This window comes from Quercus lobata, chromosome 4 (genome assembly GCF_001633185.2).
Source record: "Quercus lobata isolate SW786 chromosome 4, ValleyOak3.0 Primary Assembly, whole genome shotgun sequence".
Taxonomy (NCBI): domain Eukaryota; kingdom Viridiplantae; phylum Streptophyta; class Magnoliopsida; order Fagales; family Fagaceae; genus Quercus; species Quercus lobata.
The window spans coordinates 42,542,045-42,607,268 of record NC_044907.1 but is presented as its reverse complement, the minus strand read 5'-3'; the positions used below and the strand labels follow the sequence as shown (position 1 = coordinate 42,607,268).

The 65,224-nt window shown below is 34.9% G+C and overlaps 6 protein-coding genes across 7 annotated transcripts; 2 read left to right on the top strand and 4 right to left on the bottom strand.

Annotated features, from left to right (window-relative positions):
- Window positions 1-6,526: 6,526 nt before the first annotated feature.
- On the bottom strand, window positions 6,527-7,474 carry LOC115985228 (F-box/kelch-repeat protein At1g57790-like). The gene has a single exon (XM_031108195.1). The coding sequence runs from the start codon at window positions 7,472-7,474 to the stop codon at window positions 6,527-6,529; it is 948 nt and encodes a 315-aa protein (XP_030964055.1).
- Window positions 7,475-12,621: 5,147 nt separating this feature from the next.
- LOC115983764 lies at window positions 12,622-19,033 on the bottom strand. Its single transcript, XM_031106530.1, has 3 exons — window positions 16,052-19,033; window positions 13,482-13,792; window positions 12,622-13,199 (listed from the first exon to the last, which is right to left on the bottom strand). Exons 1-3 carry the CDS (start codon window positions 18,388-18,390, stop codon window positions 12,829-12,831), a joined length of 3,021 nt encoding a protein of 1,006 aa, XP_030962390.1. The 5' UTR covers window positions 18,391-19,033; the 3' UTR covers window positions 12,622-12,828.
- Window positions 19,034-26,679: 7,646 nt separating this feature from the next.
- LOC115984125 lies at window positions 26,680-42,474 on the top strand. 2 transcript variants are annotated; one of them, XR_004090385.1, is made up of 5 exons: window positions 26,798-27,064; window positions 27,281-27,391; window positions 27,590-27,670; window positions 27,861-28,058; window positions 42,359-42,474. XR_004090385.1 is itself a non-coding variant. In XM_031107040.1 (4 exons), the coding sequence occupies exons 1-4, from the start codon at window positions 26,861-26,863 to the stop codon at window positions 27,933-27,935; spliced, it is 471 nt and encodes a 156-aa protein (XP_030962900.1). In that variant the 5' UTR covers window positions 26,680-26,860; the 3' UTR covers window positions 27,936-28,231. The 2 variants fall into 2 exon arrangements, 1 of the variants encoding a protein (XP_030962900.1); XM_031107040.1 differs by lacking the exon at window positions 42,359-42,474 and having other exon boundaries at window positions 26,680-27,064; window positions 27,861-28,231.
- On the top strand, window positions 26,790-42,365 carry LOC115985225. Its single transcript, XM_031108193.1, has 5 exons — window positions 26,790-26,853; window positions 41,328-41,538; window positions 41,755-41,865; window positions 42,064-42,144; window positions 42,324-42,365. The coding sequence occupies exons 2-5, from the start codon at window positions 41,335-41,337 to the stop codon at window positions 42,363-42,365; spliced, it is 438 nt and encodes a 145-aa protein (XP_030964053.1). The 5' UTR covers window positions 26,790-26,853; window positions 41,328-41,334.
- On the bottom strand, window positions 28,935-38,478 carry LOC115985227 (protein GLUTELIN PRECURSOR ACCUMULATION 3-like; the record flags this gene model as incomplete). The annotated part of the gene is made up of 14 exons (XM_031108194.1): window positions 28,935-29,125; window positions 31,125-31,221; window positions 31,588-31,700; window positions 31,788-31,952; window positions 32,736-32,836; window positions 34,707-34,859; window positions 35,632-35,716; window positions 35,838-35,929; window positions 36,877-36,933; window positions 37,562-37,669; window positions 37,794-37,849; window positions 37,989-38,085; window positions 38,205-38,233; window positions 38,333-38,478. Coding segments are annotated over 14 exons (1,359 nt in total), but the record flags the coding sequence as incomplete, so codon positions are not given.
- Window positions 42,475-43,120: 646 nt separating the features above from the next.
- On the bottom strand, window positions 43,121-54,903 carry LOC115984124 (protein GLUTELIN PRECURSOR ACCUMULATION 3). The gene is made up of 16 exons (XM_031107039.1): window positions 54,718-54,903; window positions 54,514-54,611; window positions 52,900-53,038; window positions 52,772-52,800; window positions 52,556-52,652; window positions 52,361-52,416; window positions 52,129-52,236; window positions 51,669-51,725; window positions 50,630-50,721; window positions 50,424-50,508; window positions 49,499-49,651; window positions 47,382-47,482; window positions 46,440-46,604; window positions 46,242-46,354; window positions 45,452-45,548; window positions 43,121-43,422 (listed from the first exon to the last, which is right to left on the bottom strand). Exons 1-16 carry the CDS (start codon window positions 54,777-54,779, stop codon window positions 43,363-43,365), a joined length of 1,512 nt encoding a protein of 503 aa, XP_030962899.1. The 5' UTR covers window positions 54,780-54,903; the 3' UTR covers window positions 43,121-43,362.
- Between the last annotated feature and the right edge of the window lie 10,321 nt (window positions 54,904-65,224).

Below are 65,224 nucleotides of genomic sequence, written 5' to 3'. Positions count from 1 at the left end.
GACGTTACTCCCCAAGAAGGATGCACCAAGCTCTAGCAAACCAGAAATTGTTAGGTCTAGCCATCCTCCCTAAGAAGCTATACTCTTTAGCCAGCGTGGTACCGATGTTATTGCCTCACCTTTCAAGTGTCCAACCCCAGAAGAAAAGGTTGTCAGAAAGGTTATAGAGCAAAACAACTATACCAACCAGTGTTTAGGAGTTATAGGAAAGCAGCTTGATAGGATAGAAGATAGGATTGACAACAGAGTTCTCCTCCAACCAGGAAACCTTACTAAACCAATCCAAACTCTAGAAGATCCTTTAGTCAAGCTTCCCACAACCAGACAAGCTAGCCTCAAACCAAAGGAGCAATCAGCCCTAAAGGAAATGGCTCAAAAGCTTGATGATCTCGTGAAAAAGGAACCAGTTTCCCCTTCACCAGATCTCACCTCAACCAGTAGGGACCCTAGGCTTGAAAACCAGGCAAACACCCTACATGCCCATACAGCTTCTAGCAGTTCTAGTAGAACCTCCTCAGAAACTGAACAGGAGATAGAACAAATAGAAGACCAATTTCGAGGTTTACAGGTAAATAAGCTTTACCATCCCAAGGTAACACCGACCAGCCTTACCAAGAATTGGTATCCCAGACCAACACCCCCTGACCTCCAGTTTGAGGAAAGGACCATGCAATTCACAGTCTCCAGTGGTAAACTCTATGAATGGAACATAGATGGTTTATCCGAACAAGAAATCCAAAACAAAATCCAGCACATAACCATGGTAGCGAACAACTATCTAAATGATGGTATTCCAAATACTGAGGTTGTAGAGCTCATTGTTTTAGGATTTACTGGAAAGTTGTTGAATTGGTGGAATCACTGTATGACAGCCACCTCTAAGGAAGACATTAAGCATGCTGTTCAAAAAGATGAGGAAGAAAACCCTATCTTTGACGAACGCATAGGAAGAGGAATCCCTGATGGAGTCAATACCCTGATCTATACGATCATGAAACACTTCATAGGTAAACCCAGCAATGTCACATCTAGGATTTACGACCAGTTGAGTAACCTTAGATGTAAAAACCTTGGAGAATACCGGTGGTACGAAGATGTTTTCACCACCCGTGTCATGCATAGAAGCGATTGTAACTCTCCATTTTGGAAGGAGAAGTTTATCAATGGCTTACCCACATTGTTTGGACAGAAGGTCAAAGAAACTCTTGCTAGCTCTTTAGGTATCATAGATTATGATAACCTGACCTATGGAGACATCTCAAGCACAATCCGAAATGAAGGGATGAAGATGTGTAGAGATCTCAAAATCCAGAGCCAAGCCAACAAGAGCAAAGCCAAGTACGAAATAGGAAATTTCTGTACCCAATATGGCTAACCTTCCATCATTCCCAAAAGGAAATCCAAACACAGAGGCGAAGAACCCTCTGAGGAACCCCATAGGAGAAAACCTACCTCCAAACATCATAGACGTCAGAAGTTCAAGACTGATGATTTCTATAAGAAAGGTAGATCCAGCCCCACAAGGAAGTTCGCACCTAAGGCATCAGGAACATGCTATAAGTGTGGAAAGAGAGGTCATTTCCAGAAAGAGTGTAAAGCTAAGGCCAAAACCCTTATCAATACCCTCATTAGTGACCAAACCAGCAGGCAAGAGATCTTCAAACTCTTAGAACTCGATCACCTAAGCAGTGAGTCTAGTGACCAAGAGAAACACCAGTTGTTTAGGACATCCTCTGAAAACTCTAGAGTATCTTCTAGTTCCTCTAGTGACTCAGATGAAATCCTAGCTTGCCAGGATAGTTGTTGTAGAAACAAGACTGTCCATGTTCTAACTAAGCAAGAAGAGCTACTCCTCGATCTCATAGAACAGATCAAGGACCCTGAAGAGAAAGCTCATAGGCTTAGTGAGTTCCATAAAACCCTAGTCAAGGAAACAAGTACATCCAAACCTAGGTTTCAGGAACCCAAAGTTGATTTGGAAAAAATCTACAGCAGGTTTACCAAATCCAAGAAAGAAGTAACTATCCAAGATCTCCAGAAAGAGATTAAGGATAACAAGATTGAGATGAGAAACCTTAAACAGGAATTAACCATCCTTAGGGTTGATCATGGTCTCATGGACCTTAGGGTCAAAAATCTGGAGTTTACTTCACAGCAAGGCAATGAGGACAGAATCTCATTAGAAAACCCTTCTGACAATGAAGTAGATGAAACAGTTAACCCTACTGCAAAAATGGAACCAGAACCTGGAACGTTCTTGTCAACCATCAGTAGTATTAACTTCCAGAAATGGCATTCCAAAGTCAGGATTGTCATCAGAGATTTTGAAATTGAGGTTATTGCCCTAATAGATTCGGGTGCTGATCTCAATTGCATTCAAGAAGGTATTATCCCCTCTAGATACTTCCAGAAAACCAAGGAAAGGTTAACTTCTGCAAGTGGTGGAAATATGCAGATTGAATTCAAAATCCCAGAAGCACAGGTTTGCCAAGACAATACGTGTTTTAAAACCACTTTTGTTCTTGTCAAAAATATAACAGATAGGGTCATCCTAGGAAACCCATTCATGTGTCTGTTGTATCCTTTCATCACGGATAGTGAAGGAATCACTACCCATCCTTTTGGCCAACCAGTTCAGTTTAAGTTTCTTAGGAACCCTGAACCTAGAGAGATTGAGTGTCTCCAGAAAGTTTCTGTTTCTAAAAATCTTAACCTTACCATTGCCAAAACTTCTTCATTTGGTCCAAATCAAGCCCAGAACCTTGATCAATTTGTACCATCCATCATATTTGATAATTCTTTGAGTACTCTTCAATCTCATAAATTATCATCTCATCACATTGCATATAAAAGAATTTGTTCCACGACATCTCATGGTTTTAACAAAAATGTTTTTGAAAACAACCATTTTGTTAATACAGGTATGTCTTCTTCAAATTCAAAGAAAAAGGGAAAGTCACCTATTCAGGGGCTTCCTCAAAAGCTTGAAGGCGCTTCTTCTGGCCAAGAACCCAGAAAAGCAACATCCCTTCAACCTATGTACCCCTCAGCGGTTACATATTCCAGTGGTCATATGGCTATCACTCTTCAAGAAGTTAAAAACAAGGCCTTGCAGTTTAGTAATGGAGTATATAAAGATCTCCCTCCCTCCACTAAATTCATCCTTGATAACCTTCAGAGAGCTTTTACCCAGAACCACTACAACCTTTTCCAAAGAACCCTTAAGGCACTAGAATTACACCTAGTTGAACTTGAGGCAGGAAATGCAATTCTTACTAGTCAACTCTTTGGCAAAGAGGATATCCATTCCATGGATAAAACGACTATCATGGGCACAGACTACGCTAGGTTAAGTCTTAAGACTCAAAACCAGCTTAGAAGTGCTATTGCCAACTTGCCTTCTGATATACAAACACGTATACTTAGAAGCAAGGCTATGTCTGAATCATGTGACCAATGGTTCACGCATTTTCAAATTATGGTCACCACCCACTTCCCGGTTTTAGGTGAAGAAGCAGATGCTATTGAAACTGCCCTCATCCGTGAAACCTGGAACCAGTACTTTGAGAGCAGTCACAGGGTTTATGAAAAGCAACATCCTTTTCCTGGTCTAATAGTCAACTATGAAGACGGGGCAGACGATGAAGACAGAAACCCAAGCTGGCTTTCAAGAATGTTTGAATATGGTTTCCTTAGACTTATCAAGCTAACGAGCCATAGTCAAATCAGCCAATTCCCTTTGATAATACAACAGGTGGTCACAAAGATCAAAAGTCCATTTGTATCCATCAGATGCTGGAGCACTCTCCCACAATGGGACAGTAACAATTGGATGACTGTTCAACCTGCTCACCACCTTGTACTCATCAACGGGTACACTCACAATGGCCCCTGGTATGATGGTGATTCCTACCTGTCTTATGATGATCCCTTGGCCCTCTCAGAATGTTGGAAGAACTACTTCAACAATGAACTCCGAGATGTCACTGGAGAACTATGGGAAAATTACCATTTTGTTGGAAATACTGGTAGAGTCACAGTGTTTACCACCAGACCATACTCAGAAGCCTTCACCACCCAAAGGCTTGACTATACGGATTTCCCCCTATACACAACCCAGAAAGCAGACTATGAACCTCTCCTCTATTGTGGGTTTTGTAATCTGTTTGACAGGTACCACGAGCATGAGCATGATGATGAACCTCCTGCTTTTGATCCATACGAAGGGTATCCTTCTGGTTATGATACAGATTGAACCTACTCCTCAGACGCTCCAGAACAGCCTCTGAAGCTCAGACCAGCTCAAGTTCCACCTTTGCCAAACCGGCTACTATTCAGAACAGTACCCGCACCGCAGAGTTGACCGACAGAGCACTATTCACTGCACAGTCCAGAACACTATGCAGAGTCACTATTCCAGAAAAGCAAGGGGACAATACACTGTTCATAAACAGTGACCATCTACTGTTCACTCCAACAGTGCCCCAGCAGAATCATTGAAGTTACTATTGCTTTCGGCTGAAAAGATATTCACCTGAAGTAAAAGCAATTTACCTTCCGTGATTGACGCAGTCTCCTGAACGCATCCAAGGCTCTCTCCTTCTATATAAGGCATCCTTGGCCTCAGTCTTCAGCAGGCTTAATTCGAGGCTCAATACTACACCTCTTCAGAATTACCTCAGAGCTCTCTCACTTAAACAGAATGGCTCTTTTCTTTCCTCATCCCCTAGTTTACACTTGTACTCAGAACTACATTTGTAACCTATTTATGCTTCCGCCGGTCCTTGATCTGTTCTATGAGATCGAGGAGCAGCTCTTCTTGCTTAGTTAGGACATGGACAGTTTTGTTTCTACAACAACTATCCTGGCAAGCTAGGATTTCGTCTGAGTCACTAGAGGAACTAGAAGATACTCTAGAGGTTCCAGAGGATGTCCTGAACAACTGGTGTTTCTCTTGGTCACTGGACTCACTACTTGGGTGATCGAGTTCTAAGAGTTTGAAGATTTCTTGCCTACTGGTTTGGTCACTAATGAGAGTATTGATAAGGGTTTTGGCCTTAGCTCTACAATCTTTCTTGTAATGACCTTTCTTTCCACAGTTATAGCATGTTCCTGATGCTGTAGGTGTAAACCTTCCTGAGGGTTTGGATCTACCCTTTTTATAGAAATCATCAGTTTTAAACTTCTGATGTCTATGATGTTTGGAGGTAGGTTTCTTCCTATGGGGTTTCTCAGAGGGTTCTTCGCCTCTGTGTTTGGATTTCCTTTTGGAAATGATGGAAGGTAAGCCATATTGGGTACAGAAATTCCCTATTTCGTACTTGGCTTTGCTCTTGTAGGCTTGGCTCTGGATCTTGAGATCTCTACACATTTTCATCCCTTCAATATATATATATATATATATATATATATATTGATGACTAGTAAGTTGTTCGTGCAATGCATGGACAATGTCTATGGTTTTGCTAAATTCTGTTTGTAGGCAATGCTGGAAATTTTAGTTAATAAAAGTTTTCAGAAGGCAATGATTTAAACGTTCCATCACTTTTCTTGCACAAATGACACTAGCAAATGTAAAAGAAATTTATCTAAAACTATAAATTTTAAATGAAACTAATTAAAATTATGTGATTTAATGAAGCATATTCAAAACAATTAGCTTTAAATGAAACTTACTTGAAATTTATCCATAAAAAAAGTTTAGAAAATGGTTTGATAATTACTGTGTTATATTACAAACTCATATCATTTACGGGAAGTTTTTTCTTTCACATCAACATTTTTTCTAGAAAAAAGAAAAAGAAAAAGAAAAATAGAGAGGAAAACCCAATTATCCTAGTTAAGAACAAGATGGCGGATTCTTAATAAAAAGAAAAAAATAAAAGAAAAGAAGAACAAGATGGTGATATTTGTTATCACTATCCCAACCAAATCAAATCTAATAATATTTTTCTTTCAATTTGGATAAGTTTGAGGTAAATTTTATTTAAATCTTATCGTTTTGGATAAGATGTTCAACTTTTCAAAGTACATAAAAAGAAGGAAAAAAATGTTGGGAGATCATTGGCTTAGTATTTTACAAAGTTTTAAAATTTCAAATGGCATAACTAATGATCAAATGTTGTCATTTGTTGGTCCATATTTAAAGAAAATTTTCAAAAATTCAAGAGGTTTTTTTTTTTTTTTTTTTTGGGTGATGAATTATTTTCTGTAAAGTCTAATAATCTGTACAAAGTCAATGCAAAACACATTTTTATCTAGGTAAGAAATATCACTTTAAGAATATATCTAGGTAAGAAATATCACTTTAAGAATATATTGATAAAATCAAAAGTCAACACCTTAACATTAACCACTATAGATTTTGTCCAGAACTCCAAATAAGAGAAATAATTTCGATAACTAAAAGAACATGGGTTAAAACAACAGGGAAGTAAAAAAGAGAAGTAACACTAGTACATCTCAGTCTATTAATTCTCTATAATCAATTATAAATCTCTAGCGTGAGAGAGAGGAATTCTCTTAATCACCATTCAAAGTCTTTGTTTAAAGTCAATTTTGGCCCACCCTGAATCCAACAGCAATTTCTCGGTTCCTGTACATTATGAATGTTTTTGGTAGAATAATCATCAAATATGGAACAATACTTGCCAGTACTGAGAGAGTAGTATATGTTTTTCTTGTCTTGGATAATTGGCAAGTAAATCTTGTTACCCAATCCTCTTGGCACAACAGGTTCTAAGAAAGACCCTCCAAGACTGATATATAGGATTCTATTTCCCAAACTTCTCACAATACGACAGACAATCTTGCAAGGTTTCATCATGGTTTTATTTACTTGTAACTTAGGTAGTTCAAAAACATGAATTGGTGTCCTAGTGTCACCCTCCTCAACCATGAATATTGCTAAAAGCTTCCCTTCATCACTTTCCACCAAGTAACTTCGATGAACTGAATCAAGCTTTTCTTGAATAAGGGGAATTTTATCATTATGATAAATAATCCAATTACTTGGGTTGTCGTTTGGATCAAATACTCCTAATCCTCCATTCTCACCCAAACAATAGCACAATCCTTTGTGTAAGATTGGATTGCAATATGTTGATGGCGTAAATTCTGGCCTTTTAATAATTGTATGGGAAGTCCAACGTTTTTCTCCACGTTTAATGAACCCAAAATCATCCCACCCACAAATTCCAATAACAAAACAGTCAGAAGAAGTAGGCGGGGAAGAAAAACTCATGGTAATGAATGATTCTCTATTTGTGTATTTAGGGAGTTCTACTTTTTCCTTTGTGAAAGGATTGAAGAAAAAGACACTAAAATTTTCATCACCATATCCAGTCAAGAGCAACCAAACATTCTTTGAGAAGCAAATACGTGCATCCAATAATTCTGGAATGTCGATCTCACATGCATCGTGCTTTTGGTACGCAGGGTGAAAGAATGTGGATTTATGCGAGCCAACGGACATTAAACATGGAGATAGAGACCATGGAGAATCAGTTAAGGTTGAGACCGCTGGTCGAGGAGGAGGAATGCTTGATCGCCATGATTTGCATATAACACGGAAGGTTGCATATATGTAATCCCTTTTTATTTTCTTGATCTTCGGTAGAATATCTAACAATTTGTTTGGCCATGTGTAGTTCCACTCCCGCCGATTTCTTCCTTCTTTACGTAAAGGCTATATTGGAAAGAGAGACAATATCACCCTTGTACAGGTTTCTCAATTGAAAGTACAATTATAGAAAACGAATTCAAATACTGTCACAAAGTAAAGAGTTTCTCAAATAAAAATAACTAGTCGCTAACCTATGCAATGCACGGGAAAATTTTGCATTATAAGATTCAAAGCTGAAATTATTAAAGCATAATGAAAATATTTGATCACACAACAGAGAAATATAAGAAATATAAGAGAAAGAATCTGAATATTTTGAGCCTAAAAAAAACAAAACATATATATATATATATATATATATGTCTATGTGATTAGACAACAAAGAAATATAGAGCCTAAAAAAAACAAAACATATAAATATATATATATATATATATGTCTATGTGATTAGACAACAAAGAAATATAGAGAAAGATGAGTTACCTTCAAAAGAATAATTTGTGGATATAGTTGTTGAAATCTTTTGTGGATATAGTTGTTGAAATCTATTAGACAATTTTAGATCTCGCAAAAAAAAAAAGTGAGAATAAAGAATCAAATGTAAATTTCCAAAAGTCCAAAAAAAAAAAAAAAAGAAAGATGATTTAGAGCCTAGAAATTATTGAAACAAAACAAAAGAATATATGACTTCACAATAGAGAAATATAACAAAAAGATTGGTTACTCCTGGTGAAAATAGTTATAGCAATAGTGGAGCCAATGTATTGTGGCAGCGAGAGAACAATATTGAAGATGTGTTTGTTTTCTTGGTTGTTTAGAGACTTTTGCTTCATGTAGGATTTGAAGTCTAAAAAAACAGAACACTATTATAATAGAAATTTTTTTTCTCCCAAAGCCAAAACTAATCAACAAAATCAATGAAACTTGGCTATAATAATCCAATATCAGCTGAAAGACTTTTTTTTTTTTTTTTTTCAAATCTTTAATTCACAAATGCCAAGAAGAGGAATAGACATAAGTTAAATCATCAAACTAAAGCTAGCCCAAAGCATGCATCAACTGCAATGTAACCCTAGCCAAACAAAATTTCAAGTGAATTCAAACCAAACCCTATGCCAACCAATTCATTCACGCATACATACATACACACACACACACACACACATATATATATATATATATATCCTAAATTCAAATTTATTAAATCCAAAAAAGATGATCCTAAACCAATAACCCAAACAACACTAATATTTAGAAATTAGATGTACATAGACAAACAATTAACCCTATACTAAAAAAAAAAAATCAGAACAAAAATCGACAATCCAAAACCAAGAAATTGGAAAATTTTAATTGTAAATTAGCATACCTTTAACCTTGATTCAATTTATTTTTGGCAGGAGGCCCAATCTCTAGAACAAAAATCGAGAAGATTAAATCTAAACAAAACTGAATGGAAGAATAAAAATTAAGAATAGAACCTTTGATGTTGCAAGGAAGGATTAACACAAATATGGGAGGGAGATGGAATTGTAGGCATTACATCTTTAACTCAATATCAAAAGCTACAATGGATCGCCCTCCTCTCCCAGATCGAAACTTTAATCCAGGTGAATGTTTGAGATAAGTTTCAAGACAATGACCTTAACGTCAATATAATAGCCCTCCTCTCCCAGATCGAAAATTTTACATATTAACCACAACTGGTGTAGGCTTAATTCCTATCAGGGTTTGTTGGAATGTCATGTTGGCAATGGGTAACTTGGCAGATTTTACATAATCCTTCAAAACTCGTGCATTGTCTGAGCTAATCAAAATGCAGGGGAGAGGAAGAAAATGCATATCCTCAATTACATATGTTGAAGGATTATCGATGATAATTATAGCTGCTAACACATTTGAATCGAGCAATGACCAGGCTTGTGATTTAAGCTTAGCATATCATCACGGCATATAATAATGCCATTAGGGACATTCCGTATTTTAGCATAAGGAGAAGATTCTTGTGTTTCACTTTTTAATAGGATTAGTAGTGTTTTAGTAGGATAGGTAACAGAGTTGCAAAGAGGTTTAAACATGTGATTAGTAGTGTTTTAGTAGGTTATGTATTTTTTTTACTGATTTTTTGTTTTTTATTTTTTTTATTTAAATAATGCTGATGTGGAAAATTGTGGAGAGGTCAGAGGTTTCGGTTTTATATATATATATATATATATATATATATATATAGATTTGAAACAATTCCTCCTATTAAAAGTGTGGTCCTAGAGTACGTGAGGTACATCAATTAGAATTCTCAAAATACAAAACCTTTACTTCAATATTGCGAATTGAAATTTCAATAGAAACTGGATAATAAAAGTTGTACATGATACCTTGATTTCGTTAAAAGAAAAAAAAGAACCAGATAAAAAGTCAATGCTTTCAAGCTTCTTGGCTCTGAAACATCATCACCACCATAAATCAATTGCTTTTCCTTATTAAAGGAATTGTTTCTGTCGTCAACCTGAGACTTCTAATGCACTATTCGGCTTTTATAAGCTACTAGTTGCAGACTCATGTGTTGCGTGTGATAATTTTTTAGGTAAAATACTATTTTAGTTCCTAAATTTTATAAATAGTTAAAAAAAAATAGTTTATCATATTTTTCATAATCTTGTCTAATTTTAGCATAAAAATTTGGTTTTTTTTTTTTTTTTAACAAAAAAATTCATTTATATTTTAGCATAATTTTTTTTTCCCCTATTTTACATACTTGCTTTTCAAAATACACAACATTAGCCTTGTGTGTGCAATATAAGATAAATACATTGGGAAGACTCCTTGAGTAGTTAATATAAAATATTGAGACACATTTTAACTTAAAAGGCCTAAACCCAATGGGAATGAACTCAACTATGTTATATTATCCACTCATTCTCCTCATCATTATTCAATATGAGACTTTACTAACACTTGTACATAGGGGTGTTCACCAAACCGCACAAACCGCAAAAACCGCACCAAAACCGCCCGCAAAATAGCATAACCGCATCGCACCACAAGTAATAATGCACCGTACCGCACCACACCGCATGGTGCGGTGCGGTTTGCAGTTTTATAATAAGAAAACCACATAAACCTCACTACACCGCACCCTCTCTATATATTAATATATTTAATTATTTTTAATATTAAATACATTATTAATAGTTTAATAACCCTAGTTTTCAAAAAAAAAAAAGTTTGATAACCCTAGCAAGTGTTGATTAAGAAAACCAATCCAAAATAAAGAAAAATTAGCTCAATAGTTTAAAACTTGGACCAAAATAAAGGGAAAAATTAGCTTTGGTCGGGGTAGAAAAAGCCCAAAATTTGAAATATATACCAATTTCAAATCATTTAAACCGCATCTTATACACCGCACTACATATGTGACCGCAAAAATGAACTGCGGTGTAGTTATGGTTTTGACTAAACTTTAAACCGCACTGCATCACACTACACTGCACATGTGACCACAAAAATAAGGTGCGGTGCAGTTATGGTTTTAGCTAAACCACACCGCAAAGTGTGGTGCTAAAAATGACCCAAAACCGCACTGCGAACACCCCTACTTATACACCCAACATTAGCAAGGACAATCTACATTCATTAGCCTATCTATAGAAATGATTAAACCTACTTTATTCACATTCCTATTAGACACATACATTCATCTATAATAAGTCTCCAAAAAGTATTAATGATCTTGCGTGGTTTAATAGTATCAATAGTGGTTAGATAGTCAAGTTCAATTTTAGGTAAGTAGTACCCATCTTTGAGCACCCTCAACTTAAGCTTGAAGGCTAATGGAAGTATTGGTTAAATAATTAAATTTACCATATCTCAAAAGTTTAAACTTTTGGGACAATTGGTAATTTAACATAGCATCAGAGTATGAGATTCTGAGTTCAATCCATGTCTCCTCCTATTCTACCTCCCATTTAAATTTCCACGTATTGGGCCTCATCTATTAAAAGGTAATTTCGGCCCACATGTGAGGAGAAGTGTTAGAAGTATTGGTTAAATGATTAAATTTGTCATATCCCAAAAGTTTAAATTTTTGAAACAATCGGTAATTTGACAAAAGCTTTGTCACACTATTGCTGATGAAGACACTTTTAATCACGTATCTCTATCACCTCTTTAGGTAGCCCCTCCTCCCCCAACATCGTGTTTCGGCCAATTTGTTTTTGGGAGGAGTGGGGGTATGTTGAACCTAACCGAAATTTCTTAATTTCATTTATTTTATTTTTTTTATAATAATATAATTACAATGGGAGGGAGGTTTGAACAATAAGCATTTCTATTGAAAACACCAAAAATGTATTAGTTAAGTTATAAGATTTTTAGCTAAATTTCAATATATAAACAGTAAACATATCCAGATTTTAGCCGAAAAAAAGAAAAAGAAAAAAAAAAGTCAACGCCCGTGGTTCACAATTCTTATCCATTTCACTTATATATATATATATATATATATATGTTTTTTTTTTTTTTTCACTGTGATATTTATATGACAATAGAAGGGCAAACGTTGAATAACCTTTCCTCCCGACAATCGTGCATATTAGGGTCTGGACCATGCGTTAAGACGGACCCCGCATGGACTTAGTATTTCTTATGTTAACCTCCAGCCAGAATCCCAGATGACACAGCCTATATATTTCCTTTGTTGTTAGCAAATAAATTCCGATTGAAATGCTCCCTATTTCTTCAACCTTTGTGGAAAGATAGATATATATCAACCACAAATCAGGTCAATGAAACTATCTGCATAAAAGAAATCTGCAGGAACCTCTTTCGTTTTTGTGATTTTGAAATAATATATATAATGATGACACCAAATAGCTACCATGACAGGATCAAAAGAGAATCACCATTGGTAGCAACTAGCTACAGAGTTATATCTGTGTGAAAACGATTTGAATTTATGGTATCATATGAAGCTCTTCATGTCCAATGTAGCCTAATCATTAAACGCAAAACATATTTATAAAACGAAAACAAAGTTCCAAGGCAATATCTGTTTACATTCATAACAAAAGAAAAAGAGAGGCAACATCTGTTTACATAAGGAGTATTGAACCACTAAGATAAACTTTTTTTTGACAAAAAAAAAAAAAGCATGCTATGATTCGCGAAATTATAGCACCATCCATAATAAAGTTTTTCATGGACAGCTACCTCTCATCAGGCCTAAGAGGAGCATTTGCCAGATCCTGTATCTCCATCTTACTCTTGATCACACATGACTTTCTAGTGTTATAATCTACTTTGTCCAAGTCCTCTGCGATACCCATGTACCCATACAGAATATGTTCCTCCACCTTTTCTCCTTGGTTTCCTGCATCCCAGCTTTTGCTGCTTTTACCATTGTTGGATGTTATTCTCTCAAAATCTACTCTACCACGCTTATTTTCGTCAAAATACTTATGAAGCTTCTCTGCATCTCCTAGGCCAGTGAAAGTGCCCAAGAACTTTATGACCATAACACTTTTATCTGAGGGCCTCCCCAAGCACACTTTGATTCTTCCCCTTATAAAACCTTTCTCTGCCATAACAAGGCAAACCATTATAATGCAGTATATGGCATTGTACTTAATTGTTTAATTTTTTGCTCAATTTTCACTATTCACAGGCAAGCTGAATATTGTGACTGATTCAAATACTGCATATCATGAACATAAGCCATTAAAACAACAAAAAATTTTGTCCTTATTATGTTGTGGTGATCAAGATTAGAAGAACTCCTAACAAGTATAGCTTTATGCCTACTCAAATTTAATTTTCAACCAAATGTGTTATACAGAACAGGTCATACAAAGTCACTTACCTCTTAGAAAAGCCTCAACCTCTTCAACTTTAACAACCTTCCATTTTTGCGGATTACTGTCTGACATAGAAATGTTGTGGACGACAATGAGAGGAGGCCAGAGTATCAAATCCTCTTTCTGAGCCAAGGCTTCTGCATTGGGCAAGACCTCAGGAGACCATGTGATTGTGTCTTCTGGGACAACAGTATTCCATCCTAACAAAACACATATTGCTTTGTGAAGACCCAAGTGCTGTGATCTCAGCCCAACCTTGTGAGACATGAAGGCATGTGTTACCAGGCGTTGAGTATCCAAGAACTCCTTTGAATGGCTGAAACAATGTGCATTGTTAATTATAACAGTTTCAAGAGAAACATGATTGAACAAATTAACTTCTGTCAATTAGTGGTATCCAATCTAATAAAAGTAAAATACTACTTCAGTGGATCATTCAAACTACCTATTCTACATAGATTTCCAAAAATTATTACGAGCTTAAGAATATAATAGAAAATACACAATGCTACATATTAGACAATGAGGATAGGGCATATATCAAATGAAAACTGAATTCAATTTCCATCTAATGAAACTTGAAGCTTACACATTCATAACCACTAAAATTTAAAATTAACAACGATATAGATTCAGGCAGCTAGAAACCTTTCCCAACCCCAACCAGCCCTTTATTAGCTTTCACTTACAGAAACTGATAGACCAGGGCTGAGGCAGGAGGATGGCACAAAAAAGTTACTAAACCAATTCTTTAACACACTTGTAGATGACAATTGACAAATAATTCCACTACCAAGGGAGCTTGCACCTTAGCAAATCAATGATGTTAAGCAGAAATTCCCTTTAAAGGAAATGACAATCTACACTATATCATAGTCAATCATGAAATGCATCTCTCAGACTCTCACGAAGTCAAGGTCTCATGGCTTATAATGGGACAAACAAACTTCAGACTGTTGGCAACTTAAGTTTGGACCATTTGAACCTGCTTACTTTAAGCTTATCCTCTCCAGTCTGCCAACAAGAAATTTGATCATTTTCCGTTTTTCCCATGGCATAATAATTGCTAATGTGAACATAATCTGACGTCATATTCTTTTCATGCGTGCTTCAGATGAAAGATCACCAGTTAATATATAAAATCAATTAATTAAAATTCCATGAGATTGTGTAGGCACCACATACAGAAAGAGCCTGGGTATGCCTTTGTCAATATATTTAATGATCCACAGACATGTAGCATATTTAATTAAAATCCCTGCTTGCTAAGACATGTCCTTGGATCTTGATGTTCAAAGTAATTTCTTGATAGTCTCCAAAGACTCATAAATTCCACCAATGTTAGAGAGCAGGCCATGATAATTTGAGGAGGTAGTCGTGCTTATATCCTAAAAGTTTATAATAAAATAATTATTTGTGCAACCAGAAATATTGCACATGAAGCTACATCAATATATAGAGAGGCTTTTGGCCGTTCTTTTTTTACCAATGCATTCATTTTCTCCAATCATCTTAGAGGGAATTTGTAAAAGACTATGACTATTACATCCAAAACATCTGGTAAGTGATGCCAACCCCACTTAAACATACCCTCTCCCCACCCCACAAACCCAAAAAAAGAAAAAAGGGAGACAGAAAAATGCCCATTCTTTTTAGTTTAAAATAATATCTAGGACATTGATCATGTAAACCTTAGTTTAACTTCAAGGTTGTAAACAAGGTCCATATTCCTAATTAATAAATTATAAAGAAAAAGAGATAGGGAAAAAGAGTCATAGAAGCGTTTATTGAATTGGAATTTCAACTCAATATGTATACAAAACATACATATGCCTATAGTGAAACCTAAACCAATATCCAACTCACTTGCAACCTAGTTGTCTTTACAACTATACCAAAATGGCTTTAGCATTACATACTAGTAGTAGTTACATATATACACATACAATGAGAGCGTGCATGCAACCCACCCTCTAGATTGTCTTCACCAAAATGCTGAAATGGCTTTGACAATAAATACCGAATACTGCTACACTACACATATTCAATGAGACTTAAAGACTACAAATATGCCCACATATAATCAGACATAAACACCACAACCATCCATCCACCCAATGTGCTATAAAGGTTAACTCTGATCAGCAACCTATTTCCAAATATTAGACCTATTCCATAGTCCTTTACTCAATGAAACATCAAGGACAAAAAATGGACAGCAGAAATCATCTAATGATTTTCACCATAATTGAACAACAAAAGGCACTTGAGCTAGAATTGTAAAGTCACTTCTAAGTAATGTTTACCAAAGGTTCATGCCCCAGTACGTGGAATTGATGCCACTAAGTCATCCATCTCCTAACACTATGCATAAACCTAAATAATAAAACAATTTTTGTTTCTATAATTGCAAGTAGCCAAGTTAAAATCCAAGCAAATCCCAAACTAGAAAAGTCTTGAAGGTTAGTGCATACTCACTTGACTGCATTGGCAAGAGTACTGGTAAACTCCTGAATCAAATTATGAAAACAGGTGTTCCAGTTTTAGAAAGATAATAACGAAAAAGAAAACAGACCTTTTGCCACATACGATGCAGAAAAAACTACCAGCTTTTCCTTGCTCCTTGTATCTTCTTCGAACAGATGGGTTTACATTCAACTTTTTACAGTACTTTAGGAAGGCTTCTTGTACAAGTTGCTTAAACTCCTTGGAGTCCTCAGATGGCTCAGATTCTAAGGGATTTACCCAATCTTCTGAAGGGTCACCATCATCTTCTTGCTCATCCTCATGATAATCATCATTTCTTTTCCAAACATTAGATTGCAGTTTCTGAAGACCACTTCTTCTATCAAAATGGTGCAAGTTATGTGAGCTCAGGAAACCAGTTCTTGGATGAGCCCTAGTATATCGACCACTGCGTTTATACAATCCTACTGAATGCCTTTGTGTCTGTGACAAAGAATCTTGAGATGATACCCAATTATCAGATGCAAAATCTTGACGATATTCTAGCCTATCATATATCCTCTTAGGCTTTCTGTATTCATTACGGTCCAATCCCACACTATTGGATGAATACAAAGCACTCATATCTTCATCAATCCATTCTTCACCACTATCATATCGATCCTGAAGCCCTCTGGATGCATTCCATTTATTTGACATGATTTTCCTAGAATCATGCCCACTTAATTCTTCCTTGAAACTGAATTTTCTTTTAAGCATCCTATCTGATGGTTCGCTTAAGCCATGTTCGTCCATTCTCTGCATCCTTATAGAATGTCTATGACCATCTAAATCATATTTAGAAACTGGAGGGCTTTGCAGCCTCTCCTTCAGAAACTTTGGACCTGCATCTTTTCCAAAACCAAAATCTGCTCTCATATGCAATATTTGACGATCCTGTGATGCACCCAAATGTGAAGTTTCGTATTCTGGTGACAGTCTCCTTTCAAACTCAACTTGACTACGTCTAGATCCCAAATATTCACCACCTTGTTTTGATGCATTTGACATTCTGTTTGTATCAAGGTATTCTGAAACTGTCTGCTTGTGTAAAGTAGAATGGTCCAATAAAGTACCCTTTCGGGGATTTCGATAAGAATCCTCAGTGATATTATCAACTCTGTTTACAGCATGGTGCATTATATTAGGTCTTGGCAAATCTCTATGATCATAATCGCTTCGTGCATGATCATAGTCTAGCGGAACTTGTGGAGGCATCATTCTATACAAGTCATCAGATGGATATCCACGGTCATCATTTGCTATTCCATATAGTTTTGGGTATGGATAATCTTCACACTCAGCCCTGGTGGGACTACATGCACCTCTCTGGTAAAATGTCAGATTCCTTTGTCCAGCTTCAGGTTGTCCAGAAGAATCTATCAGTGGTCTTTCCTCATATGCATTAAAACCTAATGGATCTGCAAGTTTTCCACTGCTCCTTGAAAATTCACCTGAAGGAGGAGGCAGGTGCATGTCATCCCGATAAGAACCCAAAAACTCGCTCCTCAGCATCCGTGAAGAGGAGCTTGACAAATCAGCTAGGGGAGATGTGCCTGCAAAACCTTTGGAATGAGATGCTGACACAATGGGATATGGCATATCCCTTGATTGAAACATGGGTTTCTCTCCATCTTTATAGGAGTCCATGATTGGTAATTTATCCATAGCTATAGTGTCCTGATATTGAGGTCTTTCATGCTCAAACCGGCGTATATCAATACTTCGAGATGAAGATGATAGGTGCCCATCAGTTTCTCGATAATCTAAGGTGGGACCAAGATCCTGAGTCAACCGATATGATCCATGTGCTATGCCATCTTCCAATGCCATTGATTTCTGAGCCAACATCCCATGTCCACCACCAGCTGCCAATCTGCTTTCACTAAAGTCTCTCTCTTTACCGATTCTAGAACTGTTATGCTCATATAATAAAACATGTTTAGACTTCAAGTTATCATCATCAACCTTAAAATCAGCATGATCACGCAACTCATATCCCCTCCTCAACTCCATAGGAGGCGCATAATTCCTATGCATAACAAGAGAATCATCATCAAACGGAGCCCTTTTCCTCACTTGCTCAAAAGGGGGCGACCTTGATTGTATCTGATCACCCCTACCCCCATTACTGCCACTCAAATGCCACTGATGATACTCCCTCCTTTCAATCGAACGACTCCTTCGACTCCCACCCGCTACCCGTCTAGACCCATCTAACCTATGAGGACTCATACTCCGCCGGGCACGTGGAGACCGATCCAACGCCACCCGGCGTGGAGACCGGTCCAGCGCATCATGGCGTGCACCATTATAAGGGTAGTCAGAACCCATTTCCAATCTGTGTTGACCACGTAGCTTTGAAGCCGGAGATAGTGTTATATAATCTTCACGCCTTCGTGATTGCATACTTAGCTATTGCTAATCAAAATTACACTGCTAAGTAATATAAAAGCTTTGATTTTTTCTTTCTTTCTCTATCAATTTGAGATTTATACTATATTCAAAGCTTAAGATCAAATTCTATATGGAAAAAACACAAAAAAACCCAAATCCAGAAACACAGAGTGAAAAGTGTTTCAAGCACAGTAGGATTGTACCTGAAACCCTAACCCTAGAAAACTCTCACAAAAGACTGCAAACAGAGACGAAACAAAGAAAACCCTTTTCTGGGTTTTGATTATCCATGTCAGAAAGAGTGAAAAATCAGAGAAATTTCAAACCTTGCAGTGAGAATCCATGGTGTTGATATTTTTTGTGCACCACTGATTCTGATACTTCTGTTTCTTTCTCCAAATTCATATACATCAGAGAATTCAGAAAGTACTTTTGTTGCTTTTTACTATTTTCTGAGAGAGAGAGAGTGTTTTTGTTTTAGGAAATTTGGTAATTTTTTTGGGATTGGAAGTATGTATGAAGAGTTCTTAGGCAGAGAAGGTTAGAGAAACGTGGAGAGAGAAGTTTCTCTTTTCAGTGGTTACTTGTTTACTTCTTTCCTCCATCAGATTTCTTACTTTATGTTGTGCGCACTAACGAATGACGAGAGTATGAGGCCCCCCCTTTTTAGCTATTTTACATGGGGAATTTTTGGGCTAGTGGGCTTGTGTGGGCGTATCTAGCGGGACTGATTCCATGCTGCAATAATAGGACTCTCAAATAGTATTTGTTTTTCCTTTGCTTTGCATCTCAACCGTTGGTTACTTCTTTGAGAAGCTTACTCATCTTAAATGACAAATTACGCCCCAAACTTTTGGGCTGATTGAATTTTATTCTATGATATTTGGGATATTTGGATTTTACATCCTAACATTTCAGAATTTGAATTTTAGCTTCCATATTTTAAGGGTGTTTAGATTTTACCCCCTGAAGTTTAGGGGTGTTTGAATTTTACACCATAAAGTTTTATAATTTTGGAGTGTAAAATCCAAATACTCACAAACTTTAAGGGGTAAAATTCAAATTCTGAAACGTTATATGTAAAATCCAAACACCCCAAACTTCAGGGGGTAAAATAACTTCAAGATGTAAAATCCAATCACCTCCAAACTTTAGGGGTGCAATTTGCAATTTACCTTTTCTTTTAAGTTATTCTAGGATCACAACCTTTACCACATCATTTTTCACTACTATTTTATGTAGCAGATTATGATTGATCTTACAATTTTTTTTTCTATCAATCACGATATGTCTACAATATTTTCACAACAAATTTGGGCAGTAGGTTGTTATTGGTTGTTATTAGTAGACAAAAAAGTAATTTCAGTGATGAATTTGAATTAGAATCAATAACAACTTATCACTTAAGATTTGTTGTGAAAATACTGTAAAATCTATATGATAATTGTAGCAAATGGTATGGAAAATAGTGTGATTATTTTTTTAACTAAAACACACTAATCGGTTGTCTTCATTTTGACCATTTTCCTGTTATTTACGTTTCATTATTTTTTTATGTTAGCACTTTTTTTTATTTTATTTTTTTATTTTTTATGTTAGCACTTTATATTTGATTTTGTGTTCATATTTCTATTAGTAATCTAACAATTTGGTGTCATTCTTTTTTTTTTTTTTCTTTAAAGAAATATTAGGTCTAAATTTTCTGAAATACACGAATTTTGTTATTGTTATAGGCATAAAAGTATATCATGAACAGTCAAATTACTAAAGGAAATTGACGGAAAAAAATTGGCATTTGCCCTTTTTTTAAAAAAAAATCCAGCATTTTGCCCTCTTTCCCAAACTAATTAGGAAAATGTCCTTCTTTTGAAACTTGATTTTCTCAAAATCGAGTTAAGCCCTATAGTGGCGTTTTTAAGGAGTTTATAGCGACATTTTAAGGACCTATAGTGGCGTTTTGTAACTCGATCTCCATGAAGTCGAGTTATAGGTAAAAAAAAAAAAAAAATTGCATGTAACTCGACTTCATGGAGATCGAGTTACAAAACGCCACTATAGGTCCTTAAAATGTCACTATAGGCTTCTTAAAACACCACTATAGGGCTCCAGGATTTTTTTTTTTTTTTTTTATAACTCGATTTTGAAAAAAATTGAGTTTCAAAAGAGGGGCATTTCCCTAATTAGTTTGGGAAATGAGACAAAATGCTGGATTTTTATTTTGAAATGGGCATTTGCCCATTTTCTTCAGAAATTGACACAATATAAAAACGAAATCAAACTTCAAGTGTTTAAATAAAAAATTTTAAAACATAAAGGGGTATAATGAAAATAACACCCCAAATCTTAAGGGTTAGTGTACTTTAGTCTTTTTTTTTAGAGTTGAATCTTTCATGTTTAGTTAAATTGGTGATGATGTGGTAAAATTCAATAGGCTCATTCAAAAAGAAATAGATTAGATTTTAAATACTTCATGGTGTAGTTATTGAAAAACTTCATTGGATTTTAATCACCAAGCATTTGGTTCAAGTGATACCTTAATAGTGATTAGTCTTTATTCATACGTGGTAAAACAAAAATATAAATAAATAAATTGATAATGTTCAACGTGAAAGACTATTATTTTCTAAGATTCTCAATTGAAAGTGATTTCATCCTTGCTTTCTTGGCAAAGAGTAAGGGTTAAGTGAAGAATATTCTATACTGTGTAAAGTTTGAAAATATGAAGAAACCATGAAGTCTCTAGGGAATTATTCATATATTATTCTAGATTAAAAAATACGATATCTCCACAAAAAGAAGGTTGAAAAATGCACCAAGAGTTTTATAACTTAATTGATACTTTTCTATGTTTCTAATGAAATTATATATATATAGTGCACAATAGATTAAGATATTTAAAGTAAAAGACTTTGAAGTAAAATGCTGAAAATAAGAAAGCTTCAAAATAAAAATAGTATAGTAAAAGCAGTTTGTATTTTAACAAAATAAGGTTTCAATAATAGATTAAAACACTTACAGGGGATAGTAGATACAAGGCTTTGAATAGGAATGGAAAAATGTTACAAGCTTATAGGAAGTAGTCTGGAAACTATATGGAATTTGAAACTAGGAAAATTGAGTGATGTCTTAACTTGAAAGGGACATCCCTTTTATAGGCAAAATAAAACACTATTTAAATAGTGAATAATGAACAGTAAAATTGACTTTTTTACTATTCATCATAGGTCAACAAAATTGTCTGCATGTGCTGTCTGGAGGGAATCATCCCCATGGGGAACAGCCAAAGCAAGAGCCATACTCCTATCAGGGAATCCAAGCAGTTTTAGTAACTTTAGCAGAAAATCAATACAGATCAGCAGTTTTATGTGTGTGTGTGTATATATATATATATATATATATACACGCACACAATATATCAGATATATCATGAATAATAAACAATGAAAAATGTACTTCAAGATATGGAAAAATTCACATAATTCCCTCTCTTTAGTCTTTTCAATTGTGTTATGGTGTGGGTTCCAGTTAAGTCAACTAGTAAAACCTTGGATGGTTAAATAAGAGATTTGAGATTTAATCACCACCAATGGCGACGCCACTCAGAGTTCAGGGTGTTCCTAGGAAAACCCTGACTTAAAAAAAAAAATATATATATATATATATATATAATAATAATTTAATTTTTTTTATTTGTTTTCCCTTAAAAAAAAAAAATAGGAACACCCTCAAAATTTTTATGCCAAACAAATTTTGAACTAAAATCTTAAAAAAAAAAAAAAAAAAAAATGGTAACAGAGAATTTGAAAAAAAAAAATGTAATAGAACAAGCCCAAAAAAAAAAAAAGCCCAGCTTCGTTGTGTTGCCATAAGGCGTTGGTACTCAGTCAGTAAGCCAATAGAGGTAGAGACATGGTGGAAAGAGAGTGAGGTAGAGACATGGTGATGACAGGGGCAGCTGGAGAAGAGTCTTGAGACTGAAGACCAGAGAGAGCTTGAAAAGTGAAAAGTGAAAACTAAAGACAAGAAGAGAGTGATCCGGATTTTTTTATTTTTAGTTTGAGTTGATGTTTTTATTTTGCGTGCAAGTCTCATACTAAAGTGCAAGCCAACTGTATACAACCTACCTAAGAACAAATGAGATAAAAAAAAAAAAAAAAAAAAAAAAAAAAAAAAAATTGAAGATAGGTGGTAGATTTTCTACCAATGAGAGAAAGACATGTTAGGCTAAAAAATTAATGAGAGAAAGACATGAGAAAAAATTAATGAGGCAACTAAATACCAATAATTAATAATTTAATTAACTAATACATTATAAAAGGCAAACAAATTAAATTATATTAGACTAAACAATAATTAATAATTTAATAATTAATGAAATCACAATACAACAAATTATAGTTTATAAAAGACAAACAAATTTATAAAACAACTAAACAATAATAATTAATAATTTTATTAATATTTCAAATGAATTTATAGTTTATTGTATAGCTACCTTTGTTCATTTCTTTTCTTTTCATTTTTTTTTTTCCTTTTGAGGTTTTTCGGTGTACAGAATGCAAATTTGTTTTGGTTTTAAGAATTTTTTTTTTTTAAGGCCAAATCTTGAATTTCGGCCAGTATTTACCGAAACACTTGAAATAGACTGAAGTGACTCGAAATTTTTTCAAAGTGGAACAGGAATACCCTAGACAAAATTCCTGGAGTCGCCACTAATCACCACCCAAACAAAAAACTAATTGATGTCTTAATTTGATGATAAAGAACTATAATTAGAAGAGGACGTCATAGGTTAAAACTCTCTTAAAAAAAATATATATATATATATATATATATTGTTTTATGATAGGACAGTTGAAGTCAATACACTCCAGGTGCCTGCAATAAGAATCTATCCAAAACTCACCGTTTTTATACTTTATAGTGAGAAAAATACGGCCATAATTAAAGGCATTTCAATTTTCAAATAGATCAAAGACAGAGAGACCGGTGAGAGGGCAAGGACAAAGAAAGAATGACGGCAGGCTTTTGCCTACTCGGTATGGTTCTCTAAGTTAGATTTTTCTCTCTTTCATCTTATTCATCAATTTATCATTTTGTAAAATTGTTTTCAAAGTTGATTATTATTATTTTTTTGTTCTAAAATCTATTTTTTCCATATATACGTGTGTGTGGGGGCTGGGATTAAGAGCCAATAGGATATGAACAACATTGTTTTACTTATATAAGAGAATTTGAGTAGCTTGGGTTTAGAGTTGAGAGAAATTGCAGCAAAAATTATTACTCAGTTTGAAATGTATTAAGTAATAATTATTATGTTTTTTTAATTTATATTTTGTTAATGATTAGACATACGTTTTATTATTATGTATTCGTTAATTTATTTTCAAATATTTGTATAAATCCTATATTAATAGGTATATATATCAATCTTTATATAATTCTCATTATTAAATGGTGGAATTTTTTTTTTCTCCATACTCTACCCCCAAAGTAAAAATTTTGGTTCCGTCTCTAATTTTTATTATTATTATTGAATCAAATTAATTTATGATTTTGATAATTATAATAAAAAAATATTAGGTATCTATCTTTTGGGATTATTGTTGGCAGATACTTTATCACAGCATGACATATTTGGCACCAGAGAAGCTTGCTTAGACAACTAGACAAGGTAATAAGAAGAAAAAGGATCCAAAGCTGACAGCTAAAACAGCATCAGATCACCTTACTCTACAGGCTAGTTTACACAAAAGTATACAAGTAAAGAAGATGTATATATATGAAAAACAGGGCTAGACATGGCCGCCTAGAGGTTTCAACAAAGTGAATACTGATAATGGAGCTCTGTTTGAAGAAAAGAATATAGGCCAGAGTAGGAGTAGTGGTCACTGGTCAGGGATGAGAATGATAAGGTTGCCGCGGCATTGAGAGGCATTCAATTTGGAAGGGACATATCTAATCAATGAAGCAAAGGGAGCTTCTACCAAAAAAGAAGCAAAGGAAGCACTCAGAGCTCAGAAGCCAGAACTTTAAAAAATGGTATATTTCCTATGTGGGTAGAAACGGTAATAGTGACATATATAGTGTAGCACATTGTACGTTCAACATGTATAAAATATCAATGCATGGATGGAAGAAGTGCCAGACTTTCTTGAAAGGCATATATTAAATGATGTAACACACATTAATTTATATATATAAAGCTCTGCTATGCCTTACATATATTATAAATAAATAAAAAATGAGACCTTTATTTAAAAAGAGAGAGAGAGAGAGAGAGAGACCAACCTTGGAAATCCTGTTTATAATGGTGTAGAATATAGATTATTCTCATTTTTGGATTGTGCTTGCTTTTAATAATTAAACAATAATCGTCAATTTGGTTGAATAGGCTTGCAAATTAGACCCATATCTACTAACCCGCCCAAAAAAAGGATATATGGGTTATAAGAATACCAATCTGTTTTAGTTGAGCTCCTGTCTAATTTTCACCAAATTCAACCGGATCATACCTACACTAGAGCCAATCTATTGCAAAGTTTATATTATAAAATTTTATTTCTATTTTTTAAAGACTCATTTTCAATGAATGTTTATGTACTAAAATAATTTTAAAATTTCTATATTATAGAAGAATATATTATTGATATTCCTTTTCAACTTGACATGGAATTTTCAAATAGAAACATTTTCAGTATTGGATCTATTAATTATATTGAGTATTTTTTAGTAAATCTTCATAATCATTTTATATTTATTTATTTTACACAGTAATTTTCTTTTTATAGGGTTTTTTTTTTTTTTTGATGAAAATAGTTACTCTATTATACACGTTTTTTTTAAGGGGCGTTTGGTTCACTGTGATGTTACATTACACCATAATATTACGTTATTATAATCTTACCTTAATATAATCTCACATTGCTTAAGAAAGTGATGAGATTAAGATGATGTGATATATTTTGTAATTTTAAATTGTAGTAATGTTAGAAAAAATAAAATAAACCAAAAACCTTAATGTCACATCATTGTAATGTACATCACATTAAGGACACAACACAATAAACCAAACACCCTTTTAGCGTATGTGAAATTAAGGACTAGTGGACTTTTAAAATTTATCACCAAAAGATAATCCAAGTTTTAGTTTTGAGTGTTTCCTTAGTTCTTTTATTTGTATTGAATGAAAAGATGAAAAAAATATATATTAAAAATTACGTTTAGGTTTCTTTTTATTCTACTATTTGTTTGCATGTGAAAAAAATACGGATCATGACTTAACCAACCAATTGATGATTGGGTTTGAGTAATAAGAATAACAACTCGTTTAGTTTCACCTGACTTAACCAACCAATTGATGATTGGGTATATGAGTAATAAGTATAACAACTCGTTTAGTTTCATCTATTTTCTACTTGTACCCATTTTGATTAGTATCCAACCGGGGCACACCTTGAATCTGTGATCCGACTCGTTAACCAAGTTTAAGTTGAAGGAAGTATGGTGGTGCGGTGCAAAAATACTACATTTTAGCCAATTAAGTTCAAAATTCATCTACATTATTAAACTATGCAAAATTATGTAAAAATACATAGTTGCTAAGTAACCTTGTAAATTTACATTGACATTATTCATTTTGCATTTTGTTTTTTTTTTTTCTTAGGCTATCCCAATAATGAAAGAAGCGAGTAGATGGTGGTTTTTGTGGGTAAGAAAGAAAAACAATTAAAAAATAATAAAAAAGTTTGATATTTTAATTAAACATAATATAAAATAGATAATTTAATGTGAAGTGTTTTGTAAAGAGAATTGCAAAATAGAAAAAGTAAATTCTTATATTAAAATAGATTGAAATTTTTACATGAACCGATGCAAATGCTTAGTAAGTAAGAAAAAATATGGTTTGGACCGGTTGTTGTGAAATAAATGCACTAATGCTTGGCCCCATAAGGAAGCCGTGAGCACAAAACAATACTGCCATGTCACGTGATTTCATATGACAAACTTCCTCTTGCTTCAAGCAATCTTGCTTGCCGGCGTCCCCATGTAGGTTACTTGTGAAATCAGTCTCTCAATTCAAATTTGATAGTTTAACTACCTAGGGTAAAGAAAAAGAAAAAAGAAGAGGATATATTAACTACAGGTAAAGAGTACACAGTATTTAGCAGAAGAATCCTTAAGATTTTCAAGCTGTAACATGAGACTTCAAGAGTAGTAGCTCCAACTCTAAAGTGCCTAAATGTAACATGTAGATTTGTGTAAAGGTTAGCACCAAGATTTTGTTTTACATGTCTTCGCTTTCATTGTTGTTAACCGAAAACAAGTCAAAAGTCTTAAGGCTTTCTTGGGTGACAACTACTTTTGCTTTCTCTGGAATGTTTTCAAAAGAAAGCAAGTCTCAAGCAAGAGAGACTTTGAGGGGGTTACATAAAGAATAGGTAGAGGTGGGTTTTGTGGGAGCAAAGAAGCCTGGTGACTAATGCAAAAAATGAAGAACATTGGGAGCAGTGGAAGACTGTCAACTGAGGAGAGTGAAGATGAGGATATCTCAAGGTTGGCCATATCTACATTCCAAGCTAAAGAGGAAGAGATTGAGAGGAGGAAGATGGCAGTGAAGGAGAAAGTTGAACTTCAGTTGGGACGTGCCGAAGAAGAATCTAGGCGCTTGGCACAGATTTGGGATGTAAGTTTTTTTTTTTTTTTAAAAGGAACACTAAACTCTTTAAATTTTCTAACTATTACAGAGTTTTGAAGCTATGAAAAGGGAAAAGAAACGTTATTTCATTGAACTTAAATTTTAAGTCTTAACTCTTGATCAAAATTGTTATTCATTCATAGTTTCTCAAAAAAAAAAAAAAAAATTTGTTATTCATTTGCCTTTTATCACACAATCTATTAGGAGCTGGAAGTACTTACAGATCCTATGAGAAAAGAAGTGGCAGCTGTACGTAAGAAGATTGACATGGCTAACAGGGATCTAAAGCCGCTGGGGCAGAGCTGCCAGAAAAAAGTACTTGCTGCTATAACCATTAGTCTTCCTTTAAATCTCATCTTTATCGATTGAATTGTTTCATGTTGCCTTTCTCTGAATATATCCTAGCTTGCACATCGCATGTATCTTTCTTTTTTTCTCTAGTGTTTTTGGAAAGTTTATATTATATAGTTTAATTATCACTATGAGTTTTGCATGTTGATTGGTTGGCTATAGGAGAAAGAATATAAAGAAGCCCTGGAAGCTTTCCAAGAAAAGAACAAAGAAAAAACTCAGCTAATAGCCACATTAATGGAGGTCAGTTACAAACTTGACATTTTACAATGAAAATTACAACATTCTAAATGATGCTCCTCTTTTTATCCCAAAAAAAAAAAAAAAAGAAAAGATGCTCCTCTTGGATTTCTTCTTTACATTTTCAGAAGTTTCTCCCCTACCCCATTTTTGTTTTTCTTTTTAATTGTCTTGTTTGTGATCTTATTTCCAGTTGCTGACAGAGAGTGAGAAACTAAGGATGAAGAAACTTGAGGAGCTGAGCAAGAATGTAGAATCCAGAGAGTGAGAAACTGAGGATGAAGAAACTTGAGAAGCTGAGCAAGAATGTAGAATCCATAAACTAAGATTTACAATACTAATGGGTGGTTTTGCTTGTGAGTCTGTACTAGATTAATTTCCAGAATAGTTGGTGTTGATCTACCTTAAAAATTTCTTGTACTACGAGAATTACATCATGCCATGCCTGAATAGGGTCTGATAAGCACTGAAACAGTCATGCAATAAAATAATGTCATTATGCAGATACACGTTATTGTTACCTCGAAATGTTTCCCTATGCATGTTATGGTCTTTTCAAACCAAGATTTCTTATTCATCCAGGAGACAAGCAAACTAGCAAGTCAATGCATGTTATACTATACAAGGTTCTACACTTCATCTATAGCCCAAATGGTTTTTATTCGTACTTAGCATATCCTGTAACAAACTAATTTTTATGCAACAAGATTGAATGTATTCATCAATTTTACACTCTTTTTGAGTACCTAGGACTAAATCATGTTATTAAAGAAACTTAACTGGATGGCTGATGGGCTAATGAGTGTTAATCCAAACTAAGACAGAACATATAATACCTCTAATAACCTTTCCGTGTTGACAAATATAAGAAGTTTCACAACCATACACCTTTCTGCAGCAAAATCTATGAGAAGTTAGGCTGACACAAAGAGTTCTACAATTCTCAAAATTGCTACTCTAAAAATACCAAAGCATCCTACTGATAAATCTGCACCTGAATAACTCTGATATGTCATGATATTGTAGCACTACTGACTACACACCATTGTGCAAGTAAGGACAATTTTCATTAAAAAAAAAAAAAAAAGATTTGCGGACAATTCTAGACAGTAGCAAATTACAAAGCATGTTGTACGGCACACTGAGACAGGCAAGATTTATAGGACTTTATAATGAATAGGTATTACAAATTTGTATTCAAGCAACACACACACCATTAAAAAAATAAAAAAATAAAAAAAATAATAATAATAAAAACCTGTTTGTACAAGGACTAATGGTTTGAGGTAGTTCCAAGAAGAAGACTCTCCCAACATATTTCATGAGATAAGGAAATCTGGGACACCATTAGGCAATCTTAATTTATTTTCTTATAAAGGAAGACTCCCCATATATTAATTAATCCGAAAGAATCTGTTTGTACTCCGTGAGCAGCAATGGGAGATCATCCATACGTAACTGGAAATCATCAAAGAAGTTGTGATCAATGAAAGCAGAGGAAAATATGGAAGTCCAGAATTTGAATCACACATTGCACCAAAGCATGAGTAAATAAGCAAACCATGAAGGATAATTTAGATGAAAGTTATATTCAATCAGTACATTAATTAGTCCAGCATGTAAACCATGTATAAATATTAAAATAAAATTTTTCCGTTAGTGAAACATTAATTCAGAGAGCAAGATCACTATATATAATGCGGATTCGCACTCGCAAAATGATGTGTGTATTAAGGATCATTTAGGTACTAAAATGCATGGTGGACAAATCTTAAAAATTTTATATGTAAGAATAGAGCATGACTTAATGCCATCTAGATATCAAAATCACCCAAGCCCTATAAAAAATTTGTACAGCTGTCCATAACATCCAAATTGTTTTCTTGCTAGAAAATAGATGGGAGCATGTACATTCAATAAAGGGTGTCATATTTTTCTCAGCAAAAAGTGGCTTAGGCCTTAGATTGCATAACAAAGATCCCCATGATGTTGGTATGCATCATAATGAGGGTCAGTTGAGGGAAATGAGTTCATTAATTAAATACCTTGGGCATGAAATACCCAGACATGAGTACATCAGATCAAAGGTGTTCCTGGATCCCCATTCCAATCGGTCACTAAGTCCTATTGAGGGTGGAGATAAAATGAGGTGGTGTTTGGGGTCGAAGGGGGATATTGATATAAAATCCTTTTATGGTGCATTGAGGGGATCTAGCTCTATTACTTTTCCTTGGAAGGGTGTGAAGGCTCCACGTCGTGTCTTTTTTTGTTTGGACAACTACATGGGGGAAGGTTCTCATAACAGACCATTTGAGGAAAAGAGGCTTCACTATTATGGATTGGTGTTGCCTTTGTAGATGTAATGGGGAGAGTGTGGATCATCTGCTCCTACATTGTGGTGAAAAATCTCAGTTATGGAGCTTTGCCCTTAGATCTTTTGGTGTTTATTGGATTCTACCTATGAGGGTTATCGGCTTACTGGCCAGTTGGAGGAATTGGTTGGGGAAGCATTCTTCAAATGTTTGGAGTTTGGACATTGTGTGATGTGGATTATTTGGAGGGAGAGAAATAATCGAATATTTGAAGATTCGGTGTTTTCTAGGGATAGGATCTTAGCTTTGTTTGCGACCACTTTGTTTGATTGGTCTCATGAATGGGGATTTACTTCTTCAAAATCCATTATGCTGTTTTTAGATTCACTTTCTTCTTGTACATAAGTTGTTTTGTTTTCCTTTGTTGCTTGTACATATTTCCTTCGTTTACTTCATCTCTTTGATGAAGTAGTTTCTTTTTGAAACAAATTTTTATTACCTATCAAAAAGATATACCAGTTACCCTCTCTCTCTCTCTCTCCACCAAATCATTTGTTTCTTATTTTGCAGAACTTCTCTCTAATGTCTCTCCTTTGATGGCTCTAAACTTGCTAAGCCAATCTCAAACCACTTGCAATTGGCTAGGGTCATCTGCATTCCTAGTAAACACTGAATTGGAAATGATCTAAAATGTTCCTCGACAAATCCAAATGATGCTAATGGGTCCAGGCATCTTAATACTAGAATGATGATTTAATTTGACAAACCAAACACACCACAGGGAGGGTCCAGAACTATATCTGATTAAAAAGTAAAATAAAAAAGTATATTTGAGGCATATTCCTCCATTCCAAAGCAAGAATTATACATCTAAATTTAAATTTTTTACATTTTATTTGTTAGAAAGTCAAATATTGACCATGAATAACCAAATAAAAATTAATACACTGAGCTCTTAATGACATGAATATCGTATCTTTCTATATGCCTATTCGATGCTTTTTTTATTTCATCCAAAAAAAGTTACTTAAAAAAAGCTTCTAATACCTACATGCATGGAAAATAAAGGTGTCAGCCCAAAGTCAGCTCAAAAGGAAAAAGGAAAAAAGAAAGACTTGGGTCTAAAAGCCTTGCATGGTTAATACCTGAGAGGCATTTTTAATATGATAAAACCGATAAGCATCTTTTCCAAGCAAACCAACTTCAGCAGAATGCAGATCAGATCCATCATTAGCCCTGTCACTGTTAAAACCCAGAGAACCAGGAAAAGGATTACTTGAACTAAGTTCTGAAGTAGAAAAATCAACCAAATACAGGTGTGAAGCACTCATATTGAATTGAAAACCCTCAAGGATATATCTGGAGAGATCATACAACAGTGAAGAGAAAAATATTTGAAAAAACTGATATGCACCCAATTTAAAACAGAAATGCAATAATTGTTGTTAATGTTATGGATAATAGTTGGAGGCTGAGATGGCCAAGAAAAGTTTAGGAGTCTTTCATGTTATCACTTGCATAGCTAGAAGATAATCTAGCATTGAGAGATGTCAGCTGTTATGATTTAAGTGAACATAAACAAGTGATGGCGCAAAACTTTTTTCTTACAATTGATGACGGGCTATCAAACGTTGGTAGTCACGAAGCAAGGGCCCAAACTCCTTAAGTGGTATAGACCTTGGTATAGCCTTCCTCCAGTGATCACGAAGTGCTTCAATTGCCTTTTTACGACCAAAAAAAAAATTTCAGTTAAAAAAAGCTAAGAGGTGAATAACAAAGTAAACCAAATTTTCTTCAATTTGTTAAACCTGCAAATTACTAGACACTCTTTCTCCAAAAAAACTTGATGCTAGTTCAAGGAATTCTTTATCTTCCAACTCATCTACAATTGGAAACCCAGGACTAGAGAGTGAAACTGAAATTTCTAATCTTCTTTGTAACTCTGAGACAGCAGATTGTTCCCTTTGGCTTCCCTGTCCAACATATGGAAAGATCATTCGCATGATTAAAATCTTAAATTTAACTAGGTACAAGGTGGGCTGTAAAAATAATCATAACACATCAAAGGAATATTAAACTTAAAAGGACAAGTACAAAATTGATTTTGGTTCAAACTCGATTTTGGACCAAAAGCTTAAATGTTGTTTATGTAAAGGGAAATTTGTACTTAAGAAGGATAAGTATAAACTCAATTTTGGTTCAAAATTTGTTTACATAACAGGAATTTATATTGAAACTTTTAAGAATGTCCATACAAATACTTAAACTTGTAATAATACCATGGTTTAAACTTCAACTACCATTTGGACTTTGGTTGATGCAGAAATTCCATAAATTTATAAACTTTGTACATGTTCAGAAACCCGCTACCAGAATGCATCAATGACATAAGATGCACCAGACCAAGAGTTCTCAAAACAATACATTTATCAAAAGGCCAATTTCCTTATATGTGCTCTCGTCTGCATAAGTTATGGAACAGGTCACTACAGACATTGGCATCTGATGCATACCTCTACTTTGTTGCAATTTTTTTTTTTTTTTTTTTTGGGTTACCAAAAAATTGAAATTTAACAAGTTAAACTATTTTTTTGTTACCATTTATTGCAAATTCATAGTTTAAAAGTTCAATATGAAATTGGCAAAAAGATTCAGTCTACTTGAAACAAATACAAGGTAAGGAGATTGCTTGAGCTCCTTGGTCAACAAGCTCAATAGAAAACGCTAGATGTCATTAAAAGTAGCAGCAGTTATACCTCGAGTGCAGATTGGACATTATTATTTGCTATTGCAGCATCCTTATTTTCAGGAATATCATTGGGTGGAGATGCAGTGAACCGCTTTGCAATAGGGTCCTCTACAAAACAATCAGAGTTGACAAAAATTTATTCCACATAGAATCTGCAGAAGTAGAAGTTGATCCATTGGCTTAAATATAATCAAAACCTGTTTGACTTTGGGCCTGGTCATCATTAATTGAAAACCTAATTTCAATTTAATAATGTTACATGAAAACACAAAACTTGCCTTCCACACCATTCTTATAGAAGGGGATGTCATTTGAAGTAGAGATCATTGACAAAAATACTTCTAGTTAAATTGTTACCATGGAAATATGCACCTAACCACATCATAAAGTGTGATATAATAAAATAAAATGGCATTGCATACAACATTATGCAATTCCTTACAGAGTAGGAAAAAGATTACAGTGCCTGACCATCATAACTGAAAAACCTAACTTCAATTTTATAATCATATGTTGTATAATAAAAGTCGGGTCATCCAAGCCGTGGTTAGGCAAGTGTCCATCTTCTCTATGCAACAAGTAACTACAATCTCCTTGCGCCAAGTGGCTGCCCTTTATTAAAGACTTGAATAAATTACATAATTCCCCAATAGTTCGTGGTTATTACAAATTAGTCCCTAAATTTTAACTAGAATCATTAACTTTTTTTTAAATTGTTACAATTCACACCTCTCAATTTGTCTCTATCAACTAAAAGTAACAGCTATTCGTATAAGTTGTGACTAATACATCTTAACATAACCATTTCATGTGAAACTATAAGACCTCTAGTAGACTAAACGAAAATAGTAAAATTGCGTAATAATTGGTCATTTAGTTACTGGAGCCTCTTTTTTTGCCAAAGTTTATTTTTTATTTTTGATAATTCAATAGTTAACAAATGTGGGAGGTGGGGGTGGGGGGGGGGGGTGGGGTTGTGCTAATCTTGGATGTCTTTGTTGGAAATTCCAGAAGGTGTCAATTAAATTGCAAGGCTCTTGGCCTATTGCCAAAGCTTCAAAACGTTTAAAAAATACTAAAAACATAATATTCAACTACCAATAGTTTTTAGAAATCTAATAAAAGTTTCAAAATTTATATTATTTTAATAATCTGCTTTAATTTTTTGTTTTAATAATAAAAATTTGGGTTTTACACGTTGTGCTTGCATTATGTGACTCATTATAAGTATATTAAAATTATTAACATAGTTTGCTTTATGCGAAACTCTATTATCAATTTTTAAAATTAAAAAAAAAAAAAAAAACAAACAAAGAAAAAAACTACTCTGATTAAAAACAAATTATCAAAAAGTTTCAATTTGTCATGTAACTTAAAACCATTATTATATTATTTGATTTTAACAATATTATTGAAATATTTTCTTTAGTTTGGATATAATTCTTAATTAAGCAGTGCATCATGAGATTTATTAGAAATATTTACTTAATTAAATAGCCCCATCCCCTCCCCACCCCAAGAGCACTTGAACCTGGGTCCTAAAACCTCCCCCCCCACCCAAGCCTTATGGCTTAGGGAAGTACCAACTCGCCCAACATGCCAGTGCATCATGCGTGCTAACAGTAGTGTTACATAAACCAAATAACTAGACATAATCAAGATTCATAAAAATCAATCACTTGCATAACATATTTTGGTAATTCAACAAAATCCCTTCTAGCTAATCATTATGATAGAAAATGAATGTAATCTAAAGAGGAAATGATATTGCATACAACATTCTGTAAATTCTCCAATCAAAAGATCTGTTGGAGACAAACTGATGTATTATCAAGAAGATTTTGTCATACAAGAATCAAATTAACGGTTTGGATGTTTAGAAATTATCCCAGTGAAAATCTGAAAAGAAAAAAGGTATCATTTATCAAACAACAACTAAATGACTCAATAAATAAAGTAATTCAAAGCAAATCGGTACCTTCTGGGACCAACCACCACAGATCACCAAAGGTTGATTTGCCATCAAACCCACCAATTAATAGATGACGTGAACCAATAGACGTCATAGAGTGGTATGCCCGGGCAGCAGGGGGCTCGTTGCCAGTCGGTAAGCGCTTCCATTGTGCAGACACTAATTGCAAAAAAGAAACACAATTTTTTCAATAAACAACTACATATGAAACAGTAATTTCTATAGCTTGTTTCAACCATGCTAGCAAAATTTCACTGATGAAATGTTGAAACTGGTTTTACAGGTGTTGCTGTTATTAATATTATCATTTCTTTATAGAAAAAAAGAAGTAAAAATCAACATGTGAAAGTTGCAAGCATATCATATATCCACTTTTCAGTTCCGCTAGTAACAAAAAGGACCATAAAAAATACAGTCATACACCATGTTTCTTCATCAAAGAAGTCTGTAAGTTACACTTTGTGTGTTGCTTATTTCTAAAACAAGTTATGAAAAATCTTTGTTACAACATTGGGGCTTTTCCATGAAACCAAACAACGCATGCATTATTGTCAGATAATCAAAACCATTTTTGGCTATAACACATTTGAACAGCCCCCACTAGGTATCTTGTGAGGTGCATGTCCATAGAGAAACCATGTAGAAAAAAGTAAAATGTTCCACTAATGTCCTTTAATCTATAGTTCTGAAAATGACCTCTCTCACACCACTATTTTTTTTTTTTTTTTGAATTTAAAAGGCACAATGTAATTTCACAAGTAAATGTCACACTTCGAAGAAAACTGTTTAAAAAATAAAAACAAACAACTTCATACAGGTAATAATCAGAATATCTATAGCAAAAACAATATAGAAGGTTCATTAACATCATGATAACACATCCAGCACATATCTGCTAGGAATCCAACCAGCAAAGTTGTAAAGCACTCACACCGATCTAAAACAATGCTGTCATTGTAATAAATGTCATAACGACTCAACCAACCACCAGTCCCATGACCTCCAAATAACAACAGCTGCAAAGAAAAAATTTTAGCAGTAACATACAAGGAACTATAAAGAAAAAAGTTTCAGCATTGACAACACATGAACAGAAATCAACAAGAAGAATATAAAGGCTGCTGAAGACGTCATTACATAGTGCCCTCCGGAGGTCACAGTATGACCACAGCGAGGAGAAGGAGCTTGACCTGGAAGCTTCAACTGGGTCCATCCAGGCGTTTCATTCTCTTCCTTCCACAACAAAGAAATGACATAAATTCAACTTAGTTTACAAAAGAACTTCTAATAGAACTATTTTTATTATTCTCTAACACTCAAGAACTGACTGAGAAATATCAATTCAAAAAAGGCATATGCAGGCAAGGATTTCTTATAAGTACTTATTAGAAGACAGAAATACACCTCATTGTCAAATAAACATGGACTTCTCCACAAATTAAATTCAGAGAACAGTTTCTTAATAGTATTTATCAGAAACAAATTTACACAATACATCCATTAATCTATAGAAGAGATTCATTCATTTTACGCATCTTTTGGCAGATGGCTTTGTACACTGAGATTCCAACCACTGCTTTCAACATATTTATTCTTCAAGAATATTTCCAAATTAGAGCCACATTGGATTTCTTGTGTGTATATATCACACATCAGTGTTATCATGTTCCATGTAGCATTGGCAGGTAAAATCCATCACATAGATTGGGATCTATATCTACTACATGAATGGAAGTCTAACACCAGAACTGTGTATTACATTACTTTTAGGAATTCATTATCTGCCATATCATTATGTAATTATAACTGCAATCCATTGCAATCATTCTATTCACAATAATGGATTGGTACCTTAGTCACAGTATCTTTTCAAGATAGGTGATCTTCCACATGTTTTGTAAAGGAACTAAGAATATTATGTTGATATACACTTGATCTGGAACTTGTGGAATAACATATTAAGAACAAAGAAATATGTAACCCAAATGAAATTATGAAATCAAGAAAAAGAGATTTGCCAAGCATAATGCAAAGCAAAGCTATATGATATATGCCACAACACCACTCACATCAATTTATTTGATGAAAATTTTAGAATACGTTCAGATTACTAAAGAGGATTAGAAAAAAAGGGAAGGAAAAAAAAAAAAAGAAGTAAACAAAAGTAACTATTAACCTTCTTCAATAAGACCCTTCAAGCCCCATAAATCACCCATAATTGGCCCACCACCTCCTATTTAAGTCAAGAAAAAGCAGCCGTGTCAGTTACAAACATCTTAAATGAACACAAGCAAGTAAATAACCTACTATATAAGTATCTGAAATGTAATTAATTTAAACATTCTTTATAATAATTCACAGCATAGATGCCTTTAGTAACAGAGATATGAGAAGTATATGAAATGACAAAGTTGATAACAATGGTATCAAATGTATATCTCTCTGCACCCTCACAAAAAATGGCAACTTTTGAATGAAATTTTTTTTTTTTTTTTTTTTTTGATAGGTAAAGAAAGAAGCAAGAAACAAAGTAAATACAAAATTTGAAACGTAATTAATTTAAACATTCTTTATAATAATTCACAGCATAGATGCCTTTAGTAACAGAGATATAAGAAGTATCTGAAATGACAAAGTTGATAACAATGGTATCAAATGTACATCTCTCTGCACCCTCACAAAAAATGGCAACTTTTGAATACAATTTTTTATTATTATTATTTTTTTTTGATAGGTAAAGAAAGAAGCAAGAAACAAAGTAAATGCAAAATTTTAAATTCAATAATGACTCATCACCAAACATTGTTTCTAAGCAATTATAAAACCTAATCCCTATGTGAGCAGACAGAATGCTACTTCACCTCTGCCACCATAGACAAGCAACCTTTTCTCCACCATAGTAGCTGTGTGGCCACATCTAGGTGGTGGTAATGATCCAGATACCGACAGCTCCATCCATTCTAGTGATACTGTTTCACAGAGCAAATCATATAGAATCTACTTTTAGTTTCCACCATTATAAAACATTCTCTCCTTAAATTTTTCAGGAAGAGAACATAAAATAAATCTGAAAAGACATAGAAAAGAGGTTACTTGTGTCCAAGACATACACATCTGATAACCACCTTTTACCATCCCAGCCACCATACCTGCACTCAATCACATCTTGCTTTATATAAAGTTGTGGAGAAAATCATTCCGCTTTTTTGTTTTTTGATAAGTCAAATACCTAAGATCTACACCAGTTATTTGACGAATAACGCTGCAGAGAGAAATATTGACACTCACATAACAATTTTCCGGTTCCCAATGGCTGAAGCTGCAGCAAAATCTCGTGGTGAAGGTAAGTCACCAAAACTGGTGAGCTCAGACCACTGCCATATATCTGGAATAAACATAACTTCCATAAATCCCGGTAAGTCGTAAAACAAGCACTAGTATATGAATTTTGTGACACATCAATCATTACTATGTTTTCCTGAAGCTGCTATATAAGATTCTTACCTGTATCTAGAACCCAAAAGTCACCCAACCTGAAAATCCATCCTCAGCATTAATAACAAGACTGAATTTAGAGCTACAAAGCACAAAACCCATGGACAGCAAGCATAAAGTAGAGCATGTGCACAAACCTTTTGCTACCATAACGCCCACCAAATATGAACATGTGACAATCAATTGCAACAGCAATGTGAAATGCCCGTGGGCTTGGACCTACCTGGTCCTCAGGCCCACTTCCAGTGCACTCTGGCTGAAACCAAAGTTTGTTATCTGAAGATCAAAAACCAAGGATTGAGAATCTGGAATCACATTCAAACCCCACCCCCCCCCCCCCTCTCTCCCAAAAAAAGGTCAAGCAGCACTAAATTAATGTATGCTAGTGTATCCTCTGTCTCTTTCTCTGAAACACACATGCACACTCCCCAAATACAGTCACTATATTAACATATTGTAGCTAGGGTGAATAAAAATTCATGAAAGAGACCCACAGGCTCCAGGTTAAGTCTTCAATTTGGAACCATAACTAATTCTCTCCCAGGAACAATAATACCCTAGGGGCCAGGGTGCCCCAGAAGAGCAATACAATCAAGAGGCCCAAAATTAATGCATGTCTATATCCACTTTGTCTGTCTGAAATTCACATTAGGGCTAGTCAAGCCCACCCAAGCACGAGCTGCGTGACCAATGCCACCTGACCCAGACCAATCCAAAGGCTTGTGGTTGACTTGGAGGGCCAGGGCAAGCAAGCATTAGGGGGTAGCTTTTAATTTCTTTGGTATTTCAGGCATGTCTCATGTGAGGTAATTGAAAACCTAAGGACCCCAATCTGAGCGAAAAATTTATATATTTAAGATAGATGAACCCAATCCTTCTCTCTCTCTCTCTCTCTGTGTAGTGACAAACATGTAGATGGTCTTCCTCTACTTTCCCCTTTTATTTTAATTGGCAAGTTTTCGCACACACAAAGTGGGATTTTGAACCCTGGCGCTTACCCTCCACCGTTTTTTATGCTCTACCAATTTGTTCTCAGTTCTTACCCTCCACCGTTTTCTCCCTCTCTTCAACTTACCCTCTACCCCATTTTCCTTAATCTATTTGGCTTGTGAGAAAATGCGTAAAAAATGAGAGAACATATCAGATTCCTTAAAACCCGAGATTCAACTGATAACCAACCATCCTATTAACACTTGTTAACAGGTGGTTACACTCATCTTGTCGGTCAAACAACAGGTGGAGGCATCCTTCACATAACAGGATTCAGTAGACCGGTGATTTGACAACCTCCCCCCCACCCCCCGGAACCTCCTCTCTCAACCCAAGCCCAAACAATCTGTGATCTCCCTTAACTCACATACACACCAAATAGAATAACAACAACCAAGCTTTCTCTCCTCGTGCTTTGCTTCCCACCATTGTCCATGTCTCCACAGTTATACTAGTACTCAAATCCGGAAAATCAGATTCAAAGCTGAGTTCCTTTTTTTTTTAATCATTGTTTTATTTTCTATGTGATTTTGTTTATGAGTTTGGCTTCATTTTTGCCGTACTAATTTTTTTTTGTTTTGTTTATCTTCTTAAAAAAATAACCTATGATCACCTATAAAATATAATTAAGAAAAGCAAAAAAAAAAAAAAAAGTTTGCGTGAGTGCCTGCGAGGTTGGGGAGGAGTGCCACCGAAATCGGAAGAAGAAGCTCGAACCCAGTAATGCATTTTTTGTCTTCTCTCTCTGAGTGTGTGTGTGTCTTCACTCCCTGATTGGTCCAATGTCCAAAGGTTTCAATGAAGAAGGAGTTATCAATCCAATTTTGTCACAAATTTTGCCTTTCAGGGCTGAGAATGTGATCATCACACTCCTCTATTGCACCAATTAAATTCAACAGTTGAGTTGTGAAAATAAATTATATTTCACTATTCTTTTTTTTTTTTTTTTTTTTTCATAATTTATTTTATAAATAAGTTCTCAAAATATTTTTAAAATTATTAAGGTTTCTTATAGTTTAAAATAAAATAATAAAATATGAGATTTAGACCAAATAAATATATTATAAAAAATTAAAAATATTATAATATTTTATTGTTGTCACAATATTTTTATAATTATAAAAATATAAAATAAAAAAAAATATTAAGTACACATAAATAGATGTCACATTAGAGAGGTCTGTTGCTATGGGATAAGAGTATGAGAGAAGAGCTAAAGGAAAAGAAGGAGAGATCGTGAATGAAAAAATTAAAAATTAAAATAAATCTGTTATATAGTGTCTCAATCAAATTAGCAGAGTTTCTTACATTATTTAATTTATGATATTGCTACTCAAAAGTTCTTTTTAAAAACTGAAAACTACTTTTCAAGAGTTCCCTAAAGAGTACCATTCATAATTATTAAACTCAAAGCAACCTAATCGATTGGCCAAATTGGAAACTCGGTGACCTGACACCTAGAGTGGTCTGGGAGTTTTAATGGACCTTTCTACATAAGATCCAGTCAAACTTGGTAGCTTGGGCTTGTGAAATTTATAAAATTATATATATATATATATATATATATAGGTATACTTTATCGGCTTTTTTTATATTGGTTTATGGGTTATAATATGATAATTAAAAAAAAAAAAAATTGCACTTCTCTGTCTACTTACTTACCTCCAAGGACTCTCATTCTATCAAAAGATTACCATGTTATTGTGAAACCTTGATTTTGAATTATAATTGCTAGTTTAATTTAGGCATATGCCTATTTTTTTAATTTACTTTATGTTATGATTTCTTTTTCTTTTTCTTTTTTTGAGACAAATGATAGAAAAAAGATATGTTATGATTTCTTAAACATATATATATATATATATATATGTATGTTTTTTTAATTTTATTTGACCTTACAATTCAACTAGTAACCTACTAGTTGAACTGGTGTCCCAATGACCTGACTCATATATACTAGGTCAATGTCCAGACCGAATTTAATAACCATGGTACAAATATTGTATAGACCACGATATCGCTGAGCAACTTCTTGTTGAGAAGTCCATTGAACACAGCCACCTTGATTTGCCAATGTTGATCACGCACTACAAAAAAGGGACCTATAGTGACGTTTCGGTTTTGTGGGAGCAAAGAAGCCTGGTGACTAATGCAAAAAATGAAGAACATTGGGAGCAGTGGAAGACTGTCAACTGAGGAGAGTGAAGATGAGGATATCTCAAGGTTGGCCATATCTACATTCCAAGCTAAAGAGGAAGAGATTGAGAGGAGGAAGATGGCAGTGAAGGAGAAAGTTGAACTTCAGTTGGGACGTGCCGAAGAAGAATCTAGGCGCTTGGCACAGATTTGGGATGTAAGTTTTTTTTTTTTTTTAAAAGGAACACTAAACTCTTTAAATTTTCTAACTATTACAGAGTTTTGAAGCTATGAAAAGGGAAAAGAAACGTTATTTCATTGAACTTAAATTTTAAGTCTTAACTCTTGATCAAAATTGTTATTCATTCATAGTTTCTCAAAAAAAAAAAAAAAAATTTGTTATTCATTTGCCTTTTATCACACAATCTATTAGGAGCTGGAAGTACTTACAGATCCTATGAGAAAAGAAGTGGCAGCTGTACGTAAGAAGATTGACATGGCTAACAGGGATCTAAAGCCGCTGGGGCAGAGCTGCCAGAAAAAAGTACTTGCTGCTATAACCATTAGTCTTCCTTTAAATCTCATCTTTATCGATTGAATTGTTTCATGTTGCCTTTCTCTGAATATATCCTAGCTTGCACATGGCATGTATCTTTCTTTTTTTCTCTAGTGTTTTTGGAAAGTTTATATTATATAGTTTAATTATCACTATGAGTTTTGCATGTTGATTGGTTGGCTATAGGAGAAAGAATATAAAGAAGCCCTGGAAGCTTTCCAAGAAAAGAACAAAGAAAAAACCCAGCTAATAGCCACATTAATGGAGGTCAGTTACAAACTTGACATTTTACAATGAAAATTACGACATTCTAAATGATGCTCCTCTTTTTATCCAAAAATAAAAAGATGCTCCTCTTGGATTTCTTCTTCACATTTTCAGAAGTTTCTCCCCTACCCCATTTTTGTTTTTCTTTTTAATTGTCTTGTTTGTGATCTTATTTCCAGTTGCTGACAGAGAGTGAGAAACTCCAGAATAGTAGGTGTTGATCTACCTTTAAAATTTCTTGTACTACGAGAATTACATCATGCCATGCCTGAATAGGGTCTGGTAAGCACTAAAACAGTCATGCAATAAAATAATGTCATTACGCAGATACACATTATTGTTACCTCGAAATGTTTCCCTATGCATATTATGGTATTTTCAAACCAAGATTTCTTATTCATCCAGGAGACAAGCAAACTAGCAAGTCAATGCATGTTATACTACACAAGGTTTTACACTTCATCTATAGCCCAAATGGTTTTTATTCGTACTTAGCATATCCTGTTACAAACTAATTTTTATGCAACAAGATTGAATGTATTCATCAATTTTACACTCTTTTTAAGTACCTAGGACTAAAACATGTTATTAAAGAAACTTAACTCGATGGCTGATGGGCTAATGAGTTTTAATCCAAACTAAGACAGAACATATAATACCTCTAATAACCTTTCCGTGTTGACAAATATAAGAAGTTTCACAACCATACACCTTTCTGCAGCAAAATCTATGAGAAGTTAGGCTGACACAAAGAGTTCTACAATTCTCAAAATTGCCACTCTAAAAATTCCAAAGCATCCTACTGATAAATCTGCACCTGAATAACTCTGATATGTCATGATATTGTAGCACTACTGACTACACACCATTGTGTAAGTAAGGACAATTTTCATTAAAAAAAAAGAAAGATCTGCGGACAATTCAAGACAGTAGCAAATTACAAAGCATGTTGTACGGCACACTGAGACAGGCAAGATTTATAGGACTTTATAATGAATAGGTATTACAAATTTGTATTCAAGCAACACACACACCATAAAAAAAAAAAAATAATAATAATAATAATAATAATAAAAACCTGTTTGTACAAGGACTAATGGTTTGAGGTAGTTCCAAGAAGAAGACTCTCCCAACATATTTCATGAGATAAGGAAATCTAGGAGACCATTAGGCAATCTTAATTTATTTTCTTATAAAGGAAGACTCCCCATATATTAATTAATCCGAAAGAATCTGTTTGTACTCCGTGAGCAGCAATGGGAGATCATCCATACGTAACTGGAAATCATCAAAGAAGTTGTGATCAATGAAAGAAGAGGAAAGTATGGAAGTCAAGAATTTGAATCACACATTGCACTAAAGCATGAGTAAATAAGCAAACCATGAAGGATAATTTAGATGAAAGTTATATTCAATCAGTACATTAATTAGTCCAGCATGTAAACCATGTATAAATATTAAAATAAAATTTTTCCGTTAGTGAAACATTAATTCAGAGAGCAAGATCACTATATATAATGCGGATTCGCACTTGCAAAATGATTTGTGTATTAAGGATCATTTAGGTACTAAAATGCATGGTGGACAAATATTAAAAATTTTATATGTAAGAATAGAGCATGACTTAATGCCATCTAGATATCAAAATCACCCAAGCCCTATAAAAAATTTGTACAGCTGTCCATAACATCCAAATTGTTTTCTTGCTAGAAAATAGATGGGAGCATGTACATTCAATAAAGGGTGTCATATTTTTCTCAGCAAAAAGTGGCTTAAGCCTTAGATTGCATAACAAAGATCCCCATGATGTTGGTATGCATCATAATGAGGGTCAGTTGGGGGAAATGAGTTCATTAATTAAATACCTTGGGCATGAAATACCCAGACATGAGTACATCAGATCAAAGGTGTTCCTGGATCCCCATTCCAATCGGTCACTGAGTCCTATTGAGGGTGGAGATAAGATGAGGTGGTGTTTGGGGTCGAAGGGGGATATTGATATAAAATCCTTTTATGGTGCATTGAGGGGATCTAGCTCTATTACTTTTCCTTGGAAGGGTGTGAAGGCTCCATGTCGTGTCTTTTTTTGTTTGGACAACTATATGGGGGAAGGTTCTCATAACAGACCATTTGAGGAAAAGAGGCTTCACTATTATGGATTGGTGTTGCCTTTGTAGATGTAATGGGGAGAGTGTGGATCATCTGCTCCTACATTGTGGTGAAGTATCTCAATTATGGAGCTTTGCCCTTATAGATCTTTTGGTGTTTATTGGATTCTACCTATGAGGGTTATCGGCTTATTGGCCAGTTGGAGGAATTGGTTGGGGAAGCATTCTTCAAATGTTTGGAGTTTGGACATTGTGTGATTTATTTGGAGGGAGAGAAATAATCGAATATTTGAAGATTCGGTGTTTTCTAGGGATAAGATCTTAGCTTTGTTTGCGACCACTTCGTTTGATTGGTCTCATGAATGGGGATTTACTTCTTCAAAATCCATTATGCTGTTTTTAGATTCACTTTCTTATTGTACATAAGTTGTTTTGTTTTCCTTTGTTGCTTGTACATATTTCCTTCGTTTACTTCATCTCTTTGATGAAGTAATTTCTTTTTGAAACAAATTTTTCTTACCTATTAAAAAGATATACCAGTTACCCTCTCTCTCTCTCTCTCCACCAAATCATTTGTTTCTTATTTTGCAGAACTTCTCTCTAATGTCTCTCCTTTGATGGCTCTAAACTTGCTAAGCCAATCTCAAACCACTTGCAATTGGCTAGGGTCATCTGCATTCCTACTAAACACTGAATTGGAAATGATCTAAAAAGTTCCTCCACAAATCCAAATGATGCTAATGGGTCCAGGCATCTTAATACTAGAATGATGATTTAATTTGACAAACCAAACAAACCACAGGGAGGGTCCAGAACTATATCTGATTAAAAAGTAAAATAAAAAAGTATATTTGGGGCATATTCCTCCATTCCAAAGCAAGAATTATACGTCTAAATTTAAATTTTTTACGTTTTATTTGTTAGAAAGTCAAATATTGACCATGAATAACCAAATAAAAATTAATACACTGAGCTCTTAATGACATGAATATCGTATCTTTACTTTCTATATGCATATTGATGGTGGGGAACGTTTGAATAGGCATTCGATGCTTTTTTTATTTCATCCAAAAAAAGTTACTTAAATAAAGCTTCTAATACCTACATGCATGGAAAATAAAGGTGTTAGCCCAAAGTCAGCTCAAAAGGAAAAAGGAAAAAAGAAAGACTTGGGTCTAAAAGCCTTGAATGGTTAATACCTGAGAGGCATTTTTAATATGATAAAACCGATAAGCATCTTTTCCAAGCAAACCAACTTCAGCAGAATGCAGATCAGATCCATCATTAGCCCTGTCACTGTTAAAACCCAGAGAACCAGGAAAAGGATTACTTGAACTAAGTTCTGAAGTAGAAAAATCAACCAAATACAGGTGTGAAGCACTCAAATTGAATTGAAAACCCTCAAGGATATATCTGGAGAGATCATACAACAGTGAAGAGAAAAATATTTGAAAAAACATCTCTATGCAAAGTTAAACTGATATGCACCCAATTTTAAACAGAAATGCAATAATTGTTGTTAATGTTATGGATAATAGTTGGAGGCTGAGATGGCCAAGAAAAGTTTAGGAGTCTTTCATGTTAATTCCTCTAATATTATAATGCTTTTATGGCGATCACCCTGTTCTGAAATTTCTAGAACCATCCTTCATTTAGTCAGTGGGTAGTACAATGACTCAAAACACTAAATCAATCTACGCCTTTGAATGTACAAGCCATTGTCATCTTCCAAAACAAAAAGATAGGGGTCGTTTACTTGGATTCCATAAGGTCACTTGAAAGCTAGAGAAAGTAAAAAATTGCCCCCCTTCCCCTGCCCCACCCCCACCCCACACCCCCCCCCCCCCCCCCCAAAAAAAGAAAAAAAGGCGCAGACACTCTATTTCAAGTTATCACTTGCATAGCTAGAAGATAATCTAGCATTGAGAGATGTCAGCTGTTATGATTTAAGTGAACATAAACAAGTGATGGCGCAAAACTTTTTCTTACAATTGATGACGGGCTATCAAACGTTGGTAGTCACGAAGCAAGGGCCCAAACTCCTTAAGTGGTATAGACCTTGGTATAGCCTTCCTCCAGTGATCCCGAAGTGCTTCAATTGCCTTTTTACGACCAAAAAAAAATTCAGTTAAAAAAAGCTAAGAGGTGAATAACAAAGTAAACCAAATTTTCTTCAATTTGTTAAACCTGCAAATTACTAGACACTCTTTCTCCAAACAAACTTGATGCTAGTTCAAGGAATTCTTTATCTTCCAACTCATCTACAATTGGAAACCCAGGACTAGAGAGTGAAACTGAAATTTCTAATCTTCTTTGTAACTCTGAGACAGCAGATTGTTCCCTTTGGCTTCCCTGTCCAACATATGGAAAGATCATTCGCATGATTAAAATCTTAAATTTAACTAGGTACAAGGTGGGCTGTAAAAATAATCATAACACATCAAAAGAATATTAAACTTAAAAGGACGAGTACAAAATTGATTATGGTTCAAACTCGATTTTGGACCAAAAGCTTAAATGTTGTTTATGTAAAGGGAAATTTATACTTAGAAGGATGAGTATAAACTCAATTTTGGTTCAAAATTTGTTTACATAACGGGAATTTATAGTGAAACTTAACAATGTCCATACAAATACTTAAACTTGTAATAATACCATGGTTTAAACTTCAACTACCATTTGGACTTTGGTTGATGCAGAAATTCCATAAATTTATAAACTTTGTGTATGTTCAGAAACCCGCTACCAGAATGCATCAATGACATAAGATGCACCAGACCAAGAGTTCTCAAAACAATACATTTATCAAAAGGCCAATTCCCTTATATGTGCTCTCGTCTGCATAAGTTATGGAACAGGTCACTACAGACATTGGCATCTGATGCATACCTCTACTTTGTTGCAATTTTTTTTTTTTTTTTTTGGGTTACCAAAAAATTGAAATTTAATAAGTTAAACTATTTTTTGTTACCATTTATTGCAAATTCATAGTTTAAAAGTTCAATATGAAATTGGCAAAAAGATTCAGTCTACTTGAAACAAATACAAGGTAAGGAGATTGCTTGAGCTCCTTGGTCAACAAGCTCAATAGAAAACGCTAGGTGTCATTAAAAGTAGCAGCAGTTATACCTCGAGTGCAGATTGGACATTATTATTTGCTATTGCAGCATCCTTATTTTCAGGAATATCATTGGGTGGAGATGCAGTGAACCGCTTTGCAATAGGGTCCTCTACAAAACAAGCAGAGTTGACAAAAATTTATTCCACATAGAATCTGCAGAAGTAGAAGTTGATCCATTGGCTTAAATATAATCAAAACCTGTTTGACTTGGGGCCTGGTCATCATTAATTAAAAACCTAATTTCAATTTAATAATGTTACATGAAAACACAAAACTTGCCCTCAACACTATTCTTATAGAAGGGGATGTCATTTGAGGTAGAGATCATTGACAAAAATACTTCTAGTTAAATTGTTACCATGGAAATATGCACCTAACCACATCATAAAGTGTGATATAATAAAATAACATGGCATTGCATACAACATTATGCAATTCCTTACAGAGTAGGAAAAAGATTACAGTGCCTGACCATCATAACTGAAAACCTAACTTCAATTTTATAATCATATGTTGTATAATAAAAGTCAGGTCATCCAAGCCGTGGTTAGGCAAGTGTCCATCTTCTCTATGCAACAAGTAACTACAATCTCCTTGCGCCAAGTGGCTGCCCTTTATTAAAGACTTGAATAAATTACATAATTTCCCTATAGTTCGTGGTTATTACAAATTAGTCCCTAAATTTTAACTAGAATCATTAACTTTTTTTAAATTGTTACAATTCACACCTCTCAATTTGTCTCTATCAACTAAAAGTAACAGCTATTCGTATAAGTTGTGACTAATACATCTTAACATAACCATTTCATGTGAAACTATAAGACCTCTAGTAGACTAAACGAAAATAGTAAAATTGCGTAATAATTGGTCATTTAGTTATTGGAGCCTCTTTTTTTGCCAAAGTTTATTTTTTATTTTTGATAATTCAATAGTTAACAAATGTGGGAGGTGGCCGCATGTTGGGAGGATGAGGGAAGGGAGGGTGGCGAGGGTTGGGGTTGACTAGAAGCGGAGAATGGCGGGGGGGCGGGGTGCGGGGCTATGGGTGTAGGGGGCGTGGGGGGTATACTGGTTGGCAGGCGTGCGCGTGGGCCTGGAATAGGGGATGTGTGGTTGGTTTGTGCCTAATCTTGGTCTTTGTTTTTGGGAAAATTCCAGAAGGTGTCAATTAAATTGCAAGGCTTTGGTCCTATTGCCAGCTTCAAAACCGTTTTAAAAAATACTAAAAACATTATTCATACTACTAATTAGTTTTTTTAGATCTAATATTAAGTTACCAAAATTATATATTATTTTAATTTTAATTGCTTTCAATTTTTGTTTTAATAATTAAAAATTTGGGTTTTACACTTTGTACTTGCATTATGTGGACTCTTATAAGTTATTAAAAATTATCTAACATAGTTGCTTTCTGCCGAAACCTCTATTTTCCATTTTTTAAAAAAAAAAAAAACAAACAAAGAAAAAAACTACTCTGATTAAAAACAAATTATCAAAAAGTTTCAATTTGTCATGTAACTTAAAACCATTATTATATTATTTGATTTTAACAATATTATTGAAATATTTTCTTTAGTTTGGATATAATTCTTAATTAAGCAGTGCATCATGAGATTTATTAGAAATATTTACTTAATTAAATAGCCCCATCCCCTCCCCACCCCAAGAGCACTTGAACCTGGGTCCTAAAACCTCCCCCCCCACCCAAGCCTTATGGCTTAGGGAAGTACCAACTCGCCCAACATGCCAGTGCATCATGCGTGCTAACAGTAGTGTTACATAAACCAAATAACTAGACATAATCAAGATTCATAAAAATCAATCACTTGCATAACATATTTTGGTAATTCAACAAAATCCCTTCTAGCTAATCATTATGATAGAAAATGAATGTAATCTAAAGAGGAAATGATATTGCATACAACATTCTGTAAATTCTCCAATCAAAAGATCTGTTGGAGACAAACTGATGTATTATCAAGAAGATTTTGTCATACAAGAATCAAATTAACGGTTTGGATGTTTAGAAATTATCCCAGTGAAAATCTGAAAAGAAAAAAGGTATCATTTATCAAACAACAACTAAATGACTCAATAAATAAAGTAATTCAAAGCAAATCGGTACCTTCTGGGACCAACCACCACAGATCACCAAAGGTTGATTTGCCATCAAACCCACCAATTAATAGATGACGTGAACCAATAGACGTCATAGAGTGGTATGCCCGGGCAGCAGGGGGCTCGTTGCCAGTCGGTAAGCGCTTCCATTGTGCAGACACTAATTGCAAAAAAGAAACACAATTTTTTCAATAAACAACTACATATGAAACAGTAATTTCTATAGCTTGTTTCAACCATGCTAGCAAAATTTCACTGATGAAATGTTGAAACTGGTTTTACAGGTGTTGCTGTTATTAATATTATCATTTCTTTATAGAAAAAAAGAAGTAAAAATCAACATGTGAAAGTTGCAAGCATATCATATATCCACTTTTCAGTTCCGCTAGTAACAAAAAGGACCATAAAAAATACAGTCATACACCATGTTTCTTCATCAAAGAAGTCTGTAAGTTACACTTTGTGTGTTGCTTATTTCTAAAACAAGTTATGAAAAATCTTTGTTACAACATTGGGGCTTTTCCATGAAACCAAACAACGCATGCATTATTGTCAGATAATCAAAACCATTTTTGGCTATAACACATTTGAACAGCCCCCACTAGGTATCTTGTGAGGTGCATGTCCATAGAGAAACCATGTAGAAAAAAGTAAAATGTTCCACTAATGTCCTTTAATCTATAGTTCTGAAAATGACCTCTCTCACACCACTATTTTTTTTTTTTTTTTGAATTTAAAAGGCACAATGTAATTTCACAAGTAAATGTCACACTTCGAAGAAAACTGTTTAAAAAATAAAAACAAACAACTTCATACAGGTAATAATCAGAATATCTATAGCAAAAACAATATAGAAGGTTCATTAACATCATGATAACACATCCAGCACATATCTGCTAGGAATCCAACCAGCAAAGTTGTAAAGCACTCACACCGATCTAAAACAATGCTGTCATTGTAATAAATGTCATAACGACTCAACCAACCACCAGTCCCATGACCTCCAAATAACAACAGCTGCAAAGAAAAAATTTTAGCAGTAACATACAAGGAACTATAAAGAAAAAAGTTTCAGCATTGACAACACATGAACAGAAATCAACAAGAAGAATATAAAGGCTGCTGAAGACGTCATTACATAGTGCCCTCCGGAGGTCACAGTATGACCACAGCGAGGAGAAGGAGCTTGACCTGGAAGCTTCAACTGGGTCCATCCAGGCGTTTCATTCTCTTCCTTCCACAACAAAGAAATGACATAAATTCAACTTAGTTTACAAAAGAACTTCTAATAGAACTATTTTTATTATTCTCTAACACTCAAGAACTGACTGAGAAATATCAATTCAAAAAAGGCATATGCAGGCAAGGATTTCTTATAAGTACTTATTAGAAGACAGAAATACACCTCATTGTCAAATAAACATGGACTTCTCCACAAATTAAATTCAGAGAACAGTTTCTTAATAGTATTTATCAGAAACAAATTTACACAATACATCCATTAATCTATAGAAGAGATTCATTCATTTTACGCATCTTTTGGCAGATGGCTTTGTACACTGAGATTCCAACCACTGCTTTCAACATATTTATTCTTCAAGAATATTTCCAAATTAGAGCCACATTGGATTTCTTGTGTGTATATATCACACATCAGTGTTATCATGTTCCATGTAGCATTGGCAGGTAAAATCCATCACATAGATTGGGATCTATATCTACTACATGAATGGAAGTCTAACACCAGAACTGTGTATTACATTACTTTTAGGAATTCATTATCTGCCATATCATTATGTAATTATAACTGCAATCCATTGCAATCATTCTATTCACAATAATGGATTGGTACCTTAGTCACAGTATCTTTTCAAGACAGGTGATCTTCCACATGTTTTGTAAAGGAACTAAGAATATTATGTTGATATACACTTGATCTTGAACTTGTGGAATAACATATTAAGAACAAAGAAATATGTAACCCAAATGAAATTATGAAATCAAGAAAAAGAGATTTGCCAAGCATAATGCAAAGCAAAGCTATATGATATATGCCACAACACCACTCACATCAATTTATTTGATGAAAATTTTAGAATACGTTCAGATTACTAAAGAGGATTAGAAAAAAAGGGAAGGAAAAAAAAAAAAAGAAGAAAACAAAAGTAACTATTAACCTTCTTCAATAAGACCCTTCAAGCCCCATAAATCACCCATAATTGGCCCACCACCTCCTATTTAAGTCAAGAAAAAGCAGCCGTGTCAGTTAGAAACATCTTAAATGAACACAAGCAAGTAAATAACCTACTATATAAGTATCTGAAACGTAATTAATTTAAACATTCTTTATAATAATTCACAGCATAGATGCCTTTAGTAACAGAGATATAAGAAGTATCTGAAATGACAAAGTTGATAACAATGGTATCAAATGTACATCTCTCTGCACCCTCACAAAAAATGGCAACTTTTGAATACAATTTTTTATTATTATTATTTTTTTTTGATAGGTAAAGAAAGAAGCAAGAAACAAAGTAAATGCAAAATTTTAAATTCAATAATGACTCATCACCAAACATTGTTTCTAAGCAATTATAAAACCTAATCCCTATGTGAGCAGACAGAATGCTACTTCACCTCTGCCACCATAGACAAGCAACCTTTTCTCCACCATAGTAGCTGTGTGGCCACATCTAGGTGGTGGTAATGATCCAGATACCGACAGCTCCATCCATTCTAGTGATACTGTTTCACAGAGCAAATCATATAGAATCTACTTTTAGTTTCCACCATTATAAAACATTCTCTCCTTAAATTTTTCAGGAAGAGAACATAAAATAAATCTGAAAAGACATAGAAAAGAGGTTACTTGTGTCCAAGACATACACATCTGATAACCACCTTTTACCATCCCAGCCACCATACCTGCACTCAATCACATCTTGCTTTATATAAAGTTGTGGAGAAAATCATTCCGCTTTTTTGTTTTTTGATAAGTCAAATACCTAAGATCTACACCAGTTATTTGACGAATAACGCTGCAGAGAGAAATATTGACACTCACATAACAATTTTCCGGTTCCCAATGGCTGAAGCTGCAGCAAAATCTCGTGGTGAAGGTAAGTCACCAAAACTGGTGAGCTCAGACCACTGCCATATATCTGGAATAAACATAACTTCCATAAATCCCGGTAAGTCGTAAAACAAGCACTAGTATATGAATTTTGTGACACATCAATCATTACTATGTTTTCCTGAAGCTGCTATATAAGATTCTTACCTGTATCTAGAACCCAAAAGTCACCCAACCTGAAAATCCATCCTCAGCATTAATAACAAGACTGAATTTAGAGCTACAAAGCACAAAACCCATGGACAGCAAGCATAAAGTAGAGCATGTGCACAAACCTTTTGCTACCATAACGCCCACCAAATATGAACATGTGACAATCAATTGCAACAGCAATGTGAAATGCCCGTGGGCTTGGACCTACCTGGTCCTCAGGCCCACTTCCAGTGCACTCTGGCTGAAACCAAAGTTTGTTATCTGAAGATCAAAAACCAAGGATTGAGAATCTGGAATCACATTCAAACCCCACCCCCCCCCCCCCCCTCTCTCCCAAAAAAAGGTCAAGCAGCACTAAATTAATGTATGCTAGTGTATCCTCTGTCTCTTTCTCTGAAACACACATGCACACTCCCCAAATACAGTCACTATATTAACATATTGTAGCTAGGGTGAATAAAAATTCATGAAAGAGACCCACAGGCTCCAGGTTAAGTCTTCAATTTGGAACCATAACTAATTCTCTCCCAGGAACAATAATACCCTAGGGGCCAGGGTGCCCCAGAAGAGCAATACAATCAAGAGGCCCAAAATTAATGCATGTCTATATCCACTTTGTCTGTCTGAAATTCACATTAGGGCTAGTCAAGCCCACCCAAGCACGAGCTGCGTGACCAATGCCACCTGACCCAGACCAATCCAAAGGCTTGTGGTTGACTTGGAGGGCCAGGGCAAGCAAGCATTAGGGGGTAGCTTTTAATTTCTTTGGTATTTCAGGCATGTCTCATGTGAGGTAATTGAAAACCTAAGGACCCCAATCTGAGCGAAAAATTTATATATTTAAGATAGATGAACCCAATCCTTCTCTCTCTCTCTCTCTCTGTGTAGTGACAAACATGTAGATGGTCTTCCTCTACTTTCCCCTTTTATTTTAATTGGCAAGTTTTCGCACACACAAAGTGGGATTTTGAACCCTGGCGCTTACCCTCCACCGTTTTTTATGCTCTACCAATTTGTTCTCAGTTCTTACCCTCCACCGTTTTCTCCCTCTCTTCAACTTACCCTCTACCCCATTTTCCTTAATCTATTTGGCTTGTGAGAAAATGCGTAAAAAATGAGAGAACATATCAGATTCCTTAAAACCCGAGATTCAACTGATAACCAACCATCCTATTAACACTTGTTAACAGGTGGTTACACTCATCTTGTCGGTCAAACAACAGGTGGAGGCATCCTTCACATAACAGGATTCAGTAGACCGGTGATTTGACAACCTCCCCCCCACCCCCCGGAACCTCCTCTCTCAACCCAAGCCCAAACAATCTGTGATCTCCCTTAACTCACATACACACCAAATAGAATAACAACAACCAAGCTTTCTCTCCTCGTGCTTTGCTTCCCACCATTGTCCATGTCTCCACAGTTATACTAGTACTCAAATCCGGAAAATCAGATTCAAAGCTGAGTTCCTTTTTTTTTTAATCATTGTTTTATTTTCTATGTGATTTTGTTTATGAGTTTGGCTTCATTTTTGCCGTACTAATTTTTTTTTGTTTTGTTTATCTTCTTAAAAAAATAACCTATGATCACCTATAAAATATAATTAAGAAAAGCAAAAAAAAAAAAAAAAAAGTGAACAAAACAGTAAATACAAAGAATTTGAAAGAATGATAAGGAAAACACAGATTAAGAACAAAGCCAAGATCAGAAAAAGAAAAGAAAAGAAAAAATAGTACCAACATCGTAGACCACGATATCGCTGAGAAACTTCTTGTCAACAAGTCCACCGAACACGACCACCTTCGATTTGCCGATGTTGACCGCGGTGTGACCACTGAGAATATCCCAAAAAAGTCAATCAAGAAGCAATCTTGGAAAATAATACAAAGTGTCAAAAACACAGAGAGAGAGATAGAGAGAGAGAGAGTTTGCGTGAGTGCCTGCGAGGTTGGGGAGGAGTGCCACCGAAATCGGAAGAAGAAGCTCGAACCCAGTAATGCATTTTTTGTCTTCTCTCTCTGAGTGTGTGTGTGTCTTCACTCACTGATTGGTCCAAAGTCCAAAGGTTTCAATGAAGAAGGAGTTATCAATCCAATTTTGTCACAAATTTTGCCTTTCAGGGCTGAATGTGAGGCCAAAATGGCCAACTGACCCTAAAATTGTAAGTATATAGTTAGTAGGTTCCGTTTACAAACATTATAAATTTCTAGCATCTCGAGTTGTGAAGACTCGATTTTGGGACTATAAATCGAGTCTTTCAAACTCGATTTATATGCTTGGACCAGTTCTGATGTGGCATTTTTTTGACGTGGATGTCCACCTGGAAATCGAGTCTCTAAGACTCGATTTCTACAGCTATAAAGACCACTCAGACCAAACGAAAAGCCCAGAGAAAAACCCAGAAAAAAAATGAAAAAAGAAAAAGAAAACAGAAACAGAAAGGGAGAGAAGATCGAGATCGGAGACCCAGGCGCGCGCGGCATGACCAGAAACTGACCAGCGACCCAGGCTCGCGCGAGACCCAGGCGGCCTGGGGCTCGCGCCGGCCTGGGGTGCGCGCGAGCCTAGGTCGCGCGCGGCCTGGGTCTCGCCCGAGCCTGGGTCGCGCGCGGCCTGGGTCTCGCCCGAGCCTAGGTCGCGCGCTGCCTGGGGCTCGCGCAAGCCCCTGGCTGCGCGCGACGCTGGCCGGCGCGAACCCCAGGCCGCGCGCGACGCTGGCCGGCGCGAGCCCCAGGCCGCGCTGGTGAGGTTCTCTGTTTCTCTCCCTCTGATCTGATCTGAGTAGATGTGTGTTTCTCTTTCCCTCCCTCTGATCTGATCTGATCTGCGTAGTGAAATTTCTTAAATTTGTTTTGGGTAGCTGTGTATTTCGGCATGTAGATACTTGGAATTTTTTTAAAAAAAATTTCGGTTTGAAATCGAGTCTCTAAGACTCGATTTCCAGGTGGACATCCACGTCAAAAAAAGGCCACATCAGAACTGGTTGAAGAATGCAAATCGAGCCTCAAAGACTCGATTTATAGTTCCAAAATCGAGTCTTTAACACTCGAGATGCTAGAAATTTAAAATGTTTGTAAACAGAACCTACTAACTATATACTTACAATTTTAGGGTCAGTTGGCCATTTTGGCCCTGAATGTGATCATCACACTCCTCTATTGCACCAATTAAATTCAACAGTTGAGTTGTGAAAATAAATTATATTTCACTATTCTTTTTTCTTTTTTTCTTTTTTCTAGTTTCATAATTTATTTTATAAATATTTATATGCACTTACATAAATAAGTTCTCAAAATATTTTTAAAATTATTAAGGTTTCTTATAATTCAAAATAAAATAATAAAATATGAGATTTAGACCAAATAAATATATTGTAAAAAATTAAAAATATTATAATATTTTATTGTTGTCACAATATTTTCACAATTATCAAGATATAAAAAAAAAAAAAAAAAATTAAGTTCACAATATTTTCACATAAATAGAGGTCACATTAGAGAGGTCTGTTGCTATGGGATAAGAGTATGAGAGAAGAGCTAAAGGAAAAGAGGTAGAGATAGTGAATGAAAAAATTAAAAATTAAAATAAATTTGTTAGGTAGTGTCTCAATCAAATTAGCAGAGTTTCTTACATTATTTAATTTATGATATTGCTACTCAAAAGTTTTTTTTAAAAACTGAAAACTACTTTTCAAGAGTTCTCTAAAGAGTACCATTCATAGTTATTAAACTCAAAGCAACCTAACCCATTGGCCAAGAGGTTTTGTGCAGAACAAATGTGAATAGTGATTCAAAATAGTAAGTTAGGAACGGTTTGAAAGATTTAAGAAAAGTAACATCTCGAGTTTTAGAAACTCGAGATCCATATTAGAACTCAAGTCCAAAAGACTCGCGTTGTGAGTGTGAAAACGCGATATAGATCTCGAGTTTTTAAGACTCGAGTTTCATGCAAAAAAAAATCCACCTATAGTGACGTTTTTAAGCCTTACAGTGACGTTTTAAATCCCTATAGTGGCGTTTTCCTGCAAAAAAAATTTTGTAAGTACCAGGTTTAGGGAGTTCTATAGTGGCGTTTTTTAGCCCTATAATGACGTTTTAAAACTCTATAACGGCGTTTTTGTGCAATTTATGGAAATTGAGTCTTTAAAACTCGATTTTCACGTCGATTTTTTCTCACTTTAACCAGCATCCTCTTACAAATCGAGACTTAAAAACTCGAGTTTTATCTTAGAACTTGAGTTTTAGACACTTGAGATGCTAGTTTTCAACATTGTTTTGAAACGTGACAACTAACTAAATTTTTTAATATTTATTGTTATTTAGAAAAAAAATTCCATTGGTCAAATTGGAAACTCGGTGACCTGACACCTAGATTGGTCTAGGAGTTTTAATGGACCTTTCTACATAAGATCCAGTCAAACCTGGCAGCTTGGGCTTGTGAAATTTATAAAATTATATATATATATATATAGAGGTATACTTTATCGGCTTTTTTTATATTGTTTTATGGGTTATAATATGATAATTAAAAAAAATGCACTTCTCAGTCTACTTACCTACCTCCAAGGACTCTCATTCTATCAAAAGACTACTATGTTATTGTGAAACCTTGATTTTGAATTATAATTGCTAGTTTAATTTAGGCATATGCCTATATTTTTTAATTTACTTTATGTTTTGATTTCTTTTTCTTTTTCTTTTTTTGAGACAAATGATAGAAAAAAGATATGTTATGATTTCTTAAACATATATATATATATATATATGTGTGTGTGTGTGTGTGTGTGTGTGTGTGTATGTTTTTTTAATTTTATTTGACCTTACAGTTCAACTAGTAACCTACTAGTTGAACTGGTGTCCTAATGACCTGACTCATATACTAGGTCAATGTCCAGACCGAATTTAATAACCATGGTACAAATATTGTATAGACCACGATATCGCTGAGAAACTTCTTGTTGACAAGTCCATTGAACACAGCCACCTTGATTTGCCAATGTTGACCGCGTACTACAAAAAAGGGACCTATAGTGGCATTTCAAAATCGCTGTTATAAGTCTCAAAACTACTGCAGTAGGTCCAGTTAGGCTATGCCAACACTTTTTATGTTGGCACTTTCAAGCATTAGCTTAGAAGTGACATAATAGTCACAGGTGGGCTATACTGGCACTTTTCAAATCGCCAGTATAGGTCCCTATGGTTTTGTGAAGCTATACTGGCGGTTTCTAAAACTGCACTTTTGCCCTCTCTCTCTCTCTCTCTCTCTGGCTTTTTGGTGTCACTTATTAGTCTAAGGTTTCAATGAAAAAGTAGCTATCAATCCAATTTTTTCACAAATTTATTTACCAATTTGTTGTGTGTTGGGTTAAGATAGCTTGACCCCGATTAATTAATTCAATTATGTCAAATTACATGCAAATTGTGGAGGCATCAACAAATCACCAAAAAACTAAATGCAGCGAAGATTAAATAGACACGGTGATTTGTTGACAAATGGGAAAAACCTTTTGTAAGGAAAAAATCTCACCGAATGAATTTAAGATCATCACTTCCAAAAATCTACTAATCAATAATTAAGCGGTTACAAGTATGAGAAATCTTACCACTATTCTGGCCTATCTCAAAATACCAACCTACAGTTGAACCTTTGCTCCAATATCTAATTGGACTTGATCTTGTAGTAGTCTTCTTTCCTTTGTTACACAAATCTCCAATTTGTGACTAACTCCTTTGCACGGATTCTAATACGTGACTAACTCCAGCAACTTGAATGATTGTTGTTGGCTGCAAAATTCTTCACTTCATAAACGATGAAGATTAGGAAGCACTTAGTTACAAAACCTTATGACGCATAAATGCACTAGCTTCTCCCAGAGTATATGAGTTCTAGGTCACTGTATCTGTATGTGATGGCTTCTAATATATGTTGTGACTAAAGTTGTGAGAAAAGAAACTCTAATTAAATAATACAGCATGAGCTGAATTTCAGATCTGAAAATTTTTAAATCGTAATTCTTGATAGATCGAGCTTGTGTTGAACTTCTTCATTTAACCTCGATAGCAATATTTGTCGAGCTTCAGTCGAGACTTAATGAATCAGCTTTTCTTCACTTGTTTCTTGGATCAATTTTCATGACTTTAAAGATACCACTTGATATGTTTGAGTAACATACTTCTTGATACATTAAACCAAACTTAGATCTACCCATAAGTAAAGTGAATTTTGTCAAAGGATTAGCCAATTACATAGAAAATATAACCATAACACTGTGATTGAACTTTAGGGGTGATCATCACCCTTCTATTGCACCAATTCAAATTTAATAGTTGAGTTGTGAAAATAAATAAAGACATAAATAAATAAAATGTACTAATATCCATCCTCAATTATGCTTTGTGTACATGCATTTAGTCCAAAGAATGAGAAATTATTCTATCTAATAGGAGGATTGCTTTAATGGTCCTCTCAACCAATGAAACAATGCTACTCATACAAATGTGTGAGTTAGCTTCCTAATCAGCATTAAAATAATAATAATAATAATAATAATAATAATAATCACTAGGTGACGTTACATTTGCATAAGTGGTAGCGTTTCATTGGTTAGGAGTACCAAGAAGGATCACTTTAGCAATTCACCAATGCACCAAATAATTTCTCTAAAAAAACTCGTATTTGTATATGAACTTAATGGAAAAGAACAAGTGGATTTGAGGATTTCCGTAACTTGAACAAAAATAATAAATAAATAAAAAAGAATAAAAACATTCACAAGTAAACTAAGACCGGTCCCAAATAGCATGCGGCTGCATTACTTCATAGTTTAGATAGAAACTATGAAGACTCTAGTAGTGTATGTTTTCATTTTTATTTCTTTTACAAAAACTGTTGTGTGGGCCCAATGTGTTTTGGAAAAATAATTACACTTCTGATGTTTGGTTTCTTGTCTGGCAACATTATTCTTTAGCTTTGCTATTTCCAACATGGTACTATGCTTTTATATTTAATCTACCCCATGCTTAGATGAAAGAGTTGAGGGATAACTTTGAGTTCATTGGACCTTTTGATCTTATGCTCATATTATAGGAAACTGAATAGGGAAAAAAAATAAAATAGTCGGGAGACAACCTCTGTAACAAATTACGGATGTTGAGTTGTCCCTATCAATTGAAACATAAAAGTGAATGAGTAGAGATCCATTAAGCAGTTCAAATAGGTTTGAATGCTTATTTCAATGTAAACACACAAAAATCGCAAATTTTCATTTCCTCATAATACTTAATAGTTTGTTTTCCGTTTTCTTTTTATATATATATATATATATATTTATGTGTATGTTTATGTGTACATTTATGTTTTTATTCAAAATAGACGTATGTTGTTTCAAACAGAAACTATGAAAAATCACATATTCACAATTTGGTTTAATTTTAATCACTAAATTATGTACTTTTAATTGCAGTTAACATATCTAAATTAAATGGAACAATAAAACATACAATAAATAAGTCAAAATATTCAAAGAGGCATATAATCAAAATAACATTGAAAGTTAATTAAGAATATGATATCGAATCTTTACCTCTCTGCTCCTTAGCTCTCAATGGTGATCACTTGATTGGTCCCCTAGTTAAATCTCTATAATAGCTTTGTGTATCAAACTGTAAAAGTGATCTTGGGCATTTCAAAGAGACAAAGGTGATGGGAATGGTAATTGGGATATTGTGAGTGATAGGTTTAAATATATATAAATATATATATATATATATATGTATATAATTGATAGGCATGATCTTGTTATTAAAAAATGGCTCTCCATTGTTTCATGAATATATGCATCCTAGTCATTTTTATGTTCTATCTCTTGTGACTTTACCATTGACGAATTTTAGTGATTAGAACAGGTATTTGCTACTACTGAGAGGTAAAGTAAAAAAAGTGACCTGAATAAAAGTTTAAGATATTGCAAAAAATCTATGTAATTAACTTTTTGAAAGTTTTCTTGGAAAGAGTTAAAGTTGAAGTAATTGCCAAGAATAATTGCTCGAAGTCATTAGACGTTGAGAAAGAGGTTCTAAGTATACAAGTAGATGAGGACTCCTAAGCGCTAAGATTTTTATCAAAACTATTTACTAGACATGAATTTTTTAATCTTTCAAAGTTGAAGTTGATGTAAAGTTAACCAAGGATGTTAATGAGAAGAATGGTGATAAGGAGATTGTGGATGAGTAGGCTGACATAGACGAATTGTCTCATAAGATATCCAATCTTAGATTGCTTTCTTCTTTATCTATTTCCTCACAATACTTAATAGTTGCTTTTCATTTTTAATCTTTTTATTTACATATTTGTTTACGTTTATGTTTATATATATTTTTATTTTTATTTTCCATAGTTATATTCTTCTATCCCCTTTTATATATATATATATATATATATATATATATATATACACACACAATGAGAACCATAGTTATAAACATAAGTATAGTGGTTTCTTTACTCATGCAAAAAAAAAAAAAAAAAAAAAAAAAAATTGTTAACTTGGTTTATAGATATGGATGAATTGAATTGAAACTAACCTTGTATTATAACAAATGAACTTTCAATTTATTAACTAAATTTAGGATGTCAAATGTCAATGCTTATCCAAATACCTGAAATTTATGTTTAATTTACAACATTTCTTACGTCAAATGAAGAATTTATATGCTTTCATTTAAATGAGCATTGTATCCATTTCTTACATATGCCTCCAACTCCTTCTTTGTCACATAATCTTGTGATAATGCTTGCTTCAACCTTAGTCGAAACGAGGAGAAGTTGTATGATTTTTTTTTCCTTATAATGGTCAAATCAATTCCAACAACCTTAAAACATAACTCTTATTAAAACGATCCATGCGTGTTGACCACTACTTGCAAAACATAACAGTTAAACCTGGGAGCCCCATGAATGCTTGAAATTTAAAGTTCCTGAATTCTATCTCTTTCGCCAATGTCAAGTTAGACCCCACATCTTATTTGAAAACCAAACAATCATGACATAGACTATTTCTAGTCCAATACATTGGGGTTTGATTTGGATCTCTTGCATCAATCCAAACAGTGGAGCACACATTGAAGGGAAGTAAACCTCTAAACTTAGTTCACTCTCTGCATTGCTAATAGAAACAATACATATTAGATCTCTTGGACATAAGATGCTCATAACATCATCTCTTACTCCTTTTAGTTTTCTTTGCAAACAAACGGTCTATAAGTATTGGAGCATTAATATTTGTCAACCCCATATGGTCTAAGACTAGAAGGCGTGAATATCATAGCCGAAGTTTTGTTACACTAAAAAAGGTGAAGCATTCTATGAAGGCCAGAAATGAAGAATGACATATTGTTTCCATAAACAGAGTTTACCATATATATTGTGCTCCTCTTGGTACTGTTTAAGGGTGGGTGTAAGGGATGAGAAGTATGCAAATGTTTAAAGTAGTAGCAACCATAAGTTCTATATAACAACCTTTGAATGGATTCAAAGAATCCACTCCACGTAAGACAATAATTAAACTGCACAACATATGTCACACCCCGCCCTCATGTGCATGATATTGTCCTCTTTGGGTGGCCCGAAGGCTCTCTTAGTCCCTCAAGGTTTTGTTATTCCCACGTGACACCAAGCCTCATAGGAAAAGGCCTCATACATATCAAGGGAGGGCACCCTTTATGAATCAGGCTCTGGATACTCATTTAAGCGATGTGGGACTCTTGGCACCCAGTGCCTCACCCACACCTTCAAAGGAGAGCCGTCCTCGGCTCTGATACCATCTATTATGCCCTGCCCCCATGTGCATGATATTGTCCTCTTTGGGTGGCCCGAAGGCTCTCTTAGTCCCTCAAGGTTTTGTTCTTCCCACGTGACACCAAGCCTCGTGGGAAAAGGCCTCATGCACATCAAGGGAGGGCACCTCTTATGAACTAGACTCTAGAACATATGTCACACCCTGCCCTCATGTGCATGATATTGTCCTCTTTAGGTGGCTCGAAGGCTCTCTTAGTCCCTTAAGGTTTTGTTATTCCCACGTGACACCAAGCCTCATAGGAAAAGGCCTCATACATATCAAGGGAGGGCACCCCTTATGAATCAGGCCCTGGATACTCATTTAAGCGATGTGGGACTCTTGGCACCCAGTGCCTCACCCATACCCTCAAAGGAGAGCCGTCCTCGGCTTTGATACCATCTATTATGCCCTGCCCCCATGTGCATGATATTGTCCTCTTTGGGTGGCCCGAAGGCTCTCTTAGTCCCTCAAGGTTTTGTTCTTCCCACGTGACACCAAGCCTCGTGGGAAAAGGCCTCATGCACATCAAGGGAGGGCACCTCTTATGAACTAGACTCTAGAACATATGTCACACCCCGCCCTCATGTGCATGATATTGTCCTCTTTGGGTGGCCCGAAGGCTCTCTTAGTCCCTCAAGGTTTTGTTATTCCCACGTGACACCAAGCCTCATAGGAAAAGGCCTCATACATATCAAGGGAGGGCACCCCTTATGAATCAAGCTCTGGATACTCATTTAAGCGATGTGGGACTCTTGGCACCCAGTGCCTCACCCACACCCTCAAAGGAGAGCCGTCCTCGGCTCTGATACCATCTATTATGCCCCGCCCCCATGTGCATGATATTGTCCTCTTTGGGTGGCCCGAAGGCTCTCTTAGTCCCTCAAGGTTTTGTTCTTTCCACGTGACACCAAGCCTCATAGGAAAAGGCCTCATGCACATCAAGGGAGGGCACTTCTTATGAACTAGACTCTAGACACTTACTTAAGCAATGTGGGACTCTTGGCACCCAATGCCTCGCCCACACCCTCAAAGGAGAGCCGTCCTTGGGTTTGATATCATCTGTCACACCCCGCCTCCATGTGCACGATATTGTCCTCTTTGGGCAGCCTGAAGGCTCTCTTAGTCCCTCAAGATTTTGTTCTTCTCACTTGACACCAAGCCTCGTAGGAAAAGGCCTCATACACATCAAGGAAGGGCACCCTTTATGAACCAGGCTCTGGACACTTACTTAGCGATGTGAGACTCTTGTCACCCAATGCCTCACCCACAGCCTCAGAGGAGAGCCGTCATCGACTCTGATACCATCTGTCACACCCTGCCCCCATGTGCACGATACTGTCCTTTTTTAGCAGCCCAAAGGCTCTCTTAGTCCCTCAAGGTTTTTCTCTCCCTTTATAGGTAGCAGAGAGAGAGAGTGCGTCAAATAGGTCCTCTCTTGCATGTGGTCTCTTGACCCCATGAGGTTGCTTGAGGCATTGGGTGCCAAGAGCCCCACATCATTTAAGTGAGTGTCTAGAGCCTAGTCATAAAGGGTGCCCTCCCTTGATGTGTATGAGGCCTTTTCCCACGAGCCTTGGTGTCACGTGGGAAAAACAAAACCTTGAGGGACTAAGAGAGCCTTTGGGCCACCCAAAAAGGACAATATCATGCACTTTGGGGTGGGGCGTGACAGATGGTATCAGAGCCGAAGACGGCTCTCCTCTGAGGGTGTGGGTGAGGCATTGGGTGCCAAGAGTTCCACATCGCTTAAGTGAGTGTCTAGAGCCTGGTTCATATGGGGTGCCCTCCCTTGATATGTATGAGGCATTTTCCCATGAGGCTTGGTGTCACGTGGGAAGAACAAAACCTTGAGGGACTAAGAGAGCTTTCGAGCCACCTAAAGAGGACAATATCGTGCACATGGGGGTGGGGCATGACAACATAACTCTTCTAGCATGAATGAATCCATGTCAAAGCATTCAACGAACCCATGTCAAAGCATTCACCATTAGTTAAGGCTTCAATAGTTGGAATGTAAGGATGGGTTACTTCTTTTTTGAGTTAGATACAAATTTATTTTTAAAACATATTTGCAATTTTGAAAACATATTGAGACGGTTATAAAACCAACACCATAGCTCATAGAATTGCCTCTATATATAAACTCTCTATTGTGGTAGGTTGGCCAAAGCCCGCTATATACCCATTCTAAAGTGGCAGTTTTCAAGATCGTTGTAATACAATGCTTATTGCAGTTGTTTCTAAAACCACGGTTAAAAAAATAATTCCGCAGAAACCTTTTTTTTCAATGATTGGCTTCAGGAAGCTTAAAGCTACAAAGTTCTAGAAGAACAATGGGTTTCAGAGATTATATTATATTTGTCATAAAAGCACTAGCTTCTAGAAAAGATCAAGCCTAAGAATAAAATTCCTAAGTTTGAGATGACTACGAAAATAGTTGTCCAATCAAGGCAATGGCTTCTAGAGATCATTGGGTTTATTAAGAAAGCACTAGTCTTTAGAAGAGACCAAGCCTAAGATTAAAATTCCTAAGTCCAAGATGAGGAAGTAAATAGTCTAACAACACAATTGCTTCTATTGGTCATTGTGCTTATAAAAAAAGCACAAGCCTT

Bases quoted from the DNA above. Each gene is read 5' to 3' on its own strand.
- LOC115985228 (XM_031108195.1), bottom strand. From the start codon at position 7,474: ATGTCCGTTGGCTCGCATAAATCCACATTCTTTCACCCTGCGTACCAA.
- LOC115983764 (XM_031106530.1), bottom strand. From the start codon at position 18,390: ATGCAATCACGAAGGCGTGAAGATTATATAACACTATCTCCGGCTTCA. The intron at 13,793-16,051 runs GTCTGTTTTCTT...ACATTGTTTCAG, and splicing joins TGCATCGTATGTGGCAAAAG to CCATTCAAAGGAGTTCTTGG. The intron at 13,200-13,481 runs GTAAGTGACTTT...TTGTTATGGCAG, and splicing joins GGTTGAGGCTTTTCTAAGAG to AGAAAGGTTTTATAAGGGGA.
- LOC115984125 (XM_031107040.1), top strand. From the start codon at position 26,861: ATGCAAAAAATGAAGAACATTGGGAGCAGTGGAAGACTGTCAACTGAG. The intron at 27,065-27,280 runs GTAAGTTTTTTT...ACAATCTATTAG, and splicing joins GCTTGGCACAGATTTGGGAT to GAGCTGGAAGTACTTACAGA. The intron at 27,392-27,589 runs GTACTTGCTGCT...GGTTGGCTATAG, and splicing joins GGCAGAGCTGCCAGAAAAAA to GAGAAAGAATATAAAGAAGC.
- LOC115985225 (XM_031108193.1), top strand. From the start codon at position 41,335: ATGCAAAAAATGAAGAACATTGGGAGCAGTGGAAGACTGTCAACTGAG. The intron at 41,866-42,063 runs GTACTTGCTGCT...GGTTGGCTATAG, and splicing joins GGCAGAGCTGCCAGAAAAAA to GAGAAAGAATATAAAGAAGC. The intron at 42,145-42,323 runs GTCAGTTACAAA...TCTTATTTCCAG, and splicing joins TAATAGCCACATTAATGGAG to TTGCTGACAGAGAGTGAGAA.
- LOC115984124 (XM_031107039.1), bottom strand. From the start codon at position 54,779: ATGCATTACTGGGTTCGAGCTTCTTCTTCCGATTTCGGTGGCACTCCT. The intron at 52,417-52,555 runs GTGAGTGTCAAT...GATTGAGTGCAG, and splicing joins GGGAACCGGAAAATTGTTAT to GTATGGTGGCTGGGATGGTA. The intron at 50,722-51,668 runs GTTAATAGTTAC...TGTGGAAGGAAG, and splicing joins GAAGGGTCTTATTGAAGAAG to AGAATGAAACGCCTGGATGG.